The sequence below is a fragment of the Primulina eburnea genome, chromosome 4 (genome assembly GCF_022965805.1).
Source record: "Primulina eburnea isolate SZY01 chromosome 4, ASM2296580v1, whole genome shotgun sequence".
Lineage (NCBI taxonomy): Eukaryota > Viridiplantae > Streptophyta > Magnoliopsida > Lamiales > Gesneriaceae > Primulina > Primulina eburnea.
In genome coordinates this window covers 29,877,789-29,949,877 of record NC_133104.1, presented here as the reverse complement: position 1 = coordinate 29,949,877, position 72,089 = coordinate 29,877,789, and the positions used below count along the sequence as shown (strand labels likewise).

At 39.4% G+C, this 72,089-nt stretch overlaps 3 protein-coding genes and 1 non-coding gene across 5 annotated transcripts; 3 read left to right on the top strand and 1 right to left on the bottom strand.

Moving 5' to 3' along the window:
* Positions 1-17,033: 17,033 nt before the first annotated feature.
* LOC140831286 (small nucleolar RNA R71) lies at positions 17,034-17,140 on the top strand. Its single transcript, XR_012117857.1, has one exon. It is a non-coding gene; the product is annotated as a small nucleolar RNA R71 (small nucleolar RNA).
* Positions 17,141-27,759: 10,619 nt separating this feature from the next.
* LOC140830185 (uncharacterized) lies at positions 27,760-28,591 on the top strand. Its single transcript, XM_073193471.1, has 2 exons — positions 27,760-28,057; positions 28,182-28,591. The coding sequence occupies exons 1-2, from the start codon at positions 27,760-27,762 to the stop codon at positions 28,589-28,591; spliced, it is 708 nt and encodes a 235-aa protein (XP_073049572.1).
* A 4,758-nt stretch (positions 28,592-33,349) lies between these two features.
* Positions 33,350-38,680, top strand: LOC140830184 (uncharacterized). The gene has a single exon (XM_073193470.1). The coding sequence runs from the start codon at positions 33,350-33,352 to the stop codon at positions 38,678-38,680; it is 5,331 nt and encodes a 1,776-aa protein (XP_073049571.1).
* Positions 38,681-38,771: 91 nt separating this feature from the next.
* On the bottom strand, positions 38,772-41,648 carry LOC140830944 (uncharacterized). Of its 2 annotated transcripts, XR_012117720.1 has the most exons (3): positions 40,604-41,648; positions 39,851-40,392; positions 38,772-39,779 (listed from the first exon to the last, which is right to left on the bottom strand). XR_012117720.1 is itself a non-coding variant. In XM_073194533.1 (2 exons), exons 1-2 carry the CDS (start codon positions 39,914-39,916, stop codon positions 39,246-39,248), a joined length of 600 nt encoding a protein of 199 aa, XP_073050634.1. In that variant the 5' UTR covers positions 39,917-40,534; the 3' UTR covers positions 38,775-39,245. The 2 variants fall into 2 exon arrangements, 1 of the variants encoding a protein (XP_073050634.1); XM_073194533.1 differs by lacking the exon at positions 40,604-41,648 and having other exon boundaries at positions 38,775-39,779; positions 39,851-40,534.
* Positions 41,649-72,089: the final 30,441 nt, after the last annotated feature.

Here is a 72,089-nt window from a genome sequence, read left to right as displayed (position 1 = left end):
CCGCTGTTATCTCTGATTATTATTAATTAAGTTAATTGCATGCTTAGTTCTTGATTAGTAGGTGATTCTGGAACGGGTCACTACATTTATGGTATCAGAGCATGCTTACGATTTTGGGATATAGATTCTGTTTTGGGATTTTCGTTGACCATTTTACCATTTTCCCCATTCTATCTTGTAGCGATGGCTGACCACTTTGGTGATGAGAGTAGTCAGGGAAGTGTAGGTCGTTGGGGTGACCAGGACGATCGTAGGCGTCATCGTGAACATCGTCATCGTCGGGATGGTCCTAGGCGTTTTGATTTGCACCGTTTCATTCAGATGGGGCCTAAGCCTTTAGTCGGCGGTGAGACTCCCGATGATGCTGAGGATTGGTTAGAGCGCATGGAGAGTTGTTTCCGTGCATTCCAGTGCACCGAGGAGCAGAGGATGGAGACCCTTAGTTTTCTTCTCGAGGGCCGTGCGCGCAAGTGGTGGCGATCGACTTCTGCGCCGATAGTCCAGTCTCAGGGTAGGGTGACTTGGGCCGATTTCCGTGCAGCTTTCATGCAGCTGTATTTTCCTCCAGCCCTTCGCCAGGCAAAGACGATTGAGCTCCTGAATCTTAAGCAGGGGAGTATGTCTGTTGATGAATATCAGCAGAAGTTCTTCGAGTTGTTACCCTTTGCCCCTCATATCAGTGGCAGTTCTGAGGCCAAGTATGACCATTTCCTCCAGGGTCTTAACCAGGAGATTTTTGATCGAGTCACTGTCTGTGATAATCCTACTTCTTATGATGGGTTAGTAAACCGGTGTCGCCAGGCAGAGATCAGTCTCCAGCGTGGTAGGGCTATTCTTTCTTCTAGACCTCCGAGTACTTTGAGCCCTCGATCTCAGTCGTTCAAGAAATCTGGTTCTTCTTCTTCTCGATCTGGATCACGGTCTAGCGGTGTTTTCCGCTTTGGTAAGAAGAAGGTTTCTTGTGTGCATTGTGGGAAGAACCATCCATCGGAGCAATGCCGATCAGCCGCGGGAGCTTGTTTTCAGTGCGGAGAGATGGGTCATCTCAAGAAGAATTGTCCTCAGTTGCGAGGTGGAGTAGGATCTGGTTCCGGATCTCAGACGACTGTTCAGCAGAGGAGGCAGGGTCAGGCAGTGGGTAGTTCAAATCTTCGACCTCGTGCCCAAGGTCAGGTTTTTGCGCTGAACCAGGATCAGGCTGCAGATGAAACGGAGAGAGTCATAGCAGGTACTTTTCGTTTATGCGGTATTCCTGCTTTTGTTCTTATTGATACCGGAGCATCACATTCATTCATTTCTGCACGATTTGTTAAGCGTCATAAGTTACCGTATGTTTCTCTAGACGTCATTCTTTCTGTTTCTACTCCGATGGGTCATTCGGTGTTAGCGAAGCGTCTAGTGATGGGTTGTCCCTTAGATTTTGAGGGTAACGAATTGATTGCGAATCTTATGATCCTGGAGATGGAAGATTTTGATTGTATTCTAGGTATAGACCTATTGACTACATACCGAGCTACCGTGGATTGTTACCAGAAGCTTGTTCAGTTTCGTACGACTGAGAGCTCTAGTTGGTTTTTCTATGGTGAGGGAGCGCGACCTCCGATGCCGGTGGTATCTGCTCTGAAAGCCTGTCGTGCTTTAGAGGCGGGCGGGGAAGGCTACCTCATCTATGCGATTGATTCATCCACAGATAGTGTTGGTCTAGATAATCTTCCAGTGGTTTGTGAATTTCCTGATGTTTTCCCAGATGAGATTCCTGGTTTTCCTCCGGTTAGAGAGGTGGAATTTGGCATTGAGTTAATGCCAGGGACTGCACCGATTTCTCGTGCCCCCTATCGTCTTGCTCCGTCAGAGATGAGAGAATTGAAGCAGCAATTGCAGGATCTTCTTGATAAAGGTTATATTCGCCCGAGTGTTTCACCTTGGGGATCTCCAGTCTTGTTTGTCAAGAAGAAAGATGGATCTATGCGATTGTGCATTGATTATCGCCAGCTGAATCGTGTGACGATCAAAAACAAGTATCCATTACCTCGTATTGATGACTTGTTCGATCAGCTTCAGGGTACCTCTGTTTACTCCAAGATTGACTTGCGATCGGGTTATAATCAGATGAGAGTTAGAGATGATGATATTTCCAAGACTGCATTTCGTACTCGATATGGGCATTACGAGTTTCTAGTTATGCCATTCGGATTGACGAATGCGCCAGCGGTGTTCATGGATCTAATGAACCGAGTCTTTCGTGATTTTCTGGATCAGTTTGTTGTGGTTTTCATCGACGATATCTTGATTTATTCTCACAGTGTGGAAGAGCATATCCAGCACTTGAGGATTGTGTTGCAGATTCTTCGCGAGAAGCAATTGTATGCTAAGCTGAGTAAGTGCGAGTTCTGGATTGATCGTGTAGTATTTCTTGGTCATGTGATTTCCAAGGAAGGAATTTCTGTGGATCCTAGCAAGATTGAGGCAGTGCTGAATTGGTCACGTCCGACGACGGTGGCTGAGATCCGTTGTTTCCTAGGTCTGGCAGGGTATTATCGTCGCTTCATCGTGAATTTCTCTCAGGTAGCTAGACCATTGACGCAACTTACTCGGAAGGATGTTCCATTTGAGTGGTCATCTGAGTGCGAAGATAGTTTCAGAGAGCTTCGTCGACTTCTGACTTCTGCACCTGTTTTGGCGTTACCGTCAGGATCTGATGGTTTCAGTGTTTACACCGATGCTTCTTTTCAAGGCTTAGGGTGTGTGTTGACGCAGAATGGTCATGTGATCGCTTATGCTTCCAGACAGTTGAAACCTCACGAGGAAAAGTATCCTATTCATGATCTAGAATTAGCTGCTATTGTGTTCGCGCTGAAGATCTGGCGTCATTACTTGTACGGGGTTAAGTTTGAAATTTTTACTGATCATAAGAGTCTGAAGTATCTGTTCACTCAGGCTGAGTTGAACATGAGACAACGTCGTTGGATGGATCTACTTAAAGATTATGACTGCGAGATCAAGTACCATCCAGGTTCTGCGAATCTCACAGCCGATGCACTTAGTCGCAAGGTGAGAGCCTCTGCACTTCAGACCAGTGCTATGATTAGTACTATCCAGGATTGTTGTTCATTGGGATTTAATTTCAAACATCGGAAAGGTATGGAGAGCATTCGTGTTGCTACCATTTTATCTGAGCCAGCTTTGTTCGCTCGGATTCGAGATGCACAGATGTCTGATCTCAAGACTCAGAGATTAGCCCGATTGGTTGGTGGAGATAGCAATTTCCATTATCAGTCTAATGGTCTTCTGTGTTTGTCTAATCGGGTTGTGGTACCAAAGGATGATACTTTGAGGGAAGAGATCTTGGCTCAGGCTCATCGAAGCAAGTTGAGTGTCCATCCGGGAAGCAACAAGATGTATAAAGATTTGAGGACACGATTTTGGTGGAAAGGGATGAAGCGCAGCGTTTATCAGTTTGTTTCCAAGTGTCTTGTTTGTCAGCAGGTTAAGGCAGAGCACCGTCGACCGGGAGGATTATTGTTGAACTTACCTATTCCCGAATGGAAGTGGGAGCATATCGCGATGGACTTCATTACTCACTTACCATTGTCTTCGAGGAATAGTGATGCTATTTGGGTAGTGGTGGATCGACTCACCAAATCTGCTCATTTTCTGCCATATAACCGTGATTTCACTTTCGATCGTATGGCTCGATTGTACATTCAAGAGATTGTACGTTTGCATGGGGTGCCAGTTAGTATTGTCAGTGACAGAGATCCTCGTTTTACCTCACGATTTTGGGGTAGTTTCCAGGCGGTATTGGGTACGTCCCTAAGTTTAAGTACAGCTTATCATCCAGAGACCGACGGTCAGACGGAGAGGACTATCCGTACACTTGAGGATATGATGCGAGCTTGTGTGATGGATTTCGGAACCGCTTGGCAGGATCATTTGCCTTTGATTGAGTTCGCGTACAACAACAGCTATCATCGTAGTATTGGTATGGCACCATTTGAGGCGTTGTATGGGCGACGTTGTCGTACTCCATTATTTTGGGATGAAGTTGGGGAACGACATGTTGAGGGACCGGAGTTAGTCCAGCAGGCTATTGATAAGGTTGCAATAATCAAGAAACGGATTAAGATCGCTCAGGATCGACAGGCTAGTTATGCGAACACCAAGCGGCGACCTCTTTATTTTCAGCCAGGTGAGAAAGTGTTTCTCCGAGTTTCGCCTTTTCGCAGGATTTTGAGATTTGGTCTCAAGGGTAAGCTGTCTCCGAGATTTATTGGTCCATTTGAAATATTGGAAAGCGTGGGAGATTTGGCTTACAGACTTGCATTGCCGCCGTACCTATCAAGTATTCATGATGTGTTCCACGTATCTTTGTTGAGACGATACGTAGCAGATGAGTCTCACATCTTGCATCCCTCTGAAGTTCAACTAAATTCGGATTTGTCTTACGTGGAACGACCAGTGCGGATCCTCGATCGCAAAGACAAGGTGTTGCGGAATAAGATCATTCCTCTTGTCTTAGTTCAGTGGCAACGCAGAGGCACTGAAGAAGCCACTTGGGAGCTAGAGAGTCGTATGCGTTCGGAGCATCCAGAGCTCTTTTGAGTTATGCTTTGTATATGTTTGTGTTTGCAGTTGTAATCGAAATATCAGTTGTATTCAACAACAATTGAGATGTAATAACGATGTTGTTATTTCGTTTTGTTCATCCTCTAAGCCTGATTTCGAGGACGAAATCTTTTAAGGGGGGGAGAATGTAGTAGCCCGAATTCCAAATTGGGTAATTAACGGATTAATGGTGATTAAGAAGGTTTAATGTGTAATTTTGACCGTGGTCATGATCGGACGGACCGAAGATGGTTCGGTAGCACCGAAGAGTTCGGACGATCCGAAGTGGGTTCGGTGGATCCGATCATGAGGTGTCAAGAGTTGATCGACACGTCAGTTTACATGCAAGTTCGGATGATCCGAAGTGTAGGTTCGGTGGATCCGATCATGAGGTGTCAAGAGCCGATGGACACGTAGGAGTTCGGACGTTCCGAAGTGGGTTCGGTGGATCCGAACATAGCCTATAAATAGTGCTCGGATTTCCTCATTTTGCATTGAAAATTCTTGAGTTGTGTCTCATATTTGATAGGTTTGGAAGGTTTCTAGGGTTAGTTGTCGGTCAAGCGATAGCCAAGAGCTGCCAGGATTGGTAGCGTAGCGACGCCTGAGTTACGAGACAATCGACATCAAAGGGCTGTCGACGGACGAAGGTAAACCCTAAACCTTTGGTAGTACTGGTTTTGCTAGTCGAGCATGGTAGTATTGTTCATTGGGTATGCTTTTGATGCGTAGGCTTGTTCTAGACCTGATTAGCGGTGTTGCGTAAGGCTAGGCTTGCTGTGATAGAGGTACGAAAGTACTATCCGAGATATCCTGGTCGAGTATACATCCTTATATGTGTTGCATGATTATCTGCTGCATTATTATATGTCATATAATACATGCTATTATGTCACGTTTTATGATGCATGTTGCATTTCATGTTGAGCCGTATCTCCTTCGAGATAGCCTTTACTGTTGAGCTGTATCTCTTTCGAGATAAGCTATATCTTGTGGGGCCGCTCAGCCCTGTCTTGTCTTGTGGACGCATGGACACCGAGAGTACACAGTGGCCGACGGGTCCGGAGGGCTTCGGTGATCCGGGACATTTTAGGTCCACGTCTGTTCTTGTAGTGGATGCAGTGACCCAGAGGAGTACCGCGCGGCACTATCCACTTGGCGCCTCTAGACTGAGCATTTTGAGATCCTTTGTTACTCCTGTTTCTTGACTACCCTGGTATCATATCATAGCATGTGCATTTCATATAGGCTTGTATACTCATGCTTTTGTACTGGGCGTTCTTATCGCTCACGTCCTCGGTTTTGTTTATCTTGGACACCCCATTTCCCAAGGGGCAGGCCTCAGGTTGGATGGCTCAGGAAGAGCAGGAGGAGGACAGTGAGTAGCTGGTTGGTTTAGTTTTCAGTACTATTCTATTCGATATGGTTGTACCGAATATATTTTGAGTTGTTCTGATTTCGATTGGGTTGTATAACTATTGTCGTTAGCCATATTTCCGCTGTTATCTCTGATTATTATTAATTAAGTTAATTGCATGCTTAGTTCTTGATTAGTAGGTGATTCTGGAACGGGTCACTACATGTAACATAATCAGAAACATGAATTAATATCAAGAATAATTCTTATTCTAAACATGTACCAAAATCAGGAACACAAATGTACACGTACCATAATCAGGAACATAATTAACATCAATCAATATAAATCAATATAACTGTCATTCAGACTCGTGACTCTACGTTTTAGACTAGACTCAATCCTAGCCTAGGGATCCCGATTTCCAGATGTGGTGTTCCTATATCGAATTCCGTAATATAAGGAACAGTGATTCTATTTACTCGATATAACCAAATATGGTGTTCCTATATCGAATTCCGTAATAGAAGGAATTCCAATTCTATTTACTCGATATAACCGAACATCCGGTGTCCTGACCTAACCGTCGTAGACTGTAGTTTTATCACTAATATCCTATCTTGAGACATCGTGCAATGTGCCCGTGGCGATCCCGCCACTATCAGGCACTTCCGTCCCAAGATTTCTATACTATCTTGTGACATAGTGCAATGTGCCCGTGGCGATCCCACCACTATCAGGCACTTCTGTCACAAGATTACTTGTCTAATACCTGCTTTCTATAATTCAAGAGAACAAGTACATCAATCAACTCAATTCAAATATCAATGCAATAAAGTAAAGTATGTGATTTAGGGAAAACTCGAGTCAAATCTCACTCGAGTTGTGCAATCCCAACTCAACATTAATTTATACCTTTTTCTTCTCGCTCAGAAGAAGAAGAAGAAGTCCCGACTCTATCTCGGTCCATTCCCAATCTGGTAATAACAATACCGAACAGATATAATATCAATAAACAACTCAATTCAACACCTGTTCTGATCAATACTCAAATCAAAACACATAATCTGATCAATGTCAATTGAGATACAATCTAATCCATATCGACGATATCACGATATAATCGAAATCACTACTGAATCTGATCAATATCAATCAACTGATATTTCAACGGCATAATGATACAATCTCGATAAATTCGTCAGTCCCAACATCACAGATATAATATCAGGACTATAATCAATATCAGTAGGAATCATAATCTCAATGATGATATAAATCTGATATCGATTCTCAATCAAATCGACTCCGAAAATCATAACAATTACATAATCAGTCTGTTTCTCAATATGACTTCGATTCTGTGATGTCTAACATAACAAGAACATCATATATGAATCCTATTCAATTCTGACAATAATCTAATTTCAAAACGTGTCAAAACGTAGCAACACTTACGTCCAGTTGTAGCCTGCGTCGATAGGAACACAGTACTGTACTCGGATTCAAAAACAGACGGACGGGTTTTGATCGAGCAAAACTTGCACAGTAAATTGTCCCAAAATTTATTTTATAATTGAAAGCTCGATTTAAATATTGCAAGTGCACGATAGTCAAGTTATAATAAACGTAAGTGAATACGAGTATCGATCCACAAGGACTGCGTTACACTAATTTTATTTTCAAGTAAAATTCCTTTAGCAACGATAAATTGAGTTGATTATTAAACTAATGTAAATTAAACAATTAAAATGCAAAGAAGATGTGTTCAAGAGAGCAATGATTAAATTGGATTAAATCAAATGAGAAATGAATTTGTTGGAAATTATCAGTTCACCTACCACTCGTGTTTAACTAACTACACTCGACTTTTACTTGTGCATTCGACGGAATTTCCTAGACTAATTAATATACTCTGTCGAGCTATATTAATACTAATCTTAAACATGCAGTACTCAAGTGTCCTCAAATATTTAACAGTTCAAGATTGCATTACATTCTATGGAATCCACTAGCTTTCATCCGGGTGAACTATCACTATCGACATCTACCCAATTCCGTATATCTACTGAAATTGTAAATCCGTGGTTTATACTGTTTGGTCGTATTGTTAATTATTCTATCGAAATCATTAACAACATGAAATAATCAAAGGAAGTTAGCTAGACTTCGATTGAAACAAGAAAGAACAATAGCATAAACAAATCACTAATAAAAACGTCGAGAAATAATGTTAAACAACGAGTACGGGGTAGGATCCCCTCAATTCCCAACAAATCTAGAGTTTTAGCTACTGAAATTCATAACAAAAACCACAATCCATGTACGAAATAAAATACTGAATAATAAAAATACTAAAGATGACGACGGGTGACGGCCACGACGCGTGGAAATCTCGAGGTCTTCGAAATCTCCTTTGCTCCTCGCCTTCCTCCCCAGAAAAGTGATGAAAATAATGGTCCCCGACTGAAAAACGGCGCCCCGATCTCGTGTATTAGGTCTAGGTATCTGATAGAGTCCACAAACTTGGAAACAAATCTTTCCAAATCTCGCGTCTCGCTAGGGCGGTCAAAAGTGTCCGCCCTAGCGAGATACTTCGAATAAGTTTCTCGACCATGTCCTTGGTTTCGCTGGGGCGGTCACTTTTGACCGCCCTAGAGAGAGACTTCGAATAAAACTCCTCGGCAAGACTAAAATGCTCGCTGGGGCGGTCACTTTTGGCTGCCCTAGCGAGGTACTTCGAATAAGCTGCTCAATTCCTATCCACTTTTTGGCTCAATTCCTACAAAATGACCACAAACTACACGAGATCAGTCATATGCTACATAATGCTAGAAAAATGCACAATTAAACTAAAATAAACTAATATGATGCATGAATGCGGCTCAAAACCAATACTAAAAATACGTAAAATCGAGTCCTATCAACCCCCTCATACTAGCCTTTTGCTCGCCCTCGAGCAAAATAGGTTAAAGCACGAGATTCTAAACAAACTCAACAAACACAAAAAAAGAACCCAGACTAGAAATAACCAACACACGTAAATGTCAATGGTGAGTTAACAAATTTTATGCTCATGTCTCAGTGAACTTTCCCACATACAAATCATAATCAAGTCAAATCACAAACGAATACTCATTCTTATCTATACATAAATTTTGACATTAATTTGAACGTGTGTGTGTGTCATGATGGGTCTAGTCATTCGTGCTTCAAATAGATCAATTATCAAATCGTGCGAGTCACTCAATTAACACTTCAAAACAAGTCTCCCTAGCATGCACCCCCGTGTCCATTTATCACTAACCATAAATTGAACTTTCTTCAAATCTTAAGTGCAGATAAGGGTGTCGAAAAGGAGGGAAATAGGCTCAATTGGCTAAAAGTTGGGAGTACACCGATCATTTTCATTGCGCAATCGTCAAGACTTTTTCGTCTGACTTTCCTCGTCTCCTTACATCTCCAACTTTTAGCCTAGGAATAGAAGTTCATTCCCTTTATTTCGGCTCCCCCTCACCTTACATCCCCATTTTTCTTTTTCTTCTCTTTTTTTTTTTTTTTGTATGCACAATTTTCACAATGTACTCCCCATGGTTAAGAATTTATAACTTTGAACAACAGCTGGTTGGGAGGGAGTATGATATTTTCATTCAGTGTATTGAAAAGAAAGGGTATATATATATAAAGTTCAAGACAACTCAATTGTTCTCATTCAATGGTCCCAATTAGTGACTCATTTTCACGGGTTCACATGCTAAATCAACTCATCTATGATGCCTTTCAAGTCAACAACACACAACCTTCAAATTTCACCATTATTCCTACAACATTCTAGTCCCCACACATATGTGCTCAAAGAAAAGTTCAAATTTTATACCAAAATTTATGCTTCAACAATCAAGAGTACCACTCATGGAGTGACCCAATCAATACTTTTGTATATTATCAATTCAACATCATCATTGGCTCATATACTATGTCTTTTCACCATAAACGACACCAAACATGTAATACTAATACGGACTAGAAAAAATAAAACAATCAACTTAAAATAAACAATACTAACACACCAAAGTAAAAAAAAAAAAAATTATTAACTCCATCAAACAAAAGAAATGCAACGAACGCAAAACCAATGAACAATCTACCCAGCCCCTCATACTAGAGTTGTGCAATGCCCTCATAGCACAAAACGAAACACACACTTAAAACATAAAAAAATATGAATGCAAATGCGAAGACAGAAAGTGCAAAATAAAAAGAAAGGGGAAACAGTAAACTCCCCTGATCAGAAATCGTCCTCCTCCTCCTCATTCTCAGGTGGTGGAACTCCCTCTTGAGCGGCTGGGGGCATAGGATAAGTGTACTGAAAATGGAAGGGCGGCGGGTATGCGGGGGCAGGTGGCCGCCCAGAAGTGTCGATGCCCAAATGAGTCGTGATCCCCTGCGTCAAATATTCTATGTTCTGGATGTGGGCTTGATTCACGGCCTGGTACTGAGTCTGATAAATGGCCCAAGCGCCCAATTCGTCGACGCAGTCTCGCAAGGCACGGCGGCGTGGCTACGGAGGTGGTGGTGCCTGTCCCAAGGCTGGTGGTGGTTGAGCTGCTTGCCCATACCCGAAAAATACCTCCGCGGGTAGCTCAGCCTGGCGTTTCTCCCTCTTGGATATATAAAGAGCCTGATCAATGGCTCTGATCGGTTGTAACCACTCATCATCGTCTTCAAAAATCACCCCCGCTCGGGCACACAGTTCAGTCACTAACGTTGGGAAATAGAAGCCCAAATTGCTGCTATTGATACACATGGTAAGCTGCCCGAAAATGAGCTTACCCACATCAATCGGCATCCCAGTACAGAGAGCATAAAGAAAAACCGCCCTCTCACGCTGCACATCGCTGATATGACCGACTGGCATCAATCTTTTAGACAAGAAAACATACCACAAGGCCTCTTCTACTTTCAAAAATTTCTCAAGAAAAACCGTGTATGCCCCAGGTTGTTTCCACGTGGTGCCCGGATAACATAGCGTGCGAATTATCAAATCATAGTCCGGCTTAAGCACCCACGCCTGAAACACCGAATCATCCACCGACTGTAGACCCAACATATCATTGATTGCCATGGAATCATACGGGACTCGACGTCCCCTCACAACCGCCTTATACTCAATTCCCTCCGGGGCATTCGCATAAAATTCACGCACAACCGGAACTACTGCGGCATTCGGTTGTGAGACAAACGTATTCCACCCTCGCCTTTCAATTTGAGACTCAGAAAAAAGATCAATAATAAAAGAATCAAATCCGCGCTCAGGGATCGGCTTCCTATGCAGCCTAGCATGCTCAAATCGCTCTCTAGCTTTGTCGTTCACAAACATAGAAGGGGTGGAGCGAGAACTAGAGGCACCGTGAGTTACCTTGGATCGTTTGGGTGCCATGGCAAGACCGGAGTGCACAAGGTATGAATATCGCCGGAAAAATTCTTGAGGGTCGCCGGAATCTATGGAAGATGACCGGAGAAGAAGAATTTGTCGCCTAAATGCTTCCCTGTGGAGAGGAGAGACCAAGGTGGAGTCTTTGCCCTGAAAAATTGCCAAATAATGAATATTATGCACACAAAAGGGATGGGGGCGCCGGAAAAACGAGAGGAGGGGAGTAGGGTTCGAAGTGAGGAAGAAAGAGAAGGGGAAAACGTTTTATTTCTGCGCGACTCGCTAGGGCGGTCCCTTTTGTCCGCCCTAGCGAGTAGTTTCGGCAAAACAAAATTTTTAAAGATACGAGTCCTTGCTGAGGCGGTCACGTTTGACCGCCCTAGCGAGTAGTTTCGGCAAAAAAAAAACTATTTGAAAAGTATGAGTCCTCGCTGGGGCGGTCACTTGTGACTGCCCTAGCGAGATGTTTCGGCTAAACCAATGACTGAAACGAAAACGAAAGCTCGAAAGTGACCGCCCTAGCGAGAAGCTTCGGCGAAAAACACGAATGCCATGCCATGCAATGACCTAAATGCAAATGATGCGATAAAAAATAAATAAAATGAAATTAAAACAATATAAGGAGTAGAAGTAGTTCTCAATTTAGAGTCTAGAGCTAGACTTTTCACCCATGTCCTCAAGGACTGTCATGGAGTCGAGTGACTCCAATTTGTGGCTCAATTGTGCCACCCAGATAGTGCTTCAATCTTTGGGCGTTCACAGTAAACGTCCCTTCCTTTCCATCATGTAATACCACTGCACCCGATGGGAACACCTTGGCGATAGTGAATGGCCCTGACCACCTTGATTTTAGTTTGCCCGGAAAGAGTCGCAGGCGAGAATTTTACAACAACACCGCTTCACCCACTTTGAATTCCATTCTTATAATGTGCTTATCATGGGCTCGTTTGGTGCGTTCCTTGTAGGACAGTGCAAGATCATAGGCTCTTCCTCGGAACTCATCTAACTGATTCAACTGCAGCAACCGTTTTTCACCTGCAAGAGCAAAATCAAAGTTTAGTGCTTTGGTCGCCCAATATGCTCTATGCTCTAATTCTACTGGTAGATGACATGCTTTACCAAAAAGTAACCTATACGGTGTAGTGCCTATAGGTGTTTTAAATACAGTACGATAAGCCCACAAAGCATCATCTAACCGAACGGACCAGTCCTTCCTATTCACATTGACCGTCTTCTCCAAAATCCTCTTAATTTCCCAATTGGACACTTCAACTTGTCCACTCGTTTGGGGATGGTATGGAGTGGAAACCTTGTGGGTGACACCATATTTGCCCAGCAGTTTATCAAAAATTTTGTTGCAAAAATGGGTGCCACCATCACTTATGATTGCACGTGGTGTACCAAATCGATTAAAAATACGTTTCTTCAAAAATTTTAACACCACTTGTGCATCATTAGTGGCACAAGCCTCCGCCTCCACCCATTTTGATACATACTCCACTGCCACCAAAATAAATTTCTTTGCAAAAGACACATGAAACTGACCCATAAAATCAATACCCCACACATCAAATATTTCACACTCAACAATATTAGTTAAAGGCATCTCATGACGGTTGGAAATATTACCTGTGCGTTGGCATCTATCACAATTGAGAACATACAAACGAGCATCCTTAAAAAGAGTTGGCGAATAGAAGCCACATTCAAGTACCTTAGATGCCGTCCGTATGGGTCCAAAGTGACCACCTACCTCACGGTCATGACAATGGTTCAGAATTTGATTGGTTTCCTCTTCCGCCACACATCTTCTTATCATGGAGTCTGCACAGATATTAAACAAAAATGGTTCCTCCCAAAAATAGTATTTCACGTCTGAAAAGAATTTCTTTCTTTGGTGAAACGATAATTTAGGTGGAGGTGTGCCAGTGACAAGAAAGTTAGCAAAATCGGCATACCACGGGTACGCATTTATCTCAAGTAATTGTTCATCAGGAAACCAGTCATCTATATCATCATCGACGCACTTAACTCTAACATGCTCAAGCCTAGACAGATGATCAGCAACTACATTTTCCACCCCCTTTTTATCTCGAATTTCGAGATCAAATTCTTTCAATAGTAAAATCCACCGAATCAATCTAGGTTTCGCATCTTTCTTAGCAAGCAAGTATTTGAGGGCAGAATGATCCGTATACACCGTTACTTTAGACAGAACAAGGTATGCATGAAATTTATCGAAAGCAAATACTATAGCAAGTAATTCCTTTTCAGTAGTAGCGTAATTCAATTGAGCATCATTTAAAGTCTTACTTGCATAGTAGATGGTATGAAATACCTTGTTCTTTCTTTGACCCAGCACCGCACCCACAGCTGTATCACTAGCATCGCACATCACCTCAAACGGTAACACCCAATCAGGGGCAGTCAGAACAGGTGCTGTCACCAAGCTTTCCTTGAGTATCTCGAATGCCTGCAGACAAGTAGAATCAAAATTAAATTCCAGATCTTTCATCAACAAAGAGGATAACGGTTTAGCAATTTTAGAAAAATCTTTAATGAACCGCCTATAGAAACCAGCATGCCCTAGGAAACTCCTGACTCCTTTCACTGATGCCGGTGGTGGTAGGTTTTTGATTACTTCCACCTTGGCCTTGTCAACCTCCATTCCATTCTCTGATACCTTCTGTCCTAAAACAATTCCCTCTTGAACCATAAAATGACACTTCTCCCAATTCAACACCAAATTGCTCTCTTCACATCTAATTAATACCAAATTCAAGTTCTCTAAACATTCATTAAATGAGGAGCCAAAAATATAGAAATCATCCATAAAAATTTCAAGGCCATTTCCAATCATGTCATGAAAGATAGCAGTCATGCATCTCTGAAATGTTGCAGGTGCATTGCATAAACCAAAGGGCATACGCCTAAACACAAAAGTACCATAAGGGCAAGTGAAAGTAGTTTTCTCTTGGTCCTCAGGTGCAATTGTGATTTGATTGTATCCCGAATATCCATCTAGAAAGCAATAAAATTCATGACCTGCTAAACGTTCAATCATTTGATCGATAAATGGCAAGGGAAAGTGATCTTTACGGGTTGCATCATTCAATTTCCTATAATCTATGCACACACGCCAACCCGTAACAATTCTAGTGGGAATCAACTCATTTTTTTCATTAGTAATAACAGTAATCCCACCCTTTTTTGGCACACATTGTACAGGACTTACCCACGCACTATCAGAGATAGGATAGATAATACCTGCCTCCAGAAGTTTAATCGTTTCAGCTTTTACTACCTTTTGCATCTTTGGATTGAGTCTCCTTTGCGGACATCAAAGGGATAAGTCCTTCAATTTGCATGCACAAAATTCTGATGGAAGATCAATATTCATCTCTAGCACAATCATTCAATTTCCTATAATCTATGCACACACGCCAACCCGTAACAATTCTAGTGGGAATCAACTCATTTTTTTCATTAGTAATAACAGTAATCCCACCCTTTTTTGGCACACATTGTACAGGACTTACCCACGCACTATCAGAGATAGGATAGATAATACCTGCCTCCAGAAGTTTAATCGTTTCAGCTTTTACTACCTCTTGCATCTTTGGATTGAGTCTCCTTTGTGGTTGTGCTAGAGATGAGTATTGATCTTCCATCAGAATTTTGTGCATGCAAATTGAAGGACTTATCCCTTTGATGTCCGCAACCTTCCAAGCGAATGCGCCTTTATGCTCCTTAAGGACTCCCAAGAGTTTACTCTCCATGTCATCTGTCAAATAAGAGGAAATAATAACAGGTAATTTATTATTTTCTCCTAAATATACGTACTTGAGATGTGGAGGTAGTGGTTTGAGCTCCAAAGTAGGTGGCTCCTCTAGGCTTGACTTTTGAGGCATTAAATCTTTTCTGTCTCCCAATTCCTCAAGTCTAAGCCTCACTTGCTTTCTCCAAGGTGGAATGGAATTCAAATGAGCTACCATCTCCATCTTTTCCTCGTCTAGCTCGTCCTCCTGCTTTCCAGTCGTGAGAGTAGCCTCCAATGGTTCTTTCAATCCATCCTGCATAAAATCACAAACGAGAGAATCCAAGACATCAATACTAAAACAACTATCATTGTGCATTGTGTGCTTGAGAGTATTAAAGACATCAAAATAATTTCTTCTTCTCCAACTCTCAGTCTCAATTTTCCCTCTTCAACATCAATCAGTGCTTTCTCTGTAGCCAGGAATGGTCTCCCTAGGATCAAAGGCATCTCTACATCTTCCTCCATGTCAAGTATCACAAAATCTGCAGGGAAAATGAACTTATCCACTTTCACCAAAACATCTTCGATAATCCCACGTGGATACTTGACAGATCTGTCAGCCAGCTGCAACGACATCCTAGTTGGGTAACTATCAAGTCTAAAAAGGCATCAGATTAATACTCGCACCAAGATCACATAGAGCTTTATGAAAATTAATGTCACCAATAATGCAAGGTATAGAGAAACTCCCTGGATCTTTTTGCTTAGGAGGCATCTTGTTTTGAACTAAAGCGGAGCAATTTTCAGTCAAATTCACCGTCATATGATCTTCTAGCTTCCGCTTATTCGCTAAGATATCTTTCAAGAATTTTGCATAACTTGGCATATTCAATAAAGCATCAGCAAAAGGAATGTTAATATGCAATTTTTTAAATACCTCAAGAAATTTACCAAATTGTGCATCTAATTGGGCTTTCTTCATTGCTGCAGGGAAAGGTGGAGGGATAACAATTTTATTTTGTGCAATAGGTGTAGATGTAGAGTTAGAAGACTTACCTCCTCGAGTTTCCACCTCATCCCCACCGTGCTTGGTCTTTTCTTCACTAGACTCGAGTGCTTTTCCACTACGCAATTCCACAGCCTTCACATGTTCTCTTAGGTTAGTTTCTGTGTTGCTTGGCAAAGTTCCTTGCTCCCTATTAGCAATCAACTTAGCCAATTGTCCGATTTGATTCTCTAACCCCTTTATGGATGCATCTTGATTCTGAAATCTCGTCTCTGTTGCAGAAATAAATTTAGTCATCATTTGCTCTAAATTGGACTTCTCCTCCCGAGGCGGCTTTGGCTTGAATCCTTGGTGCATCCCATATGGTGGACCTCTTTGTTGGCGATTTTGGCTGTTTTGGCCTCCCCACGAAAAGTTTGGGTGATTCCTCCATCCCGGATTGTATGTATTCGAATAAGGGTCATTTCTAGGACGGTTCTGGAATCCCACTTGTTTCACCGGTGCTCCCTCAGGCACATAAATTGGATTGCCATCTTGGCAATCCTGCACGTCATGCTCACCCCCACACTTATCACAGAAAATTTCTTGCAGACGCATAGCCGACCCACTCATGCTCATCCCATCAATCTTTCTATTCAAAGCCTCTAACTGTGCTGAAACCTCAGACAAATCATTAACTTGATGAACTCCAGCACCTCGTCTCTGCCTATCAGACTGAGGATGATAGCTACTCGCAGCCATCTCCTCCAATAACTCATATCCTTCCTCAGCCGTCTTTCTCAGTAAGTTACCACATGCAGCAGAATCTATCATAGTACGGTTAGGAGTAATCAGACCATAGTAGAAAGTTTGAACAACTAACCCAAGCGGTAGCTCATGGTGTGGACATCTCCTCAACAAGTCCTTGTAGCGCTCCCATGCCTCGTAAAGTGACTCGTTCTCATATTGAGCAAACGTAGTAATGTCGGCTCTAAGCTTCATAGTCTTCGACGGAGGAAAGTACTTGATCAGGAATGCCTTTGCCATATCCCCCCATATAGTGATAGACCCTACAGGCAAACAGTTTAACCACGACTTAGCTTTATCTTTCAGTGAAAATGGAAATAAGCGCAAACGAACAGCATCATCAAACACGCCATTAAACTTAAAAGTATCACAAATTTCAAGAAAGTCGGCTATATGAGAATTAGGGTCGTCAAGTGCACTTCCCCCAAATTGAACAGTGTTCTGAATCATCTGGATGATAGCTGGCTTGATCTCAAACTGATTAGCTCGGATGACTGGTCTTACGATGCTTGGACGTGCTCCATCAAGAGACGGCTGTGCATAATCCAACATTGGAATGCGACGTGGTATCTCAACTTGTCTATTGTCACGCTGTTCCTCTCCACGTTCTTGCTCGTGTCTTTCCATCTGTTCTTTGAGTCTTTGTTGTTGTCTTCGACGTCTAGCTGTGTGTTCAATCTCGGGGTCAAAAGGCTCAAGCTTAAATTCGAGTGATCTTCGCATGCACCACCAGAAAAATCTGCAACACAAGGAGAGTATCAAGTAGCAATAAAATAAGTAATGCTAAAGAATTTAAATGAGAAATAAAAAAAAATCGTGAATCAACAGTCCCCGGCAACGGCGCCAAAAACTTGATCGAGCAAAACTTGCACAGTAAATAGTCCCAAAATTTATTTTATAATTGAAAGCTCGATTTAAATATCGCAAGTGCACGATAGTCAAGTTATAATAAACATAAGTGAATACGAGTATCGATCCACAAGGACTGCGTTACACTAATTTTATTTTCAAGTAAAATTCCTTTAGCAACGATAAATTGAGTTGATTATTAAACTAATGTAAATTAAACAATTAAAATGCAAAGAAGATGTGTTCAAGAGAGCAATGATTAAATTGGATTAAATCAAATGAGAAATGAATTTGTTGGGAAATTATCAGTTCACCTACCACTCGTGTTTAACTAACTACACTCGACTTTTACTTGTGCATTCGACGGAATTCCCTAGACTAATTAATATACTCTGTCGAGCTATATTAATACTAATCTTAAACATGCAGTACTCAAGTGTCCTCAAATATTTAACAGTTCAAGATTGCATTACATTCTATGGAATCCACTAGCTTTCATCCGGGTGAACTATCACTATCGACACGTACCCAATTCCGTATATCTACTGAAATTGTAAATCCGTGGTTTATACTGTTTGGTCGTATTGTTAATTATTCTATCGAAATCATTAACAACATGAAATAATCAAAGGAAGTTAGCTAGACTTCGATTGAAACAAGAAAGAACAATAGCATAAACAAATCACTAATAAAAACATCGAGAAATAATGTTAAACAACGAGTACGGGGTAGGATCCCCTCAATTCCCAACAAATCTAGAGTTTTAGCTACTGAAATTCATAACAAAAACCACAATCCATGTACGAAATAAAATACTGAATAATAAAAATACTAAAGATGACGACGGGTGACGGCCACGACGCGTGGAAATCTCGAGGTCTTCGAAATCTCCTTGCTCCTCGCCTTCCTCCCCAGAAAAGTGATGAAAATAATAGTCCCCTGACTGAAAAACGGCACCCCGATCTCGTGTATTAGGTCTAGGTATCTGATAGAGTCCACAAACTTGGAAACAAATCTTTCCAAATCTCGCGTCTCGCTAGGGCGGTCAAAAGTGTCCGCCCTAGCGAGATACTTCGAATAAGTTTCTCGACCATGTCCTTGGTTTTGCTGGGGCGGTCAACTTTGACCGCCCTAGCGAGAGACTTCGAATAAAACTCCTCGGCAAGACTAAAATGCTCGCTGGGGCGGTCACTTTTGGCCGCCCTAGCGAGGTACTTCGAATAAGCTGCTCAATTCCTATCCACTTTTTGGCTCAATTCCTACAAAATGACCACAAACTACACGAGATCAGTCATATGCTACATAATGCTAGAAAAATGCACAATTAAACTAAAATAAACTAATATGATGCATGAATGCGACTCAAAACCAATACTAAAAATACGTAAAATCGAGTCCTATCAGGTTTCTCGCAAATCGAATTCTAAAATCAAGAAGTAAAACTTCCCCTCAATTCTCGATTTTGCTGATTAAGGTTTGTATGCATATATATATATATATATATATACAAAACTCGTGCATGATAGAAACGTGGCATATTCTTGTTCTGCATGACTGGCGCATATGCGCGCTCAAAGTTCGCCAATATGCGCCAGAAGCTTTGCTCGGCTGCTGGACTACTCGCGCATATGCGCGCACATAAGTCGCGCATATGCGCGAGACCTACTGTCTTGTGCCTTCCTCACTCGCGCATATGCGCGCCTTCTGCCGCGCATGTGCGCCGAACTCTCTGCCCTTCTCGCGCATATGCGTCGTTCACATCGCGCATATGCGCCGAGCACTTCCCATGGCTACTGGACACCTCGCGCATATGCGCGAAAATCGTCGCGCATATGCGCGGGGTCTTCTGTCCACTCCGCGCATGGCTCGCGCATCTCGTCGCGCATGTGCGCGTATGGCCTTTCCTTCGCACATAATTCGCGTCTGTTCTCGTCTTTCCCGGTCCACTCCGTTCCGTCTATAATCACTTCAATTAATCAATAAATCATTTCAGATTAATCTCAAATTACGGTAATTATACTCAAATCATTTCAGATTACGGTAATCAAATTCTCGGGCCTTACAGTTGAGGTTTGTTGAGTCAATAGACTCACTAGGTATGATTGATGCAGGTGAGCATGATGCTGATGTTAATGAGGGACTTGATGGTTGATCTTGCTGGACTAAAGGTGCACACAACCCGAGGAACTAGTTTTCCGCAATTAACTACGTTTATGACTTATGCTAAACAATTCGAGTTACTTTTAGGATTTTATGACTTATGATGATTCTGAGAGTTTTTAGAGATGATGTCAGAGTTAAGTTTATTTTTGCAACAATGTTAGGTTAGATTGGTCGACGTTTTACAATGTTATGCTGAATTACTTTCTTTTGGTCTTCAAATAATAGTTGGTTGATTTATTTTTAATTTGTGCAAAAGGATTTTAAAAATATATTATATATAGGTATAGTTCGGTCGAATCTTTTAAATTAAAAAAAAAATCTAGTGCATTTTAAAGAAAAACGAGTAGTGGACGTTTCAGTATTAGCTCTATCGTATCAGCTCTATCCGATGGATCCAGCTATGTATAAACGTGGTACCCGGCGGCTGTCGATATCAGCGACATTATTACCCATCCATTGTGCATAGGCCTCATCATCATCGTATACATATATCGTCAGTCACAACCAGCTCCCATCTTTCAAAAGCATCATCATTTTCATCACTTATCAAAATCATGCATATACGTAATTTTTCCTTAAAAGCAAGCATGCAACATATTTTTCATAATTCATAAAAATCATTCTAGTGATACAAAATCATTTAAATAAAACATGTCAAATTGTGCTCAGGGCGCTGCCAGGACAAAAATCTCGACTCTGGTGCAAAATGACCATTTTGCCCTTGGAAACTCAAAATGACCATTTTACCCCTGTATCTCTAAATTTTAACCCTAAGCTTATCAAACCCTTAAATCATCCCAAAACATGATGTAAACAGTTCCTATACTTAAGATCGAGCCCGTTTCACAACTTACGCGATTAGTTTTTTAAAACTTTGACCGGGGTCACGGTTTTAACCCGAATCAACCCGAAACTTAAACAAATTTTTCCCAACTCAAGACATGACTTAACTCTACCTGATCAGCCTCTAAACCACCATTTCCAAAACCTTTATAACCCACGAAAAAAGATGTTGAAAACTTAATTCCGGTGTTTTGACAAAAAGACTTACCAACTGAACTAAGCAACTGAACTGATCATCAACTGAACACGTCATCTGCTGAATTCAATTAACTGTTCGATACAACTGAAGTTCATTCTCGGCAACTGATTCTTTACCAGCTGATCTCTCAGCTGTACACGTCATCAGTTGAAAGCGACAACCGACAAACAGTACAAATACCTGCAACTAGTAGTGGAACGCCGCATTACAAAATGAACAGTGTACGACTGACAGAGTATATCGACAGTGGCAATAAACGGTTAGAATATTCAAACATTCTTTAATGTTACCGTTGAGAGGAGAGCCTATAAATAGTCGAAGGCAGCAACTGAAGACACCCCCCGACTTTCAGTTATCTTATTTTACTTGCTGTCACGCTGCAAAAATATCTACTTGCATTCAGAAATCAAAGCTCACGCTTATGAGTTATATCAGTAGTATTCAAGACTACTATTCTCGAGCTTAAATAGCACTTTGTAATCTTTGATATATTTTCTAAGTTGTGCTAAGATAAGTTACGATCTGTAAAAGTGTTGCATACTAAGAGTTTCAGTTTTGGCAAAGTGATAAGTCCAAACTGAAGTGGGTCAGTACAGTGTTTTGTATTTGATCAAAGTCTTTTAGTGAATATCCTATCTTCGTGATAGAAGGGGTGACGTAGGAGTTATTCAAGTCTCCGAACATCCAGAAACAAATTGTGGTGTCATTACTTCAGTTGTCATTTTCAGTTAGATACTCTACCTTTCAGTCAGTTTATTTTCCGCAACTGTTTTATTCAGTTTAACTGATTGTTATTGACCGACGGGATATCTAGTTTCAGTTTGTAACAAAACTGAACTCATATTGTCGAAGAATATTTAAATTCGAGCAGTGTTTATTCAACCTCCCCCTTCTAAACACTCTTTATTCGATTAACCGATCCTTTCACAAGACCAAAGACCGCTGGAATTTTTTTGCGCACTAAAACCACGCACTAGCTGTGACTTTCATGCCCAGCCATCGACCCTACACCTAACCGGCTAGGACTAGAGTTGACCCAGACCCTCCTAGCACACCTCAGGACCCTCCTAGACCGAACTATCTCAAGCACACAGCCCCATGCATGCCACATCACATGTACACCCGAGGCACACCCAAAACATACCAACGCGCGACAATCTCCCTTACTTCGATCGATCGGCTCCAAGACTGGTTCCAGCACTGGTCGGGCCTCCCCAGGTCGTGTCTCAGACCCACCAGGCTCTGGTCCATGGCTTGGTTCAGCCCTTGCACCGCCAGCTCTAGCCCTCACCCGAGCTACGCCCCTTAGCATCAACAACTTGGCAGCCCCTTGCAACAATCCATAAAAAACGTGAGCCACAAACATTTGAATGCACTATTTACATGAAAACCTTGCACAAATGAAGCTACAAGATAAACCAACGTTTTCCTCATGCAATAACATATATAACAGCATACCACGGGCGTGAATGAAGAGGAAAAGGAGATACACATGTGCCTTAGCTATTAAACAATCAAAAGCTTGAATCTCTATGCGTGGGACGTGAACTGGAGAGGCGGGCAGAAGCATTAGTTGAAAAGGAACTATGGTCGAGCCTTTGGCTGCTAAAAATTCACGTGGAGGCTGCTAGTGGAGGGTGAGGGACGGCTGCTAGTGTTGTATTAGGTTTAGGTTTAGGTTTAGTGTAGTGTAGTGTTTAAATAATAAAAAAAACACTAATTGGCCCTAAATTGAATTTTAAAAAGATTAAAAGGGTTTTGAGCCCATTAAGCATTAAAAGAAACACAACAAGCCCAATAACACTCCCGAAAAATATTTTATTTTATTACCTTTTAGAAAATATTGTCCGAACCCTCAAAAAGTCTTCAGAATCGTAAAATTTGCTTATCAGTAAAAATATAACCCGACGAGTAAAAATACCCAACCAAGGTTCTTTTTTTTTTGAAAAATACCCTTAAAACACTTCAAATTATTTAACTAAAATTAATCACTCAATAAAAATTATTTTTCATGATAATCACGGGTCTCCGTTCCCTGTTCGAGCGCGAAATGCAACTTAAAACCCTAATGTATGAAACTTTAAAATAATCTTGCAATAAACTCTAACAATGCAATAATCATGTATTAAATGCATAAAAATCTTTAAACACATCTTTTAAATAAGATCCTAGATTGCATACATTCAAGTGACGTAAATCGAATTTCCTGGACCTTACAGTTCTTATTACCAAAACAAATAGTTGATATTGGGAGATGATTGTTGTGTTCTATAAGCACCGTATGTGGGGCACATTCTTCTGAAAGACAAAGAGTCCAACTATAGTCTCGACTTAATTTTTTTTCTTAACTTTATCTTGGTGTTTGTTGCAACATCTCCTCTGACAATTTTCTAACAATTTTATATTTGTACCTCTTATAGATTGGGGTGAGCATTGTATCGGTTAAACCGGATTAACTAACTGAACTGAATTAATTCGAAAATGTAGTTCAACTAATTCAAAATATCGGGTTTAATTTTAAAAAATATTGGTTAAATCGGTCAAATTGATTCCATTTTTTGTTTTCGTAAAAAAAAAATCGGTTATTTTAATTAGTAAATAATTAAATTTTGAATTTTTTATTGGGTTTTACATATAATTTATAATATTTGCTTATGTTTTTAGATTTAATATTTTACGTATTTTTTCATTTTTTTAATTTTTTTAGACATAATTTGTTTTATTATGATAAAAATATGATATCAATGATTATTTATGTATATACCTTCTAATTTCTTTTTTTTTTAAAATCAGTTAATTAAGTTACTGAACGAAATAACCGATTTTAATTCGTTTAAGTTAGTTTGGTTTAGTTAGAAATTCGTTTAGTTTCGGTTTGTTTAGCCAAAAAATCAATTGAATGGGTGTTTTTAACTCAGTTCGATCAATAATCGAATTAACAAAATAATCACCCATACCTACAACACCAACTATACTACCATTGAATTTCCTCTGGTGTTCAAAAACCGCTAGAGCAATCTAATCAATCCACGCTCTAAATGCCTTGATACATTGGTGATCTTCAAAGAGAATCAAGGTAAACAAAGAGCTAGAGAATGTGTGATATTGTGTTATTCTTATATATTTTTTGTACGACATGACTATCTTTTTTGTAAGAACTTTTCAATTATGGTTTAATATTGTGCATAGGCCATAAGTGCAACTTATAAAAACTTAATAGTACCCAAAACAAATACAGAAAAACAGAGATTTGAATTATTGAAATCTGCAAACGTAGATGTAAAAAAGGTGAAGAGTAATTATTTTGGTATAAAAGATGTAGCAGAAGTGGTATCACGGATCTAAAATTGCCGATTTTGATTTTGATGAAAGGTATAAACGAAATCGAATTATGTGATATGACTTCTGGCTCTAAGTTCCTAAAGATTTGGTTTTGTTTTCCGCTTGATCAGTCTTGGAATTATTTGATTTAAAATGTATTTTTTCTAAATTCTATTATACAGTTCGCATTGTAAACTAACTCATTAACTATAATTATTTAATTTATGAATACTTAATTTTTCAATAAAATAAAAATAGAGGTCAAATTTACTTTATATAAATAAAGTTGTTTAAGTATTTTATAAGAGAGAAAATTTATATTAAATTTATGATTTCAGCTACGATTCCAGAATGTTCAAATTCTGGTTCTAATTTCTAGATTTTAGGAATCTAAACCAAATTGTAAGTGATACCCCAAATTTAGCCGGGTCATGGATAAATTCAGCCCGAGTCATTGATGACCCAGGATATTATATGGATAGCCAGAATCAGAGTAAATTTGCAGGAAGGGCGCGTCAAAAATTGGGAAGGTGAATGTCCCGGACATCATCTTCCCAGACTACCAGAGGCCTGGACTCTAGTACAAAGCTCTCGGATGATTTTACCCGGGCTATCTTGATAGGAGTGCCGCACTCGTGTGTTTGAAGATATTGTCTTGATAATCGTTCCTGATAAAATACTGACAACATCTAAGATTACAAGTGGCAAGTAGGCACTGAAAACAAGGTAATCATCACCTTCTTTCCTATACATAGCATGTATGTATTTCATTTGAAAGATTCTGGTTTTTCTTGACATTTAACCACATATATTCACACAGATATTTACACTAGTAGCATTTATTACACTGGTTATCTTCATCCTTCACTTGCTGACGATATCCTAAAATTATGAAATAATAATACTAATCCAAAATATTCAAGCATTTGTTTATTCAATTTTTTTTATTTGGGTTTAAAATTTGAAACAAAACCAAATACTTATTGATGCGATCCGGGTGAATTGGGTAAGTGGAGTCGGGGCAATCAACTGGTTCTGATAAGAGAAAAATGAGCAAGGAGATATACCTTGTGGTGAAGGTATATCTTCGTATAATATGGCTGCAACCGTTTCCTGCAAACAAGAAGATGAACTCGTGGATGGGCGCTAGTCTTTTTGAAGTAAAGCATAGCCCGGAAGAGAGTTTGAGGGCTTATATCTGGAGGTTCAACCGAGTTTCTCTGGATGTCCCCTCTTGTGCACCCGAGAAAAAAATACTGCATTTACTCAGGGCCCACGTGAAGGGGAACTTTTTCGATCGGTAACCAAGAAAGCGCCCGGGGATTTCAACGATCTATTGGCCTGAGCGGAAAATTAAATCAACATGGAGGAGGCGCAGAAGCAAAAGAGGGAGGATTTGAGGAGATATAAGGGCGACCGAGTGTCTAAACCCGAGGATAAAGGACAGAGAAGGGGTAACCCTGAGCATTTTTCTCATCATGTGCCCCTGAAAATCACCCGAGGTTGGGATGTCCAAGAGTGTAGCATCAAACCCGAGAATAAGGATAATGTACCTTTAATAAAGTGTGTTTCCATAGCACAGAAGACTGTCGGACAGTGAAAAGAGATTATGTCCCACCTGCTGTCCCGGGATATAATCAATCAGTTAAGAGGCCAAGATTGCCATCTTGTACAACTCGGCAGTCAGGGCCCAGTGCCCGAGAGGACTCGAGAGATGGCCCAAGTAGGAGGAAGAATTTGGAATCCGAAAGAAAGAAGGACTTACCCCCTATCTTGGGGGTAACAAAAATGATCTAGAGGATCTACTGATGGCGATTCAAAACGGGGAAGGAAGTCAAGTAGTAGAAGAGATTGTATGGAGGTGGAAGGAGGGAGGAGGAGTGAAGTAGTTATGAGCTTTGGCCCGGAGGATCTCAAGGGTGTCGGCCTTCCTCATATTGATGCCTTGTTATCCAATCATGGGTAGCTAATTAAGACATTATGAGGGTCTTCGTTGACTCGAAGCTCTGTGAAAGTCATTTTCAAGGAAGCCCTAGTGCAGATGGATTTGCAAGGGTATCAGTTGGAGCCGATTGAAACAACACTTTTTTGTTTTGCGGGTGATGTTGTGTGCCCAGAAGGAGAGATTATTTTGCCTTTAATCCTTGGTACTGGGAGGGGGGTAAGGAAAAAAGTTATGACTGCTTTCATAGTCATGGATGCACCTTCATCGTACAATATATTCTAGGCCCACCGGCCCTGAATGAATTAAAGGTTGTCGCATCCACGTACCACCAGAAGATAAAATTTCCAGTCAGAAGTCAAGTGTGGGAGGTCCAGGGAGATCAACCTTCTTCTTGGAAATGTTATGTGGAAATGGGGTCAAGGTGGATCAAAAGTAGGAAAAGTGGGAGGGAAAGATGGTGAGCGAAGGTAAGGAAGAAAAGAGAGTAGTGGAGGAAGGGGAGGTTCATTTTGTAGCGGAGGAGGAACAGGAAGTGGTGGAAATTGGGCCAGGCAGGAGGTTTTGGTGACTCGAGATCTTGACTCATCTATCCGGGTCAGCTTATTAAACTGTTTAAAAGCAAATGTTAATGTTTTTGCCTGGTTCCAACAGGAATTGATCAGGATCTCACCCTTGATAGCGGGGCATCATTTGAACATCCTCCCAGGATCTTAACCTATTAAGCAGAAAAAGAGATACTTTGGTCCTGAAAAGGACAAAGTGATTGATGTACAGGTTCGAGATCTATTACATGCTGGTCACATTCGAGATGTGCAATTTCCTACCTGGCTTTCGAACGTGGTGTTCGTTCCAAAGGCTACCGGGAAGTGGAGTATGCGTGTTGATTTTAGAGATCTCAATAAGCCTTGCCCCAAATATCATTATCCCTTGCCCCAGATTATTGACTAGCTGGTGGATTCCTCCTCGGGATATGAACTTCTCAGTTTCATGGATGCTTACCAGAGGTACCTTTAAATCCTCCTGCCAAGAACGATCAAGATAAAGCCAGCTTCATTACGTCGGGAGGTAAATTCTGTTATATTGTCATGTCTTTCAGATTAAATAATATCGGGGCTAATTATCAATGAATGATAAACTTTAAAGGTTTTAAATTCCTAAAATCACCAAATGAATAAGTTTGGATTTAAAATGCTAAAAAACTAAATAAATCATTTAAAATGCCCCTTTCTAACTTAAAATAAAATACCGCATTTTAAAATTACCAAAAACGTCGTCGGTCTCTATTTCTTGATCCTGCATTGAATAATCGCCTGAAACATGAAGCTTGAGAAACATTTTAACGTGCATCACATAGATATAAATAATTTAAAATAATGAAATTTCATAAATCAAGCAGCGCAAAACTCATGTTAAAATTAAATAAATGCTTTAATTAAATACATGAGTTTTACGTATGCTGAATTTGGGCTCTACATATTGCCCTTTTGATCAATGAGGCATGGATATTGTGGGACTTTCCCAGTTGCCCGAGCTCAAAAGAAATTTCTCCTGGTAGCAGTCGATTATTTTCCCAAATGGGTAGAAGCCGAGCCCCTGGCTAGGATTACTGAGAAGGAAGTATTGAAGTTTCTGTGGAAGAACATAATATGCATGTTTGAGGTCTCCAAGAGACTAATTTCAGATAATGGAAGGCAGTTTCAGGGAAAAGAGATCACGTCCCGATGCCAAGAAATGAAGATCACTCAGTCTTTCACTTCTGTTGCTTACCCTCAAGAAAATGGTCAGAGAGGTCGTAAACATAATTATTGTACAAGCCTTGAAAACTAGACTACAAGGTAAAGAAAAAGATTGGGTGGAAGAATTACCTAGTGTTCTCTGGGCATACAAGACTACTCCCTGAGCACTTACTCAAGAAACCCCTTTCAATCTGGTGTATGGTTCTAAAGAGGTTCTTCCTGTTGAAATTGGGCAATCTTCTGCCCGGGTAGAATATTACCCGGATAACAATTATCATAAACGGGCAATGGAATTAGATCTGTTGGAGGATAAGAGAAACCGGGATATAATTCAAATGAAAGCTTACCGAAGCCAGGTTATGAGAGCATACAACAAACGAGTCCAGGTCCAGGACTTTCAAATAGGAGATCAAGAGCTGAAAAAATTCAATACAACTGAGGATGTTGGTAATTTAGAATCTCGGTGGGAAGAACCTTTTAAGATCATTCGGAGAGTTAGCTCGGGAGCATTCTATCTGGAGAATGCTCAGGGACGCCCTCTTAAAATAACCTGGAATGTATTTCATTTGAAAAATTATTACGCTTAAAAATGTATCTATTATTCTAAGACATAATGCATTTCTCTTCTTCACAGAAAAAGAATAGAATATTATATCTAAACCCAGGAGGTACAAGGCCTTGGCTAATCTCTAAGTCCTGGGATCTGTTCTCGGGCCAGGGATCCGTACCCTAGTTATTAATAAGCCCATCATTAGAGTAGGTTTCGTCGAGCCAAATGTTGGCCCAAGGTTCAGATTGAAACTCAAAGTGTAAAAAATTTTATTTTAATAATTTTTGAAATTAATATTTTGGCATATCTTTATCTGTATACTCATGCTTGTTTCATAGATAAAGTCATTAAATATACAAATAGTAGAAAGAATATGAGATGCTCATACGATGAGCATCATGAAACTTATATTTGGAATACTGTATATTCTAAACAGTTAGTTCCTAGTCGATTCAGTCGCCGTTAAAAAAGATATAGGCCGCTCGTGAAACGTCCTGATCTTTTTATTTCTTTAAAAGTACTATTTTTTTTTTCCAAACACTCAACTCTTGGCCCTGTACATTTACCATATGAAAATATTTTTATAAAATATTTTGCCATTTGAAATAAAACGTCGACCGACTAGCATTTAAAAATCAACTGCAAGTAGTCATAAAATGAAATCATAAATCGTTTTACCAAACCTAGAAGGCAAGAAATGTTGAAAAGTGTAGCCCTTACTACCTCTCAAAACTCTCAAAAACATAAATAAAATGTCGTAAAAATCTTTAACTTAAAATCATAAACTTAAATGCGGAAATAGAAGCGCTGGTCCTCGGGTTGTGTGCACCGACAGTCCAGCAAGTCACTCGTCAAGGCCTCCAACATCATAATTATTAATATCACCTGCATCAACACACCTAGTGAGTCTAAAGACTCAACACGTCCTATCTTTGATAACAAGTAATACGTAATACGGTTAACATATAACAGTGAAAAATACTTATACTTAAAATATCATTTTCATGAAGATGCATAAACTTAAACTTAAGCATTTTCGTAAACATTTTCATGATGCCTAAAAACAATTTCATAAAACATAAACGTATTCATATTCATATTCGTATTCGTGTTCATGTTCGTTTCTGTTGAATTCAGATCGTGATTGTGACTCGTATTCTTAATCTTAATGGGCGATGGATCCATCTAGAAAACCACAGTACTGGGCGGCGGGGACACCAGCAACACTCTCACCGGTCAACTGGGCCTTGGCCTACGTATTATCATATTCGTATTCGTATCACGTATTCGTATTCGTATCCGTATCCAAGGAAACACGATCGTCGGGCTTCCACTGAGGACCATAACCCTCACGATATTTCCAACATATTCAGTAGTCACAATCTCTTCACATCCTTCAACATGTTATCATCACTTAATAAAAATCATGTATATACATATCGTTTTATTTTTTTTTTGAAACCAAGCATGCAACATATCTTTTAAATGTCAAAGATTAATTCATAAAATCCATGAACATTTAAAATAAACGTTTTAACATCTTAAAAATTCATAAACATTTAAAATTGACATATTAACATATAAAAAGTCATAAACATCCATAATCATTGAAAATAATCATATTAGCATATAAAATAGCATTTAGGACACTGCCATGACGTTTACTAATTTCTAAGTGTAAAAAGACTGTTTTACCCCTAGACGTAAAATTTCCCGTTTTAGACATTTTCTTAATTTCATTGACTCTAACATGTCCCAAATAATTATTTAAGCTTACGTGAATTTTTTCATAATTTTATTTGGCTTACATGTTAGACTTTTTCAATTATCTTTTCTTAATTGTTTTAACGGTGTTTTAATCCCGAAAAATACCAACCTTTAATATAAAATTCCCAAATCAAAAACTTAGACTTATAATAATTATTTAAGCTTAAATAAAATTTTTTCATAATTTTGTAAAGCCTAAAATTAGGCTTTTCAATTAACACGTTAATTAGCGTTTCGTGCGGCGATTAAATCCCGAATAAATCCAAAACTCGTTATTTTGATCCCAAATTTTTAACATAACCTTTTTATGATTTATTCTACCCATCCAAGTCATGAGCCACCCCCGTGGACCCATGGAATCAATTTTGGCTTAATTAATCTCGTTTTTGACCCTTCGACGAACACACCGAGCCATCTCCTAATTTACCCGAGCCACGCCCGAGCCACCTTGAACCAAAACCTAGCCAACCCATCTAGGAACCTTTCAGACCAAGCCCAGTCCGAATAACCAGCCCTGGCCCGACCAGAAACCTGCTGGAAACTTGACCCATTTGCATGTATGTGTACGTGAGGTATCCTAGCTTCATTAGGAATCCTTGCTAGCCTAGGGCTCTTCCAGCCGAGCCACCACCTAGCCCACCTAACCCTGACCATCCCTGGACCACGTCCAGACCAGCCCAGCCCCTGGAACCTGCGCACGAGCCACCTGAAGAAGGCAGCACCTGTGCGTGACTCTAATGTGCAATCCTCACGTTCTTGTTGCTAGGCCTCTAACCATCGAACCACCCCTTGAACCATCATGATGTGCACTCACTTAGGACCCCTAGGAGTCGACCTGACCCAGCCCAGGCCCCCTGGACCGAACCCACGAGCCTCTGCAAACCAGCACCAGCCTGCGTGTGTTTGGGAGCATCTCGGGTAGGAGTCCATGGTGGATAGGACTCCTCCCAGCCCTTAATTCGAGTCCTAGCATGGACTAGGGCTCTTCCCTTGACTCACCTACGGACATGGCTAGCCCCTGGTCCCAACCGAACCAAGCCCCAACCCCTTACACTTAAAGACCGAACCCCTTTAGACCCAATGACAGCAGCCTGGTCCCATCATGTTTTCTTTCTCGTTTGCAACGTTTTTAATGTTTTCTAGGACCCCTAAACTTGTGTAAAACTTGCCCCTTAACATCTTAATTCATGGCAGCCCCTAAACAATACATAAACCTGATTTTTGAAGGAGTAAACAAGGCAAAAAGTTGACATATGGCAAAATTCCGAAAATAATTCAAAGTGCTTCTTGTATTTCATGTTTTTCATGCATAAAAAATTACTATGATGTGTTGATGGTTTTAGAAGGAAAGAATAGGCATGCCTTTGTGTTATATACGCACGATTTTACGTTGACGATTGCGAAGCACAGAGCAAGAACCGTGGCTTTGAAATCTCCTTGAAGTTTTCCCAATTTTTTTTCCTCACCTTCACGTGAGTTGTCGTGTGTGGAGGGTTTTTTGGGGGAGAGTTTTCTGAAATTTAAAGTGGGAGGCGTGTAGTTGTGTGATGGGGAGAAGGGTTTTAACATATTATATATTAAATCATTCTACTAATAGGGCTTAAGCCTATTAAGCCTCTAAATTAAGCCCATCAAAGCTAGATTAGGATTTAATTAAATTATAAAAATGATTTTGGTAAAATAGTTTGTGAATTAAATAGCCAGGTTGTCAAAAAGTTAGTATTTTTGTTGAAAAACCAACACCGATAAAATTTACGTCCCGGCGTATTAAATCATCTCAAAACCCCCTATTTTCCAAAAATGAGAAGAAACCATCAACTATATTTTAAATCATTAAAAATAATTATTTACTAAAAACATTTTTTTCGTTTTTCAGCCATCGGTGTCCGTTCTTCGATCGCAACTTGATTAATCCTTAAAGATACAATTTATGCATAATGACAATAAAATCCTATTTAACATATAATCATGCATATCACATAATCAATTAAGCAGTTAAAATCATTTAATTAACCATTTTCCAGAATTCCTAGATTTGCATGCCGTTGAATTACGTCGTCTTAATTTTGGACCTTACAGCTCGAGTTTGAGACTATTATCTGCTATGTGAGTACTATGTTTCATTGTTTGGGGACATTGTGATGTCCGAGCATGCAGATAGGTGCTCCTTGTAGAGTGCACTGAACAACCCTCTATAAAGGACTTTCCAAGTGGTTCTCACTTATCGAGTGGAAACGTCCTAATTTATGGTTGTACACCATTAGTCCTTATGACCCGGGATAACATTGAGACTTTATAAGCTAGTATTGCACTTTGACTTGTTTACTGAGTCATATAGATTCATCAAGTGGAAAGGTTGGGTGTTTTGTCGAAATATATAGGTGTCGATGCATTGTAGTCGGGGATTCACCGCTTACCTTCGGATATAGATATCTTATGTGTTCTCATATATATGTAGTTTGCAATATCTGATCAGAGTGTTGGTGGTAATTAAGAAAGGGGATTCTTAGATTATACTATCGATGCAACTATGACATGACACATTGATGGGTATAAGACCAATTATTTGTTGGCTTAATAGAATCAATTGGGCTTAGTGCTATTGAGGTCCATATCATTGATTATGTTTGCCCAAGCCCAAGCCCAAGCCCATTAAGCCCATTAGACGCTCTTAAAAATCTATAAATAGAGGAAGTTCTGGACAATTGAAGGTATGCTCTCATTTTTCCTCTAAAGCTCTTGAGTTCTCTGATTTTTCTCTGAATTGTTTACTGACTTGAGCGTCGGAGTGCCTACGCCGGGAATCCTCCCGGCGCTTCTTGACGAGTGTTCGTGACGCAGGTGACACCCAGCGATTTACCATGTATTGTCTACGTGGATCCGTTTACCAGCCAGGCGAGCTCCTTTACGGGCCAAGTGGACAAGTTTGCTAACCAGTCAGATCTCGCTTGTGCAGTCTACGCGACTCATTTATTTTAGCTGCATCAGCTTGGCGCCGTCTGTGGGAAAGTTACTTCGTCACTCGAGGATGCACACTCGTTCGCACTCTTCTCGCGATGCTACTAGGGAGGGACGCCCACCTCAGCCTCCTCCGCAGCAAGAAATGCTCATCACCCGCGAAGCGTTGGAGGCCTTGGTTAAAGAAACAGCCGCTCGCGCCGCGGCCGAAGCAGTTGCCCAGGCGCTAGCGCACCGCCAACATACTGATACCGGTGAAACAACTCCTGGAGACAATTCATCTTCTCGTGACCCTGGCGATACGTTAAGGAACAAGGATAAGACGCGCAGAGAAGCTGAATCAGATGGTCGAACGCATCGTCCCCACACACATAGAGAAAGTGCCACACTCCCTACTTACGCACAGGGATCACGCACTTTGAGTGGACAAGATAGCCACCTGGCCATTTTACCTGCTCGGCGCAGCCCTTTTACCACCGCCATATTGGCTGAGTCATTGCCAGCAGGAATGAAAATCCCCAACTTGCAAGAATTTGATGGAACAGGCGACCCGCAAGAACATCTCGATAGATTTTATGCGAAAGCTGATCTCTACGATATCAGTGATGCCGCTTACTGCAAAATCTTCCGAACTACGCTAGCTGGCCGAGCGCTTGCTTGGTTCAACAAGCTTCCCCCAGGGACCGTTGGTAGCTTGGAGAATCTAACTCAGCGTTTCCTTCACCAATTCTCTATCAATAAGAAATACCCAAAAACTGCAGCTTACTTGTTTACTGTAATTCAGAAAGACGGTGAGGGCCTGAGAGAGTATGTGCAGCGATTTACGCAGGCTGTGCATGAAGTTCCCCATGTTAACCATGACCTGTTAGCCGGAATAGTACAGCAGAACCTCCGCCACAGGAAATTCAAGGAATCGATAGCTGGGAAACCCCCTAATTCATTGGAGGAATTGTTGGAGAGAGCTGAAAAATATATACGAATAGAGGAGGCTATCGAACCGAGGTACTTGGGGAAGAGAAGAAGGGAAGAAGAGAGACCGGAAGGGGTAAGAAGAGAGGAGAAGCGAACAGCTCAAAGCCCACGGCTCCAGTATACTCCTTTGAAGGCACGTTTGTCAGAGATACTGGTAGTGGCAGAGCAACAGGGTTTGTTACAACCCCCGCGCCCAATGAAGGAAAATCCTAAGCGTCAGAGATCTGACAAGTATTGTCGTTTCCACAAAGATAAAGGTCATTCCACCGAAGATTGTTTCAGCCTTCGTGCTGAGATAGAAAAGTTGATCAAGCGAGGATATTTAAATGACTACGTGGATAGGCGTCGTGGTCAGCAGCGAGACAATAGGCGTCGTGACGACGATCGTCCGCATGGGCAGAGACAGGAACAAGGTGAGATGAGCGAGAAAGCCAAGCATAGAGATGAGAACCTGCCCACTGGGGGCATCATATCTGTCATAACTGGAGGGCCCGCTTGCGGAGATTCAAACCGTGCAAGAAAAAATCTCGCGCGCGCCGCCAGAACAGATCACACTTCCTCGCACTTAGCCGCGATTCAGCCGATAAACGAGGTATCGATGACAGATGTTGACATGACCTTTGGGGGAGAGGATTTGGAATCCCCTCGGGGAGAACACAACGATGCCTTAATAATTTCTGCTACGATTTCTAATTTTTGGGTGAAAAAAATATTGGTAGACTCAGGAAGCTCAGCAGACATCATTTTTCATGAGGCATTCCAGAAGCTGGGTCTAAGCAATGTCCAGCTAGCGCAAGTGAAAACACCTCTCGTCGGTTTTGCAGGAGAGGTGGTTGAAGCCATGGGAGAGGTTATTTTACCCATTTCATTGGGATCTTATCCAAGGCGGAGCACGAAAATGCTAAAGTTTCTAGTGGTGAAAGCTCCCTCGGCCTACAACGTATTACTAGGCCGTCCAAGCCTAAACTTATTTCGCGCCATCGCATCCACTTATCACATGAAATTGAAGTTCCCGACTTCTGACGGAGCAGGAGAAGCAGTTGGAGATAGCAGGCTTGCTAGAGAATGTCATGCTTCTATTTTGCAAGACGCGGCGGAAACTCGGAGGAGGCAAGGCCCGGGGATAGATTCCATAAAAGGGAAGAAGCAAAAGCTTGAGCAAGATTCAAGCGACAATGGAATACACCTGGTAGAGGGGAAGTCAGAGGACAGAGAAAGAATGACCGCAACGGAGGCTCTCAAGCGCATTGAAATAGTACCAGGTGACCCGAAAAGAACCCTAAAGATCGGATCCGATCTGTCAGAAGAGGTAGAGAGCGCTTTAGTAGCTTTTTTGCAACGCAACACCGATGCATTAGCCTGGGGTGACGGGCCATTACCTGGGATACCCCCTGAGTACGCGCTCCATCATCTTAATGTGAATCCACAGATGAAACCAATTAAGCAAAAAAAGAGCTCTTTTGGCCCGGAGAAAAACAAACATATAGCCGAAGAAGTTGAAAAACTCATAAGAGCCAACTACGTCAGACCTGTGTCATACCCGGAGTGGTTGGCTAATGTTGTTCTAGTCCCAAAAAACGGTGGAAAATGGCGTCTTTGCATAGATTTCACTGATTTAAACAAGGCATGCCCCAAAGATCTTTTCCCATTACCTCGAATCGATTTATTGGTTGACTCGACTGCAGGATGCGAACTGCTCAGTTTTCTCGATGCCCACCAAGGGTACAATCAGATAAGATTGGCACCCGAAGATCAAGAAAAAGCAAGTTTCATCACCGATCGAGGGATCTATTGCTATGAGGTGATGCCCTTTGGACTTAAGAACGCTGGAGCAACATATCAGCGATTGGTGAACAAGATGTTCGCGAACATGATTGGGAGGAACATGGAAGTATATATAGACGACATGCTTGTGAAAAGTGTTCAGGCAGTCAAGCATGTGGATGACCTCGAAGAATGTTTTGGAGTGTTACGAAAGTATCAAATGAAGCTGAATCCGGAAAAATGTTCTTTCGGTGTGCGGGGTGGCAAGTTCCTTGGATTCATGGTTTCGCAAAGAGGAATAGAAGCAAACCCCGAGAAGATAAAGGCGATCTTGAGCATGAGTCCGCCACGAAGTGTGAAAGGGGTACAAGAATTAATGGGGAGAATGACTGCGTTGAATCGTTTCATTTCTAGAGCTGCAGACAAAGGTCTGCCCTTTTTCAGAATTCTAAGACAGGGAAAGGGGTTCAAGTGGTCGGAAGAATGCCAGGAGGCATTCGAAGAGCTGAAGAAGTATTTGACTACACCACCACTTCTAACAAAGCCCCAATCGTGGGACACGTTGTTGCTCTATCTGGCAACCTCGTCCGACGCGATCAGTGCTGTGCTCGTGGTGAATGTGGGAAGAGAGCATAGACCCGTATATTACGTCAGTCGGACATTGCAAGGGGCAGAGCTCCGATACACCAACATTGAGAAATTAGCGCTAGCCTTAGTAACTGCAACGAGGAAATTACGCCCATACTTACTATGTCACCAAGTGGTCGTGCTTACCAATCACCCTCTCAAGCAAGTGCTATCTGGTCTAGAGGCATCTGGACGAATGGTAAAGTGGGCTGTTGAGCTGAGCGAATTTGGAATTGAATTTCAACCTCGCCCAGCTATTAAAGCACAGGTCCTCGCAGATTTTCTCGTTGAAATGACAACTAATGAAGTAGAGTGCTCCATCCCAACTTGGGTGGTTTATGTGGACGGATCCTCCACCGTGCATGGGAGTGGAGCCGGGGTGGTGCTAGAGAGTCCTCAAGGTGATATATTTCAGTATTCTATCAAATTGTTGTTTTCTGCATCAAACAATGAGGCCGAGTACGAAGCGCTCATAGCAGGAATTAAGTTGGCCCTATCGGCAGGAGCGAGAAGTTTAGTGGTGCATAGTGATTCCCAGTTGGTCGTTAACCAGGTCAAGGGAACTTATGAAGCCAAAGAGGAAAAGATGACCGAGTACGTGACTCGGGTCAATCAGTTACTCGCTCTTGTAGAGAGTTATGACATAAAACAAGTGCCTAGGGCAAAAAATGAAGTGGCAGACCGTCTAGCTAAATTAGCTAGTTCTTGGACAAACATCGACAGTAGGAAGATCACCTTCTTGACAATCAGTAAGGAGGAAGCAGAAGAGACCACATGCAATATATTGTGCTTAGAAGGACAAGAACCAAGTTGGAAAGACGAAATTCTTACCTACCTAAAGCACAACGATCTTCCCCAAGATCCTCCCGTCGCACGCAAGCTAAGGGTAAGAGCTGCGCGATTCACAATCATAGATGGAGAGCTCTACAAACGAGGCTATAGTCAACCATTTCTGAAGTGCCTAACTCCGAGCAAGGCTGATTACGTTCTCCGCGAGATCCACGAAGGGATTTGTGGAAACCACTTAGGAGGGAAAGCATTGGCCGGGAAAACCTTACGGCAAGGTTACTTTTGGCCGACCATGAAGAAAGACGCATTAGAATTGGTGAAGCACTGTCGAGCTTGCCAAGAGCATGCTAACCTCCACCATCAACCCGCGACGTTGCTGCAACCACTGGAAAGTCCCCTGCCTTTTGCCCAGTGGGGTATGGACTTGGTAGGACCTTTTCCCCCAGCTACGGGACAGAGAAAATTTCTCATAGTTGCCGTAGATTACTTCACAAAGTGGGTTGAAGCAGAGGCGTTGGCGAAAATTTCGGAGAAAGAAGTGATAAGATTCTTGTGGAAAAACATAGTGTGTAGATTCGGGATTCCCCGAGCGCTGATCTCGGATAATGGCACGCAGTTCTCTGGAAGAAAATTAAAGGAGTGGTGTGAAGGTCTCTCTATCAGGCAGTTTTTTACATCGGTTGGAAATCCACAAGCCAATGGGCAAACAGAGGTAACTAACCGAACTATATTGCAGCATCTGAAGACCCGTCTCGGCAAGGCTAAAGGCAATTGGGTGGAAGAATTGCCGAGCGCCTTGTGGGCATACCGAACTACACCTCGCTCGTCGACAGGAGAGTCTCCTTTCAACCTGGTACACGATGTCGAAGCTGTAGCCCCCGTCGAGATAGGAGAGACCTCGTTAAGGGTAAAACAATACATGCCACTCGAGAACGATCAGGCCCTTCGAGCCTCTTTGGATATGATCGATGAACTGCGAGATGAAGCATCAGTCCGAGCAGAGAGATACAGAGCACGCATGGCTAGAGCTTACAATAATCGAGTAAAACCAAGAGCTTTCCAGGTAGGCGATCTGGTCATGAGGAAAGTGGATGTCTTGCACCCCGTCGGCAAACTTGACCCTAAATGGGAAGGCCCTTACAAAGTAGTGGAGATAATCAAGATAGGAACTTATCGCCTCCAACACCAAGATGGAAGGGTACTACCTCGACCATGGAATGTAGCAAATTTGAGGAAGTTTTACCCGTAGAGGGACGCAGCTGAATAAAAGAATAAAGTTTAAATCTTGTTGTTTAAGTTTTTGCATTTTTCTCCATATAATTCCACCATTGCGAGTTTCAATAAAGCTGTCAATTTTCTCTCCTTTAGTAGCAATTACTAATTGTTTGTAATGCTCCAAGCGCTAATGCTTAGATCGTCACATATATACCCATGTAGTCGTCAAAGGTTTCCCAAAAGAAAAAAAAGAGGTCTGGCCAACCTCGCGGGATAGCCGGCATGACAGACACTATAAGAGGTCAACGACGACATAAGTCCCGGGATACCTCACCACCCTTAATGGGGGTTTAGGACTTCCCCTTGAGACAACATATTGGGAGATTGATCCCCTCCCAAGTATAAAATAAGCATTGCGTTAACATAACATACGAAGCTCCTGCGTAAACAAATCTAGCAGATATATAGAATGAAGAGCGTTAATTCCCAAACAACTATCCAGTACATATTGAAGTACCAAAAATAAAAGCAAATAGAGTAACTACAATAGTAACGAATGAAAATCAAATATAAAGAATGACGATAAGTGCGGCGTAATACTATGTTTCTTCTTCAGCAGCCTGAAGATCCAATGCCTCGATCATCTCGGCATCGCCCAACGGGATATCGTCAATGGAGATTCTACTTATCTCCAAGACGCTAGGCTCAATCATCATCACTACCTCTTCTGGCACACGTCCAGTCTTCCTCAACTGATCTCGGCAGTCCAACACCACATCATCATGAATTGTCATGGCCTGATCAAGAACGTCGTCGCGAAAGGCATCAGACGCTTTGAAAGTCCGAACACTTTTTTCCTCAACATTTTTCAGAAAAGTTTTGCCTGCCTCAGACTCAAGAAACTGGCCACCAGTCTTCAACTCTGCAGAATGTTTCTCTTCAAGGATTGCAAGATCTTTTACTTTGTCAGCAAGTTTTCTCTGCACTTGAAGAAGTTCCGCACTGATTTTATTCTTCTCCTCGACAAGACGGCAATTCTCCTCCTTCACCCGAGAAACCTCTTCTCGCCACTTCTCTTGATCGTTCCGCAACTTTTCCTCCCGAACTCGCACAGCACATGCTAATGACAAACCCTGCAACAAGTAGATTAAACAATTAGCACGCCGACAAAATCAACAAGATGCTAACATGATCAACACCCTACCTGACACGAGTTCCACGCAAGAGAGTGCGCAAATGAGTCTGTAGGCAACGACACCAAATGTACCATGTCATGGTCCCCCACAATGCTCCGTCCCTTCTTCCACCCAATCTATGGGTCTTCTAAGTCCCAAAAAGAGTCAGCCTTCTCCTTATGATTGACCCCATCTACGAAGATATGCTTGGCACGCGGAATCTTGGAACACGTCCCTTGATCATCCGCACGGACCCTCTTGACATTTTTTTATATCTCTTCAGCATTCTTCTTTTGCGCCACCTCTTGGCCTCGTTTTTTATCCTCTCTTCCTCCATTCGACGGCTGCGCCTCCAAAGCTCTATGTGATGGAGAAAAGCCATTTTTCTTTGGAGTACTAGACTCCGGCCCACGGAAATGCTCGGAGCGGCCTCGAGGGAATCCTCTTCGGGCGATGTCATGAGATTCTAGAACCGCACGATTTGTAAGTGCTCGACTATTCCCGGCAATCGGGGAACGCCTCCCTGCAATGGCCTTGCGAGCCCGGATCGCTGCCAAGTCAAATTTATTGCCTGCAAATAGATTATTGGTCAGAAATGTCAAATAATATGATTTAAAACAACAAATTATAATGCGATCCAGGAAAAGAAAGGCTAAGGCGAAGCAGCAAGCGAGAAATAATTAAATAAATATATATATATATATATATATATATATTTATATATATATATATATATATATATATATATATATATATATATATAAATATATATATATATATACCCGCGATATTTAAACTCCCAATATTAAACAACTCTTCAAAGAGACCTAGGTCTCGGCATTGAAGTTGCAGCGCATGGTGAGTTTCTGTCATAGCAATCTTCCGGAGTCCCGAGCTCCAAACCGCAGGTATTCTCCACCCACAGTCCTTGACATAAAAAAATTGGGATTTCCAAAAACTCTTTGGGGAAGGAATTCGGGACAAAAATTTACATTTAGGTCGAGGTTGGAAGTAGATAAATGAATCCGGTTTACTCCTGCGTCCCGAGAAAAGTGAGTGGAACAATTCTACACTTGGAGGCATTTGAATTTCCTTTACCTTATGGCAAAAGGCCGTAAAGACTATAAGGGCATTCGGGGATAGTTGACTAAAGCTAATACCGAAACTGTCGACCAAGTTCACTAACAAAGTTTGTGGAGGAAACACCAAACCGTTAGTAAAATGTTCAAGAAAAATAGTGAAATAACCCGACGGTGGGTTGTGACAATTATGTTTAGGCCCCGGAACCTTAAGGTCGCACTCCGATGGTATCCTAAGCACTTCACGCAAACTCTCCAGATCTTGACTAGTCAAAGCATCGCCCAAGTCATCACCCAAAAGTTCACTCGATTCATGGACATCCTCCAATAATGGACTCTTTAATGGCTGATCTCTTTTGGAAAGTCCACATGAGGCTAAAGATCGAGTCTCAGGATTAATCCCAACGCATGACCCAGCGAGGGGTTGGGAAGTATCCGACTCTGAAAGATAATAGTCAGAATCGTCACTCTCACTAGAGCCACTTATGGACATTTGGCTACGCACACGGTTAGCCATCAACAGAGAGTACTCTTTTCCACGAGGAACAGAACCTGCAGAAATATTTTGGTAAAGTATTTTATCAAAGTTCCGAGGCACAACATCCGAGTACTCAGATCAGAATGTGATTGTATATATATATATAGGTACTTATATTCGAAAGTTGAAAATTTGTTTCCCGACGGAAGCACACATGTGATTTTTTATCACTCAATTGTCACTACAACCATCGCACAACAACGTATCAGATTTCGGAATTCATCCTTGGATAGTTAGAGACCGTGGTAAAAATTGAAAATGGACACCCATAGTTTTGGTGGAGGGTCTGGGCTCCCCTTTTCACTTCTTCTCTTTTTTGAGTGGATGACTGCCCTGCACCACCATGCTGCAGCCGTGGGCTCGCGTAACGATCCGGCACAGGGGAGTTAGGTGCCACAGGAGATGATAGTTGACCTGGATTTGAAGGGGTTCTCGCTGGGTTTGAAAAGCTTGCCTCCCTCATCACGGCTTGACGCTGGGATCATCGAATATGGGTTAAGTCAATTGTTCCAGCTTCGTTTTCACAGCGAGAAGGGGTTGCTGCTGCTGCTCGGGGCAGCCGCGCCGTTGATTGGCTTGAGCTTTCTTGAGCGCTGCCATGAGAGCGTTGGAGGTCGGCAGTTCCGTCGCTTGAGCCGACACGTTTTGGGTCCCCTCCGTCGGTCCCCTAAAAGAGGTCCGTTTCTTCGCGGCTCGGCTCTCGGGCGGGCCAAGACACCTGGCCGTGCGTATAGAGCAATCACAGAGTCGAGTGCGAGCTAGTAAATACGGTCGCCACTCCTTGCTCCCTTTCCGCTCCCAGATCGGTGCATGCCTTCGCTTGGATGCGGTCAGAAATCTGCGCAAGTTGGTGGTATAAGAAACTCCTGATGGATGTACAAATCTGGAACGGTTCTCACATCCTTTTCTTCCACTGTGGGAGAGTCTAACTTCGGAATAACGCAAATTGGAATGAAATTCGAAGAGATGGTACCTTCCATTTCCAACCCGTTAGCACATAGTTCAGATTTGATATGTGATCAGAGACCTACTTCTATTGGGCGGCCTATAACTCCCGATTTCGAACGAGGGAGTGCAGAACAACCCCTTGATATGCCATACCAAGCCACGTTGGTTTCTTCCCCTCCCAGCATGCCTTGCTTACATTTTATCGACAATGGCTCAAAAACCCCTAACCATTGGTTCTCCAGAAATTTAAGTGGGCAGCACCCTCTGTTGGTTGCAGCGCATGTGGCCACGTATGTTTTGTAGTGGTGTGAGTAATCACTCAAATCACATTCAAACACAAGCATTAAAGAGGAGCAGTAGCACTTATTAGAATTGTACAACAATAATAATTTAAAAAAAAGGAGCAGGCAAGAGAAGTCAATAAAGACAAAGTGAAAAGTAGTGCAAATACTTACTCATTTCAAGGGGTTTGGACGTTAGCTACCCTTTTTCCACTTTCTTCTTTATTTTTTCTGTCAACTAAAGGTACACGTATATATATAGTCGCGCGTGCTGAAGATTGTGGAGATCAAATCTCGTGAAATCTGCTCGCGTTGCTCAATTCGAGGGATTAGTTGGTTACGAGAAATCTCCTTGCCGTCAATCGTTTTCTCTTCTTGCATTTTAATTCTCACCTAACTTCCCTTTTGTTTGAATTCAATATTGCATAGTAATTAAAAATAGTACACACGTGGATATTTTTATTTAGTCAAATATATATACATATAGAATGATTACCTTTCTCTGGAATGTAGCTGTATATATATATTTATGTACGTGGAATGATTATCTTTCCTCCCTTAAAATTGAAGTGGAAATTTGGCCGTGCACTCATAAATAGGGTTAGGTGAGATAAAAATAAATAAAAGAAGAAGCAAGGAGGAAATCAAGATTCAGTTTCCGCATTCATACCAAATTACGTGGGAATCTTCAACTAATAATAACACTAATATTTGCAAGGAAGATAAAAGTCAAGTATAAGACAAATATCCTACAGTATATTTCACAAAATCTCCAAATCAGCGACACTCTTGTACCAAAGTCTGGATATGTGATTGCATTATTTCTACATGAATTTTATACTCTCCATCACCTCCATTTACCTGCAGTTGCTCGAGAGTGGGGGGCCTATGATGGGTATAAGACCAATTATTTGTTGGCTTAATAGAATCAATTGGGCTTAGTGCTATTGAGGTCCATATCATTGATTATGTTTGCCCAAGCCCAAGCCCAAGCCCATTAAGCCCATTAGACGCTCTTAAAAATCTATAAATAGAGGAAGTTCTGGACAATTGAAGGTATGCTCTCATTTTTCCTCTAAAGCTCTTGAGTTCTCTGAGTTTTCTCTGAATTGTTTACTGACTTGAGCGTCGGAGTGCCTACGCCGGGAATCCTCCCGGCGCTTCTTGACGAGTGTTCGTGACGCAGGTGACACCCAGCGATTTACCGTGTATTGTCTACGTGGATCCGTTTACCAGCCAGGCGAGCTCCTTTACGGGCCAAGTGGACAAGTTTGCTAAGCAGTCAGATCTCACTTGTGCAGTCTACGCGACTCATTTATTTTAGCTGCATCACACATAGTATCGATTCTTTGACAACTCTCGATATACTAATAGTTGTCGAATCGGTCGGGATATATGAGATGAAGAGACCGTACTGTAGGCTAACCATAATGGAATGGTTCCTACAAGCACTATCATTTGTTATCTAGAGAATCATGTAAGCGATGCTGCTAAACATTTAACATGATTGGTTGGGTACTAACATACTTGAGTTCTGACGTTCTTATTATCAAGGAGTTGATAAGTAAGAATGGAGCAACTGAGGTATGCTCATATAAGGACATGTTTAATCCCGAATCACATAGAGATGTGAACCCACTGCTAGTTGTATCAATGAACTATTGAGGGCCACACAAGTGCTAACTTTCTAGATCTCGTTGAGAAGAAAAATAGTTCAATGTATTGAACGACTTATAAAAGAGTTTATAATCGCAAAGAAAAATAGAAGTATGACTTCTATAAGAGGATTATGGGGATGTAACTTTTAATTTGTAGAAGTGTTCCTAAATTAATAGTTGTCTCAAATAAATAATGTATTTGGAAATTGTGATTTTCGTAAACATTGTTATGGATTAAATTAAATTAATTCAAGTGTTGAATTAATTAAACACTAGTGAACCTTGTACAGTCCAAATAATTAAATTAATTCAAGTGTTGAATTAATTAACTTGAATTAATTAAATAACATTGGATCTTTAGAGCCCAATTAGAAATAATTATTCAACTAGTGGGCTTGAGTAAAGTCAAGTAAGATTTTATTTATCTCAAATGTGTTTGAGATATTAAAATATTTCATGGACTTTGTACATGTTACAATCTCAAATAGCATGCATGGGGAGGTGAAAAGTTGAGAGACAACTTTTCAATAAACAAGGGCATGTCTTGCACATGTACATTAACTTTTTCAAGACCAAGAAAAGTCGTCATTCTTTCCTAAAAACCCCTCTTGGCCGAAATTTTTCCCCCCAATTTCTTAAAATTTTGTATTTGCTACACACTAAGTGAGGGGTGCTTGGGTTTTACTATAGTTAATGTTTTTAAAACTTTCGTTGCGCATTCCGAGCACCCATAAACGATCCCCTTGCCCCCAAGGCTTTGTACCCTGGCTCAGGGCTCCGCACCTCGACCATTCCAAGTCCCGGGATATACTCCCCGACACAGGGCTTCATACCCTGTTATTAATAAGCTCAGAGCTTCGTACCCTGACTCGAGGCTCCGCACCTAGACCATTCCAAGTCCCGAGACTAGCTCCTCAGCCCGGCCTGGCCTAGGGCCGCGTACCCTGGTTATTTATCATGTCCTCACAAATTTACTAAGTAAAGGGATTTATACCCGGCTTAGGGCTCAACATCCCGGCTACTTATTGGAAAGACCGCTATTTTCCAACACATAGAAAAAATTCAGAGAATTAAGATTTACAAGCAACTTATGAATATGGAAAAGCTCATTTCTAAGGTCGGGTATATACGAGGTATTATCAAAGCTATTGAGGCAAACAGTAAAAGGGAAGAATATTTCACTAATAAAAAGCCCGAAGGCAAGGATTACAAGAGAAATTAAAAAAGTGAAGATTACATTCATATTCTATATCTATTTGGCTATACCTTGGCTGCTCTTCTTGAGCATCCTCCTTCCCCTCTTCCGCATCCTTGGGAAGGGACGCTATAGCTCGATCGAAAATGGGAAAATCTTCCCTATCCTCTAGAATAAGCATGGCTTCTTCAAATTGCTCTCGACACTTATCAAAACCAGTCTTGAAGAGAGGATAGGCATGATCTTCCACGACCTTCTTGAAATCCGGGGACTGGAGGAAGGAGGTCTGCCACTGGGTTCTATTGTAGTCAGCCGTAGCCAGGGAACTCTCTACTTTTTCTGCCCGAGTTTGTTGTAACTCTACCTACTCGGATAGATAATTATTTCTCGACTCCAAAACAGATAGAGTCCCTTGCATAGCTTCTTCCTGGGCAATGCCCTAATTTACATCATCTCTAGCCTTCGCTAGATCTGCCTGAGCTGCTGAGAGTTGTTGATGGGCCTCCTCCAAAGCAGCATGGAGGTCGGCCATCTCTTCATCGTGGGCTGATCGGACCCGAGACAATTCCCCCTGCAAATGTTCATGAAGATCTTGGGATACCCGGGCTCGATTATTTGAGATGGTGGTCCCGCCCGAGATCAGCATTCGCACACCTTGTTGTGGAGAAGTTAGTAAAAAAAATGATGATAAAAAAAACTTACGGAGAGGATCGTATTTGACCCCTCGAAAAGCTTGGGGGTTGGGAGAGAGCACTTTAGATGCGCCTCCTTAGCAGGAAAGAACATTTGCTTGGAGAGCTTGAAGCCAGCTGGAGTAACTCCCTCCAACAAAATGTTGGCCCGGGTGGACAATTTGGGTTGCGGGGGCTCGGTAAGAGGCCGATCTTGGGAAGGAGGTGTGGTTTTAGCTGTTTGGGAGGTGTCCTGGCCTCCTTCTCTCTTGCTCTCGGACAGAATCAATTCAAGGCCTGTTACAGCCTTTATTTTCCTCTAAATGGGAGGAACATGATCTTCAGATTTTTCTTGACAGCTCACCCGATTCGCCTTCCGTTGTTGTTGAGTTTATGCCCAGACAGTTTCATTCATCTGGATCGCCTCCTCCTCGGCCTTCTTCTTCTTCTCTGCAGCCGCCCTCCGAGCTGCCAGCTTCTTCTCTTTGGCCGCCTTCTTGACTATCCACTTATTTGCGAAGGCCTCTTGAATCTCTGTATTGTCTGCATAAGGAAGAGAGAGATGGTCAGTATGATTTAAAATAATAAAACAAGAGAAATAAAGAAGAAGTTAAAGAATTGAAAGTTATCGGGTTGAGCGCCCGAGCCAGAAAATTCATCTATTATCTGGTTGATTGGTTCCTCTACTCGGGCACTCAACCCGTAAATTATCAAATTCTCCTCATATATGATGGTAGAAGAAGAGAATTTTTGACCCTCCACCAGTTCTTGGCTTTGGGTATATGGCTCCTCGAACTTGTAAGATCGAGGAAGGGAAGGTTATAAAGGAAGGGTAGGAAGAAAACTGGTCAAATAGGGAAGGGAAGTCGGGAGTTGTATATAAAAGAAATGTCCTTTCCATCCCTTCTGAGAAGAGGAAATATCATCAAGGAATCGAGATTTGAGCCGGGCAGAAAAAGAGATGAATTATCCCCCAGCTGACAGCAAAGAAATAATGAAGAATGAGGAGGTTGATGAGAAGGTCATTCATTTTTAAAAGAATGTATGTAGAGGCCATGATGCAGAAAGAATTGGGGTGAAACTTGTTAACAGGTACACCAAAGAACTTGGCAACCTAGATTTAGAAGGAGGGGCCGGAAAACCAAAGACTATTTCTAACTTGGCCTCGGAAAAAAGTGGTGAAACCAGGAGGAGGGTTATCGCCCCTGTCATAGGGGCCTGGGATCAAAATGGGGAAAGAGGAAGGAATAGAGCCGAGAGCCCGGAGTTCCTCGTTAGCCCCCGAGCGCAGTGTGCTGCTCATTGAGGAGAACCAGGGAAATCCCCGGGCCTCAGATTGGGGAGGAGGAGGAGAGGCCCGAGCTTTGCCCTTACCCTTGACTTTTGTCAGAGCTTGGGAAGGACTGGAGGAAGAAGGTTTGGATTTTTTAGAAAATTGGGTAAAGAAGCGTTTCAGGAGAGAAGGAGATGAATCGAACGCATTGCGGTGGACTCGTAGCTAGGCGAGCCTCGCGCATTCGCTCCGGAAATAGAAGAGGTAGAATAAGACATTTGTTAAAGAAAATCGGTAGAAGACTTACAAAAATGGTGGATTGAGAGAGTTGCAAAAGATTCAATAGTTGAAGATCGTCGGAATGAGGAGCGCCGTACGTCGGAGAACTGAACGAAAGTGGAGGAGAAATTTTGAATTTGTAAAAGTGACACATGAAGAGGGTTCTAGGGCATACGTCAGCATGACATCAGTCCTCCTACCCGAGAATACTAAACGAAAAAATGTTTAAGTCTGGGAGACATGAAACTCTGGTAACTTATCTCATGTTCACGAGACATGAACTGATTATCTTTCTGTTGGAGTCCGAGCCTGATTGTTCGGGACAACTAACAAGACTCTAGCCCGAATGTTTAAGGGATGAGTGGTGATACCCCCATTTAGCTCGTGTTATGGATGAATTCAGTCCGGGTCATTGATGACCCAAGATATTATATGGATAGCTTGAATCAGGGTAAATCTGCAGTAAGGGCGCGTCAGAAGTTGGGCAGATGAATGCACGGGACATCATCTTCTCGCATTACCAGAGGCCCGGGATCTAGTACAAAGCTCCCGAATGATTTCTACTCGGGCTACCTCGATAACAGTGCTGCACTCGAGTGTTTGTGGATATTGTCTCGATAATATTTCTTGACAAAATCCTACTGAAGTGACACGATGGAAAAGTATGACGGCGTGATAGGAAGTCAACATCTAAGATTACAATTGGCAAGTAGGCACTGAAAATAAGATAATCATCACATTCTTTCCTATAAATAGCAGGTATGCATTTCATTTGAAGGATTCAGGTTTTTCTTGACATTCAACCACATATATTCACACATATATTTACACCAGCAGCATTTATCACACTGGTTATCTCATCCTTTACTGCTGACTTACACATCAGAGTGGTCATGCCGGACACTCCTTTGGTGCTCATTCACAAGTTTATCTTCTTGTTCGCAGGAAACAGTTGCGGCCATATTATACAGAGATATACCTTCATCACAAAGTATATATCCTTGATCATTTTTCCTTTTATCAGATCTAGTGTATTGTCTCGACTCCTCTTATCCAATTCACTCGGATCACATCAGTAAGTATTTGGTTTTGCTTCAAATTTTAAACCCAAATAAAAAAAATTGAATAAACAAATGCTTGAATATTTTGGATTATTATTATTATTATTTCATAATTTTAGGTTATCGTATGCTTTTTCTAAATTTTTATGTAATACATAGCATTTTGGGATCATGGTAGGCATTCACATTAGGAAAAAAATTAAGAGAAAATGCCTGGAATAATTGTTTTTGTCTTTGTCGGATCTTATCATATTTTTTTTTAACTTCAAAGACACACCTAGCCGCTACAAGACCCCACATAAAAGCAAAAGCAATATATGTATATGTATATGTTTCTTTCATAATTTATTAATTATATTTCAATCTATATTTTATCTAATTAATTTTCAAAATATCCTCCCAAAATTGTAGTTAATTTTCAAAACTTACTATTCAGTTTTTTCAGCTTAATTACTATAATAATTGTATTTTAAAATTTAATAATAACCTCATCACTGAATACACTTTAAATTTTGATATGACATATAAATTTGACTCAATTTTATAGTTTATTGAACCAATATAAATTTGAATTTAATTATTTTATTTGATAAAATCACAATTTAAATATATTTTTTAATTTTTATCTATTTTTATTTATTTTTAAAAAATAAAATATACCAAATGTAGCAATGTTTTAAATTAAATATGTTGTAATCTTTAATTTTGATATTCTGATTATTAGAATTAAATTAAGTGCAATAAACAATTTTTAATAGCATGTGAAACAATTAATTTTACAAAATTGTTATAAATTTAAATATATTTTATTTAATTGACAAATAACTAACATGGTGTATATTTAAACATGTTACAAATATAATTTAATTAAAAATTAGAAATTGTATAATACATTTAATTTTTTTAGGAAAATATTTTGATTTTAAATAATATAATATAAATATGCATTTTTTTTATTGTTGCGTAAATTAGTAAAACTCCAATAATTTTCTGTATTTGTAAAAAAAAATTAAAAATTTATGCACCTCTAATAAATCGAGATGAACTTTTTTTATTTTACATCAAAAAAATTATGGAAATTTTGATCATGTATTGGAATATTTCAGTTCGCAATCTTGATTTTGATGTTAATAAAATTTTTTATTGTGTTTCTAATATATTTACATAAGTGTGAAGTTATTAACACAAGAAGGAAACTGTAACTGAGTTTAGCCAAACTGAATTTCTGGCGAGCTTTGGTTTGTTTATGATATCTCTCAACTGCATGATTCAAATGACAATTCGCCAACTTGAACAATCAGAAAACTCAATTTGGAACAAGTTGTATTTCACGTTAATTGGGAAAAATCGATAGTATCTAGGTCAAACTGGTTGCTGAATTGCCAAACTGATTGCACGAAATCAACAATCAATTGTGTATGAGCAGTTGTGGTATTTTGACCTTATATCTCAGCTCGATTATTGAAATGAAGTGATACAGTATGCGTTGGAAAGATAAGATTATGATCTACAAATCATCAGCAGAAGTCAAAGTCTAAATCGAAGCTCAAGATGCTGATAAATGATGATTAAGCTACTGGTTCTACACAAACTAAAATCAGCAAGGCTGATTTCACCACACTAGATTGAGCTGCTGACCATTTCAGTTTTAACCGCTGATCAGTTTTCAATCGCTGACTAGTTTCAACCGCTGAACGATCAGTTTAAGCTTGGAAAAATTCCCAGCTAGGCGAATTTGACCGTATTTCAGAAATAGTATATAAACTTTCCAAACTGTCATATTCTTGTGTCTAACGTATATATCATTGTTGGGCCTATAAATACAACATCTTCAAGATCAAACAAGAGATTTTGAAAGGGATTCAGGCAGTTAACATGAAGAAATCTCTTATTTGATAGCACAAGCCCTGGTGTGAGGATACATTTGAGATGTACATTTTAAAGGATAAATTTCTCACACACAATCACTCACACATATACAAGAGAGTTGAACTTCAAAGTTTAGTTGAGCGAATCTTCACACAAAGAAATTAAAGTTTGTCTTTGTAGTCTTGGCATAGGAGACGTTAAACATTACGCGGATTGTGAGGTTACGGCCTACAATCTAGAGTTTGCTAAGAGTTTCAATTAGGCAAGAGATAAATCCTAAGTTGAAATGTGTTTGTACAAAGTGTTGTATAAATCAAAGTCTTTTAGTAGATCCTTCCCAAGAGGAAGAAGCGATGACGTAGGAGTTGTTTGAAATATCCACTACTCGTTTTTCTTTAAAATATACTATAATTTTTTTTAATTGGCCGAAACCATACATATTTATAAATAAAAGTTTAAAATAACTTTGCACCATTTTGAAAATAAACTAACTAAATATTATTTGAAAATTCAAAGGAATGTAATTCAAAAAATAAAATCGTAATTCGTTTACCAAACCTAAACTTAGCATTATATCAAAATAACTTAATTCTAACATCCTCTCAAAAACCTCTCAAAAACATCATAAATCATATAAATCTTTAAAATAACGTAACTTATAAACTTAATATAATTGCAGAATACTAGCACTGGTTCTTGAGTTGTGTGTACCTTCAGTCCAGCAAGATCAACCATAAAATCCATCATTAACATCAACATCAAGCTAACCTGCATATATGTATATGTTTTCCTTTTATTGAATTTGGATCATTAATTGTGACTTTCGTATCAGCTGAAGGTCGATGAATCCATCTACGTGTAACCACGGTACTTGTAGTGACCCGTTCCAGAATCACCTACTAATCAAGAACTAAGCATGCAATTAACTTAATTAAAAACAATCAGAGATAATAGCGGAAAATGGTCAACAACAATAGTTATACAACCCAATCGAAAAAACCAGAACAACTCAAACTGAAGTGAAAAAAATATGCGGTACAACCATATCGAATCAAATGGTACTGAAGAAACACTTAACCGGCTACTCAACGTCCTCCTCCTCCTCCTCCTGAGCCATCCAACCTGAGGCCTGCCCCGTGGGAATGGGGTGTCCAAGATAAACAAAACCGAGGACGTGAGCGATAAGAACGCCCAGTACAAAAGCATGAGTATACAAGCCTATATGAAATGCACATGCTATGATATGATACCAGGGTAGTCAAGAAACAGGAGTCAGAAAAGATCTCAAATATGCTCAGTCTAGAGGCGCCAAGTGGATAGTGCCGCGCGGTACTCCTCTGGGTTACTGCATCCACTACAAGATCAGACGTGGACCTAAAATGTCCCGGACCACCGAAGCCCTCCGGACCCGTCGGCCACTGTGTACTCTCGGTGTCCATGCGTCCACAAGACAGGGCTGAGCGGCCCCACAAGATATAGCTTATCTCGAAAGAGATACAACTCAACAGTAAAGGCTATCTCGAAGGAGATACGGCTCAACATGAAATGCAACATGCATCATAAAGCGTGACATAATAGCATGCATTATATGACATATAACAATGCAGCAAATAATCATGCAACACATATATGAATGTATACTCAACCAGGATATCTCGGATTGTACTTTCGTACCTCACACCAGCAGATCCTAACAATCAGTCCTAGACTCACGCTTGCGTCCGCAGTCAGCCCACTGATGCCGCTAGCTCCCAACTAGAGCACAGCTCCGCTACAACACCAGTAGCTCCCCGCTAGTGCCCGAACCTCGGAAAAAGCCTAGAAACCTGTCAGAAACGACTGAAATGCTCTGGAACACTCTGAAATGGCGAGTCACAAATGAAGCCTCGCGCCTTTATTTATAGCCAATGTTCGGACGCTCCGATCCACTTCGGAAGCTCCGATCTGGTACACTTCGGAGCGATCCGAACCCACTTCGGACGATACCGAACCCTGATGCATGTCTCCACGAGGTACAGCCACCTGTCTCGGACGATCCGAAGTCTTGATCGACGATCCAACCCTTCCACGTGTCCAGGACACCTGGCTCGGACGGTCATAACACAATTCGATGATCCGAACCCTCTTCGGACGATCCGAACCTTGTTCGGTCGTTCCGATCCCACCGAAATATAATTAATCCAATAATTAACTCAAATTAGAGAATCGGGTTACTACAGTACTGGGCAGCGGAGACATCTCAACACTCTCACCCGTCAACTGGAGCTTTGGTCTTACATAACATATAACCTTAAAACACTCCCATAAATAGTCCTTAGGCCTAAAACTTAGATTTCGATAGATTCCTCGATCGCTTTAAAACTAAGACGGTACATCCGGTTTTAACTTGTATGGACGCGTACTTGCCCGAAACGTATCAAACTTGGTTCCTAACACACAACTACAATTTTTCCCACCCAAATCAAGCCCATTAAGTCCCCTTGAACACGTCCTTATCGGCTACTGAATTTATGCACAAGGTGTCCTAATTCTAGTAGGATTCAAACTCCTCTTACTTCGGCTCCAACCCCTAACTGCTTGGCCCAACCCCTGGTCGACCCTTCTAGGACCCTAACCAAACCCTCTAGGACCCTCTGAGACCAGCCCTCATGAGCCATGCACGAGGACATGCATGGTTCTCTCCCTCACGCTCAGCTGCGACTAGATGGTGCTCTAGCTATAAGTCCTTACACTCCTACCACTCCAGCCCTGCATGCACCCAATTGATTCGAGGCTAGGAGCCTCACGAGCCCAGCCCTTCATCCTGCAGGAGCCCGTACAGCCGCCTACCACTTTGTTCCTCCAAAAGTCGTAGCTAGCCCCTCAGCTTCTCCCACCGTGCGGCCCCTCTCTCAGTTGCTTCCAGCCTTTTTACGGCCACTCTAGGACCCTCGTACCATCTCCCTAGGTCTCCTGGACATGACCCTAACAGCAGCAAGCCACTGCGAGCCCTAGGAAACCCTGGCCGAAGAGTCCTTGTTTCAAAAGGAGTCTATTTTTGAGCAACCACTTCCCTAGCTTCTGTCCAGCCTATTTCCCTGTCTCTTGTGGCCCTTAAACCTACTGACAATCGTCCCTCATTAACATAGTATAATATGCTTATTAACCCCATTATTTAATATTTAAAATATTTTGTTTAGGAAAGGTTGTGAAAATATTAGCCGAGTTCTCAAAGAATTCATATTTTCGTCGAAAATCAAATACCCCTTAAAATTTACGACTCGGCATATAAAATCACCTCAAAATACTTTATTCTCAAAAATATCATATAGCATAAACCTTATTTTAAATAATTAAAAACAATTATTTAATAAAAAAAATTTCTCTTTTTCAACCCTCGATCTTCATTCCACGATCGAGACTCGAATAATCTTTAAAAATATAGTTTTATACATTCTAACTTTAAACCCTATTTTAAGCATGTAATCATGCATATCATAGTTAATTCATATAATTAAAACTATTTAATTAGTCATTTTCTATTTTTCCTAGATTTGTATGCAGTTGGATTACGTCATCTTATTTTTGGACATTATATTGTTACTCTCTGAATACTTATAAACAAATCCGTGACTATTTATTTATTGTATTTACTTATCATTTCCACTGTTTTAAAGTTATATTGTTGAAGCATTTTATGTGTTCTTCAAATACCAAAATATTGCATATCAAGTGTTTGATAAAATGCTTCAACCAAAATATTTTTACTCATTCAACTTGCATATATCTTAAATGCTTTAAAAAATGTTTAATCGGTTTCTATTAAAGATTATTTTGAGTGTCTTCCGCTTGGTTTGAAAACCAAACTCGATTTAATTTTTCGATGTTCAATATTTCAAGAACCGAGCTATCGTAGCTCAACGATGATCCCCTTAATCGATCCTAACATCATGTATGCTTGATTTTTGTAATTTTAATCGTCTATATTATCTAATATGAGAATTTTTGTCAGTCATTTTTCATTTGAAGGATTTTTTTGTCGTTTACAAAGTTCTATTAAAAATGCTAATACAATAATGATATTACAAAGAGTAGAAGATGACAATGCTTCAATAAGTACAAGGATATATTCAATACTCATAAATTAGTATTTTCAAGATTCAGTAGTCTGTGGATGTTCAGTAATTGCTTGTCCATTAAATTTGGTATTCTTTGAAAACTTAGCTGATTAAATACTTGCTATTAAATTTTTCAGATTGTCGAATTTTATAATCTTGAGTTAATTCTTTACGGCTAACTCATCACCAAAACTTAAATGTTCAAATAATTTTTCCTTTTTTTGGTGATGCCAAAATCGAGCACGTAAACCATTTCAAAAACTTCAGTTTATTATCAAATCAAATCAGATACAAAGCATATTCAAAAATAATTTATCGATTATGGATTTGGATGAATATCTCTGGTGTCATTCGAGATTTCTAGCCTTTCTACCCATTTTTTGGCATTGGATTTCTTAATGTAAGCAAATATTTCAAAATTCTGAGAAGTGAATGAAACATGTGAATGCTCAATCTTGTCAGACAGCTCTTTGTTGCTTTGCCAATGATTGTCACTAGCTCTTGATGCATAACCTCTAAGATTCAACAAAAACTTTATGTATTTCAACAACAGATGCCTGGGATTTAATAATGTTTGTCTTAAATAGAACAAAGTACATGTGAAGAGAGAGTATAGATCATTATGAATAAGTTCCATATATTTTTTAATGTAATCAAATATTTAGGCCTTTCTACCCATTTTCTTGGGCTTAGGAGAATCAGTAATGAAGTACCTAGTATTCCCACAATTGAAACGGACCATGTTGTCGGATAGTGAATTTTTTTTTATGTTCATGCTAGGATTCTGATAGGTTCTATGACTTTTCTTCACGAATCTTGAGAATTTATTGATGAACAATGACATAGCATTATTGCTGATTTGCTCATCAGTATTATCTGGTATTGGGCCAACAATGGTCATGATAAGGGCCTTGTTTAGATGGTTTGAGATAGATTCTTCTCCAATCCTGGTTTCCAATTCAAACTTGTATTCCTTTGGACCATCAAAAAATTTATGAAATTTTACTTTATTTAGATCCTTTGATTCTTTCATAGCAATCGTTTTTACGTCTCATTCTCTTGAAAGAACTCTCATAACTATCAATGCAACAATTTTGTTGTAGTGCTCTTTCCAAGAGCCGTCGACTAGATTATAATGCTACGGAATCTCTCATCAAAGTCAAACAGAGATTCTTTGGATTTCATCTTGATGTTTTTAAATTTTTTCCTTGCTTTGTGAGTTTGTTCTATTTTGTCTAATTATTTACCTCACAGAGCTGAATCAGCTTGTCCAATATTTCTTTCGTAGTGACACACATCTTACTAAATATATTTTTGTTAAAAGTCATGTATAATATATCTTTTGCCAAATTATCCAGGTTTGGCTTCTTCATGATTTTAATTGGTCTGTCAGTAATGACGAATCACGTATCATCATCATAAGTTTTCAGATGAGCCTACATTCTAACTTTTTAGTCATCAAATTCTTCTTTGGAGAACATGTGAATTTTGTTGAGATGTCACCGCTTGTGAATATATAAGTTTAGATGTCGAGAAAACCCTCTCTGACACCACTGTTAGGATCCATGGTAGTGTTTTATAGGGGTGAATAAAGAACTATGTATTTTGAATTTTCTTTTCTTCGGGTAACCTCCTGTGGTATTAACAACATAAATCTAATTTCGACCCATAAAAGTCAGTAGGTAATTGATGAATAATGTAGAATGACTCTAATGAACTCTGTGAACAATAATAGAAGTACTGAGAAGATAAATTGATTGTTTCTTAAAGTTTTAATTATAAAATCATTCTACATCTCTCATTCTTCTGTTTCTAGGAGGTATTCACTAAAAGACTTTGATATTTACAGCTTCTGTAAACACTCACTTCAATAGGACTTAACACTGTCTACTAAAACTATTAGTAACAACTTCTTTACAACTTACACAGTGACATATGATCTAGAAAGATTTTTTCTATCAGTGATCTACTCAAAATGCTATTACAATATTGAGATTATTATAGAGAGAAATATATGACATAAGCTTATCTCTTAAAATATGTGATAAAGATAGTATGAGTGTGCTTTGGTTTATTTTCAATCATTCTTATGGATAATAGGAAATTTGCGTTGAGTGTATCGTTACTTGCTGAAATATGATCTTTCTTTATATAGGTGATCTTCAAATATTTAGATCTGAACAACTATAAATTGGTCATATCAAGATCATTAATACGCTTATCTAATTTGTCAAATATAATTTCACTTGCTCCAAAAGTAGAAAGCGACATTAAATACTTGACATTTTCTATCAAATCAGCCAAAATGTGTCATCTTTAACTCCAATGCTAAACATTTTTTTAATACTTTTGATGGATCGGTTCTAACACCTACGAGGGTGCTTCAAACACAATATTCTCTATGAGCTTTAATAGCTCGTGTTCTAATAATGTAAACACCGATGAATTAGATCGAATTTGGTTTAAATCAAGAGGAAAATAATCGAAATAGTCCTCCGTTAAGAAAGATGATTAATTTGAAAGTCTTTTTCCTTGTGTGAACTGAATAACTGAAATAAGAAGGATTAGTTCTTACATGTATCAGTTCAGTTATGGCGAGAACTGAACTGATAACAGCTCAAACTGATCAAATTAGTTTGAAAACAATAGTTAAATAGTTAAGTACACAAGATATGAATATGGATGTTCGGAGACTTTAACTGCTCTTACGTCACCCTTTCTACCACATCGGGTAGGATCCACTAGAAGACTTTGATTTATATAAAGTTTTGTATAAATCCACTCAGCTTAGGACTTAAACTACTGCCTAACTAAATTTCTAGCCTAGACTGAAAGCAGCACCTTCCAGCCAACACATGTTTAACGTCTATGTGTTAAAGACTACATACACAAGTTTAATATCTTTGTGCAAGACTCACTCAAGTTATCAATAAGCTCTGCTCTCTGTATATGTGAGTGATCGTGTGTGAGTGTGTGAGAACTGATCTATGAATACAACACGAAAGTGTTCTCACACACTGAGGGAATTGTGCTTCTAATTTAACTTGATAACACGTTGAAGTGTTCCCTCAAATCTAGGTTGATTGCTTCTTGTAAGCTGATATATGTTAAACGTGCCCTTCTACTCTTCTTATGATTTACACAGACTATCTTGTTGATGGTCTTGATCTTGTATTTATAGAGGCTTTGTGACCGTACATCAAGATTCATCAAATATTTTCGTTACAGTTGAATATGTTCCTCGATATTTGTGACTAGTACTTTCTGACACTAATTTTGGAACGTCTTGACTTTAAGCTCTGCTGCAATGTTCATTACTGTCATTTGACTAGACAATTGCTTTCCTTAATATGCATAGTTGGAGTCCACTTAGATAGGCTTTTCATGTTCTAAAAACTGGTCAACTCCTAACTGATGTTCTGAACTAGTCAGTTGAACTGGTCTTGAACTGGAGTGGTGAAATCAATAGGCTCGTCAACTGAACTAACTTCACTGATTCAGTTGAATTGATCAGCTGGGCTTTTTATTAGTTGAGCTCTTCATCAACTGGCCGGGCTTCTGAAGGTCTTCTGCTGAACTACCTTCTTTGATATATCAGTTAAAATGGTTCAATTTGGGCAATCAGTTGGTGCTTTCAGTTTGCGTCTCGATAACTTCAGCTTAGGCTCAGTAGCTTTCTATGCACTTAGGTAAATTCATTAAAAACAAAATAATAAGTTTTGTTAACATCAAAATCAAGATTGCGAATATGAAATATTCCAACAATTTTTATTGTTGATTTTACGCTTCAATAAGTACGAGGTTATATTCAATACTCATAAATGATCGTTGTCAAGATTCAATAATATGTGGATGTTTATTAATTGCATGTCCGTTAAATTCGGTATTCTCTGCACACTTAGTAGATTATCCGCTACTGGCTACTAAAATTTTTAGAGTGCTAATTTAATAATCTTGAGTTAATTTCTTACGACTAGCTCAACACCAAAATTTAAATGTTTTAACAAACTCATTCAGCAAAATTAATCTACAACTATACATAAAAAATAAGATATTATATATTGTTTTAAATAAGTTTAGTCAAACATTTTCTAAATTATACTTTAAATTGTTACATGCCTCTTTGCCTTATAATTTTTTTTTAAAATAAGTTTAGTCAAACGTTCTATATATTACATTTTAAATTGTCGAATGCCTTTTTGCCTAGTGTTACATAAACAAAGCTTTGATTTGAAACTTAAGTGAAATCATTGTTCCCAAATATCCAAAAAGAAAAAAGTTGTACTTCAATTCAATTCAAATTAAATCCCTTTATTCAATTTAAATTATATTGAATCCAAACGGAACCTTGAAATGTTGACAAAAACAAGGCTAAATAAAAAGAAACTAGGACATCAATCTTAAAAAGCGGGTCAAAAGATTATTAAGTTCAAACTTTTTATTTCAATGTTTGAAATTGTAAAAAGTGTGATGAAACTAAGATAATACAATTAAGGTTAAGACATAATGTAGCCTGCCTTGGAGTAGCTAATAATAGATCAAAACGAATTTTTACTGATTAAATTATAAGGATATTTTGAAATTAATAAATTTATATTGTTGATAATTATATTCTACTTAACGTTTTTTTTTTAAATCTTTAGGTAACTTTTTTATTTATGTGGAAAGTAAGAAAAAAGGACTAGGATCTCCTATAAAAAAATCAACATTATTTTATAAAATTATAATGATACGTGTTTTATTTACATTTTATATTTTTAATGAAAACTGATTTTTAAAATCCAAAAAAAAAACACAAAAAAAGTGGCAGTTTATATATATAATTTGATATAAATTTATAACATATAATTTGAAAAATCATAAATTATATACAAGGAGTTTTGTAATTAGGGGTTAACAAATGGGCAAATTTGAGATAAATCCCTAAACCCAAACTCAACTTTATCTTAACTCTCTATACCTAAAAAACTTTGTTTGCACTCCCTAAAACATTAAAAAGACAAAAATACCCGCATAATGTTAATGATTGATTTTCCTGGAAAAAATGATATCAGAGCCTAAGTAAAATTATTTCAAACATAAAAATTTATTATTACACAAGTACTTAATTGTTTCAAGGGGAGAATTTCTCAAATAAAGTGAATTTGAACACATGTTCGAGATTGATTATTTGCAGGATTTATTCCAAAAATATGGAATATTTGAAACTGAATGATCTAACCAAGGTTAGATATTAAGAAAACATGGGAACTTATCAGAGTCCTAAGATAAACTTATAATTCAAAATAACATATTTCTAGAATAGTCGCATATTCCTCTAAACTCTCTGGAGATCTTAGAAAATTCAAGATACGGTCATAATTATAGCAATATGTTGTATTATGTATCACAAAATGTGGAGAAAATCCTTGAAAACCAAGAAGAAATTCTTGGAATCATAAAGGATATTCGATCAAGAATTCAAAACCTCGAACAACAACAAAGTTCTATTAAAGGACTTTATAAGGAAGGTTACCACCATCCTCTAGAAGTGAACCCTTAATACACCAAAGAGGGAATGCCAAAGTTATGTCGTAACCTTTAACTGAAGAAGAAAAAATGATCAATCTAATTAAAATAATCTTAGAAAAGAAATTAGTCTGATGACAACGTTAGAAAGGATTGGTCTCGAGGATCTCCAAGATCTTGCAGAATCTTTTGCAACTCTCAAACTTATATATCTAAAGATGAACACAACGGGGGGGTGGGGGGGGGTGGGGGGGGTGAACAACCTACCATAACCTGGTCATCTTCTCAGAAACTGCCAAGAGAAAGTGTGGGATATCAAAATATAAATATGAGAGAATCCCAACCAGACTTTTATACTTGTGGAGAATCGCACCCAGCGGGAACAAGGTCAAGGAGAAGTAAAATTCCCTTGCGCCAAACACCTTATGGGAAATCTGTTTTAGAGCTTATAAATCCTTACAATGTTATGCTTAATCTTGATGTACTATACTTCAAAAATAGAGAAGATCTCATAGATGATTGGACATCTGCTAAGAGAATTGCAGCAGGAACACTTGATCTCAATAGAGAATTATTCATTAAAATACTGGAAATAAGTTTAATGGGAGAAGTAAAGATTGCTTGGGACATGACTTCGGTAGAAACCAAAGAGTCAGTCCTAGTCGAAGAATCTCTAAGTGAGATAGCTAGAAGAATTGCTACCCTATTTAAAGCACAATTTATATGGGTAGACTATTTTAATAGTTAAGATACAGAGAAGAAAAAGAAATATAATCAAGCTGTGTATAATCTTGAATTATATGATATATGTTTAGTGGATGAGTATATTATGTTATTCACTAAATATAAATGAAATTTAGGGTTGGAAGTCGAAGAAGATATAACTGAAAAGTCTGCTATTCGTTTCGCTTATAAAGTACTAGAATATATTTTTTTTCCTCCTTAATCTCCATAATTCGAAATATACATAAGTACTTTAAAATTCCTTGACATCATTTTGAACTAAACAATCAATTTAAGGCCTGAGATTATATCATTGTAATCCAAAATTATTTAATTGACAAATTGACGTGATTGTGGAAGGAAAAGCACAAGGAATACATGGGGAAAAGCATGATTCGTGTGTTAGGACAGAACACCTTACGCATATGCGCGAGAAGAGGCGCGCATATACGCGAGCAACTGAAATGTGCAAGCGCTGAGACAGTATGTCTCGCGCATATGCACGAGCAGGTGTTTTCCCAAAATGCCGAGACAGAAAGTCTCGTGCATATGCGCGGGGACGGGGCGCGCATATGCGCGAGCAAGAGAAATGTTATGTGCCGAGACAGTAGGTCTCGCACATATGCACCGGTGTTGGACGCGCATATGCACGAGACGTGCTGAACTAAGAAGGAGCCACATGTCTTCCCGTGCAATTGAATATGTAACAAATATTCATTTTTCCCGCTCAGAATCCTCAGCAAGAACCGAGACCTTCCATGGGAGAATTCTCAAGCTTTTCATTTTTAGAAAATTGTGATTTTTCAAGATCCGACCGTCTGATTTCTAATCCGAGTTTAATTCAGTGTTCCTCTCATCAAGGGTTTCAAAAGGATGTAAGTTTTCTCATGTTCTTGTATGGTTCAAAAGTTTGATCTTGGAAGAATCATGATATGATTTATATCATGTGTTCTTGAGATATTGGTAATCGTATAATCGAAACCAGATCGAAGAATGGACACCGTATGTAATTGTTATGATTTCCAGCCTATGTTGATTGAGACTATACAGATATTGAGAGTTATGGTCTATATTTGTTGATGATTATGAGTTGTTAAGATTGGTCTCTTGTTGTTTGCATTGCCGGTATCTCGAGATTGCGCCGTTATGCCGTCAGAATTTAATGAGATTGAGTATTGAGCAAATCATGTCTTGTTTGAATTGTATGTGATATTGTACTTCTCGAATGTCATTCCAGATTGGTATTGAAGATTTGAAGTCGAGAATTCAACTTCAGAATCGGTAGAAGAACGAGCCAAAGCCAAACCCTGAGAAAAGAAAGGTATAAATCAATGTTAAACCGGGATTGATAACTCGAGTAAGATAGAACTTGAGTTTCCCAAACCACATACTTACTTGTTATTGTTTTGACATATTTGAACTCCTTGAATGCATGTTCTTGTTCTATTGATTTATAGAAAAGCATAGAACAAAAGATAGAAATCGTACAAGAGTCTTTGGCAGAGGTGCCAAGTCACTGGACGTTTGGTTTATATCGATATGCTTAGGAGAAGATCGATTCCTATTGTAGATACTCGATATAGTGTACCAAAGTTCAGAAATAAGAACGTACCACCATATGACACTATTACAAAAGAATTACAAATGTTTAAGGGTTATTAACAAACGTACTAATGGATTGGTTCAGGCACTTGTGAGGGTTCTTAAAACACAATATTCACAATAAGCTTGCAATTGCTCATGTTCTAAGAATGTATACACCGATGAATTAGATCGAGTTTGGTTTCAAACCAAGCGGAAAACACTAGAAGCAATTCTTCATTAAGAAAAACTGAAAGATTTTGCAATCTAATGACTTGTGTAAACTAATCGAATGAAATACGGGGAGTCATTTGTGGTTCTATCAGTTCAGTTATGGACAGAAATAAACTGATATTAGTTGAACTGGTCAAATTAGTTTAAAAAAAGTTGAATAGTTAATACATAAGATATGTTTATGGATGTTCGAAGACTTCAACTGCTCCTACGTCATCTTTTCTATCACATCGGTTAGGATTCACTAGAAGACTTTGATTTATAGAACACCTTGTACAAACCCACCCAGCTTATGATGATGTTCTTACACACTAATGGAAATAAGCTTCTACACTAAGCTGATATAAGTTGAAGTGTTCCCTTGACTGGGCTGATTGCTTCTTTGTAAGCTGATATGCACTAAGTGTGCACTTTCTTTTCTCTTTTGTTTTTCCACCTCTCATTAATATATGTTTGTTGATGGTCTTGGTATGTATTTGTAGCAGTAATGCGACCGTACATCAAGACTCATCACATGTGATCGTTGCAGCTTGAATGAATTCCTTGAAATTGTGTCTCGAATTTTACGACAGCCATTCTGGAACATTTTGTCTTTGAGATTTGCTGAAACGTCCATTATTGTACTATTGATAGTACAGATGATTTTGTACATTTGTGCACAGCTGGATTCCAATGAATAAGCTTGTCGAGTTCTGCAACTGATTGGTTCTAATTGATGTACTGAACTTGTAATTTGAATTGATCTTCAGTTGGGCTGGTGAAATCAGTTGACTCGCAAGTTGAACTGATTTCACTCTTTCAGTTGAACTGGTCAGCTGGGCTTTTCATCAGTTGAACTTTTCATCAGCTGACCAGGCTTCTAAAGGTCTTCCGCTGAACCACCTATCAGCTGGACAATCAGTTGCACCGGTTTACGATTCATCAGTTGAACTGGTTCGGTTCGATTAATTAGTTAGTACTTTCAGTTTGCATTCTTCAATAGCTTCAGTTTTAGCTTGATAACTGATTAGTTCGAGTCTTGATCAGTTTAAGTTTCAGCTTCTGCCCACATATGTAAAATCATTAGAAACAAAATAACAAGTTTTGTTAACATGAAAATAAAGATTGTGAACATGAAATGTTCCAACAATCTCCCCCTTTTTTATGATCATAAAACTTGAGCAATTAAAGCAATTTTAAATTTTAAAATTTAAAAAAATTAAAACTAATTTTCCCCCTTTTGTGACAATCAAAAACATCTAAAACGAATAAAAGAAAAATTTTCAGTTCGAGGGATAAGAAAGCTCCCCCTCAATAACTGAATTATATCGAGTTTTAAAAACGTTTTTCAGTTTGAGGGAAAGAAAACTCCCCTTCACTAACTGAATTAAAAAATCCTCTTTAAAAATAATTATCTACGCCAAAATTTAGTAGTTTTAATCATTCAAGCAGTTTATACAAGAAATCTGGAGATATCAGTCCAATCGCATAGAAACATAATTGGATAAACATGATGTTCATTTAATCAAATAGATATCCCTTTTATTATACATTTAAGTACACAATCAGTTATAAGGGAAAATTGCTACATCAATAGCATATTTTAAACAACATCAAATATCAATCAGTTTATGCTTGACAAAACTGAATATACCAACAATTGGTTGCCTTGAAATCTTGAAGTGCTGCAACGATCTTGAGTCTTCTTGCCAGACAAACAGCTAGCTGCTTTGGACATGATCTCTATGTTGCCAAACTGGTCGGGCTATCTCAAATTGGACTCACTGATGTTGAATCGCATTGATCATCTACTTGATCTGATAAGGCAGCTAAGTGGTGGTATACTGCTGATGATTAAGCTCAATTTTAAGCATCCAACATCTCAACATAATTGGGCTTCGTCTGTTGATCAGCTGCCAGTAGCTTCAACTGGTAGGCTGGCAGCTGAAACCTTGTCTTACGATCAGTTTTGTTGAATCAACAGGTAGGACTCATACCTCTGTAGGCTAATTAAAGCCCCAAAGCTCAGAGTCGAGTGAAGTCGCTACAATGTTACTTGCAAAACCAATCCTCTCTACTCTTTGCAATGAGCATTAGATAAATATTTTCAAATAGTTTTGAAAATTATATAAAGTCTTTTTAAATATCATTTAAAAATATTTTAAAGTAAAATAATTTTAAACAGTTTTCAAATGTCCTTCTTAGAACAGCTAGCTCTGCTACCAATTGATGGATCGGTTCGGACACCTGTGAGGGTGCTTCAAACACAATATTCTCAATGAGCTGCAATAGCCCGTGTTCGAATAATGTATACACCGATGAATTAGACCGAGTTTTGTTTCAAACCAAAGGAAAACACTCGAAGTAATCCTTCCTTAAGAAAAACTGAAAGATTTTGAAATTTAATGAATTGTGTAAACCAATCGACTGAAATACGGGGAATCAGTTGTGGCTTCTATGAGTTAAGCTATGGATAGAACTAAACAAATATAAGCTGAATTGATCAAATTAGTTTAAAACAAAGTTGAACAGTTAATACATAATATATGTTTATGGATGTTCAGAGGCTTCAACTGCTCTTACGTCACCCCTTCTAGCACCTCGGGTAGGATTCACTAAAAAACTTTGATTTATACTACACCTTGTGCAAACCCACCCAGCTTAGGAATTACCTACTGCCTAACTGAACTCCTACTCCAGACTGAAGGCATCACCTTCCAGCCAACACATGTTTAATGTCTGTGTGCCAAAGACTACATACACAAGTTTTACGTCTTTGTGTAAGACGATATTTTGAGTGGTGGTGAGTGTGTGTGTTAGAATTGATCTCTGAAAACAACCCGAAAGGTGTTCTCACACACCGAGGGAAATAAGCTTCTACACTAAGCTGATATAACTTTAAGTGTTCCCTCGACTGGTCTTATTGCTTCTTTGTAAGATGATATGCAATAATCGTGCCCTTTATTTTATCTCTTGTTTTTCCACCTCTCATTCATATATGTTTGTTGATAGTCTTGGTTTATATTTATAGTAGTAATGTGATCGTACATCAAGACTCATCACATGTGATCGTTTCAGCTTGAATGAATTCCTTGAAATTTGTGTCTCGACTTTTACGACAGCCATTCTGGAACATTTGGTCTTTGAGCTTTGCTGCAACATCCATTATTGTACTATTGATAGTACAGATGCTTGTGTACCTTTGTGCACAGCTGGATCCCATTGAATAAGCTTGTCGAGTTCTATAACTGATTGGTTCTAACTGATGCTCTGAACTGGTCATTTGAACTGATCTTAAGTTGTGCTGGTGAAATTAGTTGACTCGTCAGTTGAACTGATTTCACTATTTCAGTTGAACTGGTCAGCTGGGCTTTTCATCAGTTGAACTCTTCATCAGGTGGTCGGTCTTATGAGGGTCTTCTGCTGAACCACCTATCAGCTAGAAAATCAGTTGAACTGATTTACGATTCATCAGTTGAACTGGTTTAGTTTGACTAATCAGTTGGTACTTTCAGTTTGCATTTTTCGATAGCTTCAGTTTTGGCTCGATAACTGATCAGTTCGAGTCCTGATCAATTTCAATCTCTGCGCACTTAGGTAAAATTATTTGAAACAAAATAACAAGTTTTGTTAACATCAAAATCAAGATTTCAAACATGAAATGTTCCAACACGTACTCCTTTATGTTGTAAGGAAAATGATCTTCCTACAATTATTGGAAGTAAACCGCAGAAGAGAAATTTTTTAGAACTCATCCTTATGCCAGAGGTGGAAGAAGTTCTTGGAAACCAAGAACAATTTGGTCCAGACAAAAGGCCAGATCTTACAAATCGGGGCAAAGAAATGGAACAACAAGAAGCAGATATCATCACAAGCATCGAGTACATCTTGAAGTACATGAAGAACACCTACAAAGAAAACTTTCGGAAGAGCTCACAACTGAGCTAATGAAAGTTTCAAAGATTGTAATGGTTGGACATGTGGAGCAAGAGGCAATATTTCAACTAGTTGTCCAGAAAAAGAAAAAAGAGTAATAAAATGCTTCGATCCAACCCCGGATATTGAAAAAGCAGTTTATTATCTCTATAGGACAGGTAGAAAATTTATTAGGAAGTCTTGGCCTAAGAAACAGAAAGCATCATCTAATCTATAAAGTTTCCAGATGGAAAATGACAATTCCTATGGAACTTACAGGAAATAGAATAAAGATGCAGTTATTTCCTTCCGAAGAAATTAAGGAGGAATTATAAAAACTCAAGATCGAAGTAGCACGAACAATTTCCTGGATTTATATCGGAGCGATCCAGATTATGATAAAAGCTACTTTTAAAGAAGAAATAGATTCACCTATTGATATCGCTATATGCGATAAACGAATGGGTAACCTTCAAGATTCAGTACTAGGATCAATATCAGGAAATCTCTGTGCAGGGAAAATTTTAGGAGTAATTTATCCAAGAATTGCTTACAACCTGGCAGATCGAGATTTCAGTCGATCTTTGACGTTGCATCAAAACTTCAAAGAAAAAAGACTGATGAAAAAGGGTAACAGACTATATTCTATTACCTATCAGATTTCATATGCTCTATCTAACACACATCATTCAGAATTGTTTATTAGAAATGAGTTTATTGAAATAGCTGAGATGTTTGAAAAATTTGCTCAGGAAATTTATCCAGAAAGAGTTGAGTTTCCTTTAATACAGGAAACAGATATTCAAATACAAGACAAATCGATTCTACAGAGGAATCAAAGTCGTAGACTGGAATCAAAAAGATTATCTTTCCATGGAGATAAAATTACGAGCTATAGGTGGGGAAAAGACACATGTTCAAGATAACCAACGGGTACTAAAAAGCTTTTTGACAATAGGAAAGCTTAGATGTCCAGAAAGGTGGAAGGAAGTAGAAATAATATTTGATATTACGAAACAAAAGAATCACTTTCCTTGTGATACCATATACTATTTAGCACAACCCATGATAGGAACTTATCAAGGAATGATCAACATCGGAAAATTGGAAGTTCATATCAAAGGAGTTAGATAGGATCGATTAACGTATCAAGAGTGTTTAGAAGGGGGGTTGAATAAACACTCACAATTAAAACTGATCTTTTCGAATTTTGAGTTCAGTTTGGTGACAAAATGATTCTCAGAATCTTGTTGGTCAATGACAATCAGTTAAACTAAAGTAGTTGCGGAAAGTAACTGACTGAAAGATAGAATACGAAACTGAAAGAAAATACACAAGGGTTGTTTCTGGATGTTCGGAGATTTCAATTACTCCTACGTCACCCCTTCTATATCAAGGATAGGATTTCCACTAAAAGACTTTGATCGAATACAAGGTTTGTACTGACCCACTTCAGTTTGGACTTATCACTGTCAAAAGCTGAAACTCTTAGTATTACAAAATGTTCTCAGTGCTTAACTGATCTTAGCACTATCGAATTTAACGATTATTTCAAAGTGCTAGTGAGCTCAAATTGTAGCCTTAATTGCTACGAATAAATTAAATAAGAGTGAGCTAAGATTTTGGCAGAGTAACAGCAAGCTTTGAATAGAGTAATCTTCTTGTTATTCAGATGTTGTTCTGTCATATTTATAAGCTTCCCTTCCAGCGGTAACTTGAGATATATTTGAATCTTTGTATCCGTTGATTGCCACTTCATTATTCTTTGGTAATTGTTTGTTTCATTTATTGTAATACGGCGTCTTAACTGCTTTAGCCGAAATGCGTTGTTCTAAGCTGTATTGGTTGAAGTGCGGCGTTTCACATTCAGTTGCAGTCTTCTATGTCTCTTTGTCGGTTGAATGTTCTTTCCCGATACATGTTTAGTTGAAGGATGCTTGGCTTAAAAGCATACGACTGAATGTATTATCTGTTGGTTGACGTGTTCCAGATTTGCTGGTGAGGAGAATAATTGAATTGCGTTTCAGTTGCGTAGATTAGTTTACTAGATTCAGTTTCTGAGTTCAGTTTACTCGATCAGTTGCTGAGTTCAGTTTACTCGATCAGTTGGTTCGTATTTTCAGTTGGTTCATATTTTGTCAAACGCTGGAATTTAGCTTCCAACAATTTCCCCTTTTATGGTGTTTGACAAAACTAAGTAAATAATAAATGAATGTTTGAACTCATTGTAGATAAAATAAGAGATTGATCAACTGAATAATGGACTACACGAATCTGTAGAGATTTTTCTTCAACGAGAAGATTTCTTTTGTTGTTCTAGAATCTCTTTAATCTCTTCCCCCTTTTTGTCAAACAAATCCATCTTCATAGATAATTTTCGAACGTCAGTGCAAAGAAGTTTGACATCTGAGGAGATACTTGAGACAGCAGATTGTAAAGAAGTCTGCAGCAATTCCATTTTATTAGAAACAGAAGTTTCCAATATTTCAACTCGTTTACTGATTATATCCTGAGTTGTAAAGAGACTTTGAGCTAGACCTTTGTTATTCTTCATCTCATCCACAGTTCTGGTAAGAGACTCCAAGTTTGCTTGAATGGCTTTCAGTTTTTCTGAATCAAATTCGATAGAAGAATCCAATTTGACAGTATGAGAAAATTGTGTGGATTGAATTTTCTTGATTTCAGTAATCATCTGCTGTATATTGTGCTGCATATTCTGGATTTCTTCAAGAACAAGATCCATTTCTGTGGATTGAGGAGGAGGTGACTGATCAGATGTTCTTGGTTCATGTGATACTTGATCAAAGACCACCATGGTCCTATTAGATAGTATCGTTTCAGAAACAGTCTGTGCTGGAACATCTGTTTCAATTACTGCTACTTGGACTAATGGAGATGAAGATTGATGTTGATCAGCAATTGGGCTTTCCTGCTGAATAAGATCTTCAGTGAGAGGGTCATGAACTGATACATCTATTTGATAGTCCTCTGATATTCGTGCTGGTTCATCAGTTGGAGGTTTTTCAGAAGAAATCAGCAATGCCTCCATATTCTCAGCAATCTGTTGATTTGGTGATTGAGTAGGCACCACTTTTTGCTCCTTTAGTTCAGAAACAGCAGGCTGAGCTGGTGCTTCTGTTGAGATAAGAACCTCTTGAGTGATTTGATCAGTAGAGTGATCAACTTCTTCAGAATGTGTTCACTGATAATAGATTCTGTCACCACTGATTGAATACTTTCATCAATGTTGGCAAAATTCAATTCGGCTTTAGAGTACAGCTGATGTTCCACAGCAGATGATTGTGGCACATCCCGAACTGTTTATTCAATTGTAACAATAGTTTATTATGAGGATGGCTCTTTCTGCTGAGAGGAGGGTTCTTCTTCTTCTTCTTCAAAGGCTTCCTCAGGAAGAACTAACTCCTGATCCATTTCCTACACTTTTATCTGAGCTTGCAAGCTAGTAAGATCTGTATCTAGCTGAGTGATCACAGCTCGATCATTATAGGCAGTTGGATTGGTGGGAATGTAGTTTTCCTTCAATTTCTCAAGCAGTTGTGATAGCTTCTTAGCTCGAATTTGATCAAAAAAATAGGTTTTCCTCTCCAAAGCCTGAACAATTGTGGCAGCTTTGACCATCTTGAGGACAATTGCTTCCAGTTTGATAAACTTGTTCAGCTGAGATTTCTTTTTCAGTTGCTTAGCAAAAATCTGAGTTCTGTAAGCGGTCCAGGCATCATAGGATTGAAGTTTTGATACTGCAAAATTATTAACATGTTCCAAAACAAGGTCAATATGGGTTTGAATGGAATTGGATGGCCTGGGTTCTTCAATCAATTTGCCCTTTCCTTTTTCAGTACTGAGGATGTGTGGAATTTCCAATCCAGTACGAGTAGTATCCACCAGTTCTGTAATCTTTATACCTTTGGGTCTGGCAGGTGCTAGAACAGCAGGATGATTGATATGGATTAGAGGAGCTTTGATCATAACTGTTTCCTTTGTTGCATCAGCTGAGATTTCTGGTGGGATGATCTTCAGAGGAACTGATTTGATAGGCTGTTGGGCATTTGGAGATTGCATCCTTTCAGTAGGAATAGATTCTACTGTGGTTGGTAATTTTGTCCTTTGTGTTCTTGGTTTCTTGGCAACTTTTGGAGATGGCGTCTTCTCGTATTCGGATTCACTGATAATTAGTTTTCTTTTAACTGTCTTCAGTTAAGCCAATGTCTTGGCCTGTTTAACTGATTTGGGAGCAGCCTGTTGCGTCCCAATCTCCTTCTTGATCTACACGAACTGATCAGGAGAGATATCTAGTTTAGTCTCGGGAGGCAGAACATTCTTCCCCTTGAAAATTTTGAATTTAGATAATCGCTCAGAATCATCAGTCACCAACCCTTTGACTTTCATCAAATAGCTCAGCGGCACTGCAAATCCTTTGTATTGCTTGGTGGAGGAAAACATATTCTTCAAGATACTGAAAATAAGTTGCTTCCAATTGAATTTTCTTCCAGTCATAATAACCGTAATAGCTTGAAATTTTTCCAAAGTCAGGGCAGCATACGATCCTGCCTTAGCCAATAGCCCTTTGGCTACGATATCAGCCAGCAACTGAACCTCATGCTTCAGTTCCTTCTTAGGATTGGAAACTTTGATTTTTCGTCCATCAACAGAGATTGCAGTTTGTATTTCTTCAATATCTGATGCTTTAACATCAGCAAGGTGTACCAGTCCATCAGAAGGTAATGAAAAGATTTCTCCGAAAGAATCTTCAGAAATGGTCACCAACTGACCATTAATAATGGAAATGATGCTTCCATCAGAGTCGATATATCTATTTGAGTAGAGGTCTTGGAGTTCTTTTGGGTAAATCTCCTGCGAGTATTGCCCTAAGAATATCCTCAGCCCAGCTGATTCAAGCTTCAGAAATACATTTTTCACATCGACTTCTTCGACTGATAAAGCTGATTCAAAGTTGATAGTCATAGCGTTCAATAGATGAGCAGGGATCTGATTTGCCATTGCTGAGAGTAAGAAAACCTGAAATTTTGCGAAATATAAGCTCTGAGTGTATGAGTTTGCTCTGAGAGATGATGTACGCGTAAGAAAGAAAACTAAATTGAAGCGGGGAATCATTTATATGTAGTGACTGTTCAAATTCGGGACACATGTCAGTCCATGAAAAAATTTGAATAAAAACGTGTGTACGTGTGCTGTAAGCGTGTGTACAATTTAAACGGTTCAAATGCTTCCACGTTTTTAAAATAAGATACATCATTAGATAGCAGACAGTCACGTCACTTGATTTGGAATATAATATGGTTAATTAGTTAACTTATATGAGAAGATTAGTGAAATACCCAACTGAACGATCAGTTGTAA

Bases quoted from the DNA above. Each gene is read 5' to 3' on its own strand.
- LOC140830944 (XM_073194533.1), bottom strand. From the start codon at position 39,916: ATGGTACATTTGGTGTCGTTGCCTACAGACTCATTTGCGCACTCTCTT. The intron at 39,780-39,850 runs GTAGGGTGTTGA...TACTTGTTGCAG, and splicing joins TTGCGTGGAACTCGTGTCAG to GGTTTGTCATTAGCATGTGC.
- LOC140830185 (XM_073193471.1), top strand. From the start codon at position 27,760: ATGAGGCATGGATATTGTGGGACTTTCCCAGTTGCCCGAGCTCAAAAG. The intron at 28,058-28,181 runs GTCGTAAACATA...CACTTACTCAAG, and splicing joins TCAAGAAAATGGTCAGAGAG to AAACCCCTTTCAATCTGGTG.
- LOC140830184 (XM_073193470.1), top strand. From the start codon at position 33,350: ATGCACACTCGTTCGCACTCTTCTCGCGATGCTACTAGGGAGGGACGC.